Raw genomic sequence first — 67,931 nt, forward strand, 5'->3', positions numbered from 1 at the left:
TTTATGTATATTTTAGTGTTCTTTTAGGTTTTATACCTTTTATTACAGGGTTTATTTCAACAAATAAGTAAATCTTGTATTATTGATATACAGTATGCAGTTTGTACATTTAAGATATTTTAGTGAAATAAATGACTTAGTGAACTTGACAGATTGTATATTTATAGCCATTACAATGGTACAATAGTCAGACTTGTGTTAGTTGTATAAAGATGTGAACAATGATCGTGTGAATACAAACAAAGACAATTATACTGTATGAGTCTTACCTTTGATGATTTGTTCTTCCCCCTATTGCACACTATTCACACACGTCCATCCAGCTTATTTATATCCACGATGCACTGAAAACAGTTCTCTTGTATGGTCACAGGCAGCCTGAGAGGGGTGTGTGTGTGTGTGTGTGTGTGTGTGTGTGTGTGTGTGTGTGTGTGTGTGTGTGTGTGTGTGTGTGTGTGTGTGTGTGTGTGTGTGTGTGTGTGTGTGTGTGTGTGTGTGTGTGTGTGTGTGTGTGTGTGTGTGTGTGTGTGTGTGTGTGTGTGTGTGTGTGTGTGTGTGTGTGTGTGTGTGTGTGTGTGTGGCTGGCTTATGTCTGCATGGAGGAAAGCCTCACTCAACAAGTAGAGGCCTGCAAGTGCAAACGTGTGGCGATAGTGTTCTGAAAATATCTCATGCTTTATCAGTTGAAAAGAGTCCACAGCTGTATACCGTGCACTGTGAGACAAATACACTTTCTTTAAAATGAATAACTATGTAACGATCAGTGTTTCACATACCAACATTTTACTGGATACATTCTAGCATTGTATTGTTACAGTCGGATGATGACCAGTGGTTGGAAAAGTACTCAAATGTTTTACTTAAGTAAAAGTATCAATACTGCAATGCAGAAATGCTCTGTTACAAGTAAAAGTCCGGAATTAAAAAATCACTTGAGTAAAAGTGCAAAAGTATTGGTATCCAAATGTACTTAAAGTACCAGATGTAAAAGTACAAAAATGTTTGAAAATAGCAGATCTACAAGCAAGCTCCCAACGCGTTGCGATGCGTTGTGAGCTTGTAGATCGGCTATTTTCAAATAGCCTAGGTATAAAATAGGGCTAAAGTGGTTAATGTATGTTTTATAATGTAATAATGTATATCCGCAAAGTAAATAGTATAAAATAATTTTCAAATAATTGTAGTGGAGTAAAAGTACAATATTTACCTCTCAGATATAGTGGAGTAGAAGTAAAAGTATATAGACAATTGGAAATACTCCAGTAAAGTAAAAGTATCTCAAAAATGTACTTAAGTAGGCTACATCACTTGAGTAAATCTACTTAGTTACTTTACACCACTGATGATGATGACTCTATGAACTCTTTCCACCAAGTCCAGCCACAGTCAAACCCACAAAAAAGTCCTGAGCCATCAAACAGCGACCAATCAGGAAAAGAGGCGGGGCTCTGGTTTGCAGCCGGCGGTTGCTATGGTGAAACAGGTGGTTGCTATTTGCCGGGGAGTCGTCGCCTTTTGATGTGCCTGTGTGTCCTGGCAGATTGTAATTATGTTGTATATTCAATCATGACTCGAAGTTTCCTGACCGTTTCTAAACAAGTCCAGCGTTGCACCATGTTCTTCCATGTGACATATCAGCCCAACTTGTCACACAGTATAGTATAATCATTGTTATGTTCAGTACATGTTGGTTCAGTAATAACAGCTACTCAGTTACTCAGTTAAACCTGTGTGTGTGTGTGTGTGTGTGTGTGTGTGTGTGTGTGTGTGTGTGTGTGTGTGTGTGTGTGTGTGTGTGTGTGTGTGTGTGTGTGTGTGTGTGTGTGTGTGCGTGTGCGTGTGCGTGTGCGCGTGTGCGTGCGCGTGTGTGTTGGAGGAGAAGGTGCTTCCTGTACCCATAATCTTTCTCTGGTGTTAGTAATATGGCAGACTGAAGTGTATGACCAATGTTTACTGTGAATAAGGTCATGCGCATTTGTCGTTTATATTCCGTACACACACTCTGGACCTGTTTGGATTCAAGCACTGAGACACATGTTGTTTCCAGTGTGTGGAAGAAGCAACTGAAAAATATGTGTGTGTGTGTGTGTGTGTGTGTGTGTGTGTGTGTGTGTGTGTGTGTGTGTGTGTGTGTGTGTGTGTGTGTGTGTGTGTGTGTGTGGGGCTTATGTATGCATGGAGGAAAGCCTCACTCAACAAGTAGAGGCCTGCAAGCTGCAAACGTGTGGCGATAATGTGCTGAAAATATCTCATGGTTTATCAGTTGAAAAGAGTCCACAGCTGTATGCCGTGCACTGTGAGACAAATACACTTTCTTTAAAATGAATAACTATGTAACGATCAGTGTTTCACATACCAACATTTTACTGGATACATTCTAGCATTGTATTGTTACAGTCGGATGATGACCAGTGGTTGGAAAAGTACTCAAATGTTTTACTTAAGTAAAAGTATCAATACTGCAATGCAGAAATGCTCTGTTACAAGTAAAAGTCCGGAATTCAAAAATCACTTGAGTAAAAGTGCAAAAGTATTGGTATCCAAATGTACTTAAAGTACCAGATGTAAAAGTACAAAAATGTTTGAAAATAGCAGATCTACAAGCAAGCTCCCAACGCGTTGCGATGCGTTGTGAGCTTGTAGATCGGCTATTTTCAAATAGCCTAGGTATAAAATAGGGCTAAAGTGGTTAATGTATGTTTTATAATGTAATAATGTATATCCGCAAAGTAAATAGTATAAAATAATTTTCAAATAATTGTAGTGGAGTAAAAGTACAATATTTACCTCTCAGATATAGTGGAGTAGAAGTAAAAGTATATAGACAATTGGAAATACTCCAGTAAAGTAAAAGTATCTCAAAATTGTACTTAAGTAGGCCTACATTACTTGAGTAAATCTACTTAGTTACTTTACACCACTGATGATGACTCTATGAACTCTTTCCACCAAGTCCAGCCAGTCAAACAAACCCACAAAAAAGTCCTGAGCCATCAAACAGCGACCAATCAGGAAAAGAGGCGGGTGTGTGTATGTGTGTGTGTGTGTGTGTGTGTGTGTGTGTGTGTGTGTGTGTGTGTGAGAGAGTGTTAGCCTGGTTCCATACCATACCATAGACCCCGCCCCGCCCACTGTCTCTTGGTCTGGAGTTGCAAATGTGAACCTAAGACTTCTCCGGTACAAAATGCGTTTTCCAATGAGAGGCGGAGGTGGGCGTGGGGATCCCTTAGGATTGGTTTAGGGAATTTCTAATCCCCTCCCCCTTTTAAACCCCAACACTGGAGCTAATTTCAGACTGAAGCTCCACGCAGCTTGATAATCAGGCTATGTGAGTGTGTGTGTGTGTGTGTGTGTGTGTGTGTGTGTGTGTGTGTGTGTGTGTGTGTGTGTGTGTGTGTGTGTGTGTGCGTGTGCGTGTGCGTGTGCGCGTGCGCGTGTGTCTAGCCTAAAGGCTCCTAGAAACCCGTGCTTTACAGCAGATCAGACCATGTCTCAGAAATACCTTGTGACTAAGAACAATGTTTAGTACACAAGCCCACTTCAGACCCCCTCCTGGTCATACTACTCCTATACAAGTAATAATTGCTTGAAATACAAAGAAGAAAAGTACTGGAGTTCTTTTAAAACATTTCAAAGTAGGCCTATTCAAAATGACATACAAATTTCAAGGATTTAGTTTTTTTTAAAAACGTTTTTAAGAGCTATTTTGCAATGCGATGCGAGAGTGCGGTCTACAGCCAACACCAGCTCGTGACTCTTGAATTGCTGCCCTTCACTCCACACCCTCCTATCCAGTGGTGGAAAGTAACTAAGTACATGTACTCAAGTACTGTCCTTAAGTACAAGTTTGAGGTATTTGTACTTTACTTGAGTATTTCCAATTTCCAATACTTTTACTTCTACTCCACTACATCTCAGAGGCAAATATTGTACTTTTACTCCACTACAATTATTTGAAAACTTCAGTTACTAATTACTTGGCAGATATAAATTATTACATTATAAAACATACATTAAGCACTTTAGCACTATTTTATACCTAGGCTATTTGAGAATAGCCGATCTACAAGTTCACAACGCGTCGCATCGCGACGTGTTGTGAACTTGTAGATCTGCTATATTTTCAAACATTTCAGTACTTTTACTTTTGGTACTTTAAGTACATTTTGATACCAATACTTTTGTACTTTTGCTCAAGTACATTTTGAACACCAGACTTTTACTTGTAACAGAGTACTTTTATACATTGCAGTATTGATACTTTCACTTAAGTAAAACATTTGAGTACTTTTTCCACCACTGCGAGTCCTATCTAACGGCGCTGTTTTAAAGGTGCTTAGAGAAGCACTTGTTAGCAGCGGGATGTGGATTTTGGTGTGTAAACGTCTACCCAGCACAGCCTCTGTAAAGTATGTTCCCCACACATAGGCTACACATGATTCTGTGATAATGTTGAGACCATCTGCACGTAGAAAATGAGAACCCGCCAACCTTCACTTTCTGGAAGGCAAACAAAATACTAACCGGCTAAGGTAATTTCTAGGCTCTTAAAGGAGTAGTTCACCCAAAAGATCACTTATTTCCAATCAATTATACACATCCCATGAAGCATTGAATTAATGGTGTTTTTTTTTTTTTTTTTTTTGTCGCATTCCAATAATTTGTTCACCGGCAGTCTATCCGGTAGGAGACACAAAGAGTCTCCTTTGTGTCTCCTACCGGATACATGAGCATCTTTATTATTATTATCATCAAATTATTGGCTTAGGAATGCGACGAAAACAAAAAAAAATCTCCATGAATTCAATGCTTATGGGGTGTGTACTTGATGGGAAATAAGTATTTTTTTTGGGGGTGAACTACTTCTTTAACATTTTGCGCCTTTATAATAAAATACCCTTTTTTTAGTTGTGCAGTCTGCCTGTAGAGATGAAGTAGCCTGGTTCCAGACCAATCTGCCTTTGCAAAATTGCATGCACTTTAGCCCTCGGCAGATTAGGTCTGACCCCCCTCCATAGAGATTTCAATTCTCTCCCTCCGCAGTTGTGCGGAACCAACCAGGGCCCAGTATCCAAATGTGGGCGAGCTTATCACCTTATTTGGAGCAATGACGTACAAGGAAGCACTGCTCTGATTGGTTCGTTCAAGGAAGCACTGCTCTGATTGGTTTAGGTCTAACCAATAGAGTCCGTTTGGATCTTTTTGTAACCGCCCCTTGGAAGAAAATCTACCGTTGATAGGGACCAGACTAATATCCACGCAGTGTGTCGTGTGATATTGTCTGGCTTCGCTAGAGATGAAGCACAAACAAACCGACAGTGACAGTTAGCAGCCCTGTGACATGGACAGGAAATCTTACAACCTCCGCTGCTGGTGACAATTAAGCATAACGGAAGAGACATGATTGTATTATAAGAGACAGAAGAGACAGATGATGGCCTCCCTGCTGAGCTCTGGATAAAAAGCAAGAATTCTGTTAGACTGTAGTTTCATTACGACATCTATAAAGAGAGACTTCACATGGATAATTTGGAACTGAAAACATGCAAGGCGGCCCATTCTTCTCTGACATCATTGCTAAAAACAGGGACATGATGGCACCAACAGGTGTTTTGCCTGCGACTGTCCACCATAGACTGGCTAACAGACCCACCTGTGTCTGGTAGAGGCTGAGGCCTCCACCAGAGGTCAAGGGTCAAGAAAGAGAGGAACGTGTTTGAGGCAGTGAGAGAGTACAGTATATGGCAGATATAGAACTGGGTGAGAGAATACCAATCGCCCGAGTGTCATTATTCTTTCTTTATTTTTGAGCGGTGTAGCCGCTCCTATAAGTGGGTTTGGGACCGTCATGAAAAGACCATCGTGAAAATTTGTCTTTCGCTGTACTACTGTGATTGGCTGACTCTATTCACACCCTTTGCTCAGTACTGTGATTGGCTAGCGAGACGCATGATGACAATATTAATAACCTAACCTAACCTATAAAAACGCACTTCAAAAAAATGTCTTTTTTTTTAAAGTGAGCTTCCATCACTGTAATCTCTCAAGAACAGATTCCGACCTGCGGTGGAATCTGTCGGAGCGGTTCGTCATAACCAGTGCGCATTGGATACAAGTGGGCGTGCCTTCAGATCAGGAAGTGGGCCGCGCTTTACCCAATCAAATGTAGTGGGCGGGATTCACGTGTCCGTCCACCATGATCCACCCTCCCCCCCTCGAAACTAGCCGAAACTAATTTAACAATAGCGTCCTCGGAGCGGACAAAACCACGGAAAGATATTCACATTTTAAATTACTCTTTCATCATAGAAACAAGTGGGCTTATAACCAAAACCATCCATGTTCTCTGGGAGAAGTGGTGTTAGTGTTCCGTGTAGAAATATTGTTAGTGGGAATGAAAACATGGTCGCACCAACCGGAAGTGATGCGCTATAGGCAGACATGAAACCGGTGTTTCCCTGCGCTCTAGTCTAACATTATACTCCTGCCAGACTCCACAGAATATCAGAAAAGCAGAGGTCGCTGTTTTTCATTTTCTGTGGGGTCTGGCTACGCGAGACTACCATCACTGTGATGACCTTAAATATAACACCGCTCACTTCACACTGGGTGTGATTTTTATAATTATATATATATCCCTCCATTTTGGCGCCACCTCTAGATGGCGCTCTAGGCGGCCGCCTATTTCGCCTATATAGGAGGCGCCGGCCCTGCCATTGACTTCACAGCATCACGCACATAGCTTCAGCATCACACAGCTTCACAGCTTCACAGCATCACGCACACACACACACACACACACACACACACACACACACACACACACACACACACACACACACACACACACACACACACACACACACACACACACACACACACACACACACACACACACACACACAGCAGTGTGTGTGTGTGTGTGTGTGTGTGTGTGTGTGTGTGTGTGTGTGTGTGTGTGTGTGTGTGCGTGTGTGTATATGAACGGTGGTGAACGGTGTGTTGCATCTTGCACTCCCTGCAACATCTGACTTTTACTTACTTATGCCTATCGCTCCTTTTCATGGAGCATAGGCCGTTGACTACAGTCCGCCACAGAGTCCTCTATCCTGGGCCTTCTTTTCCAGCTCTTTCCATGTCAGTCCACACTGCTTGATGTCCGTCTCAAGGTCCCTGCGCCAGGTGTTCTTTGGCCTTCCCCTTGTGGTATGATGCATTCATCTGTGGGACTATTTGCCCTTGTTCAAGGAGAATTAAAGAGTCCAGGCATGAGGCCTTCTCCTCAGTTGATTGCGAACGCGGAAGGAGGCGCGGCGAAGTGGAGCATACTATGAAACTCTGCTCTCATTGTGTCTCTGTCTGTCTGTGTGCAGTATGTGTGCACTGCACTGCCTGTGTGCAACCAACAGAGTGGCGCCAGAGTGCAGTCAAAACACACACACACACACACACACACACACACACACACACACACACACACACACACACACACACACACACACACACACACACACACACACACACACACACACACACAGTCCGTAAATGCACAATATTTTCGAGCTGCGTTCGCGCGTCTTACTTGTTTTATTAAGGAGAGAAGAGAATTACTTACATGGTTACATAGGACAGGACATGGCAGCTTTCAGCAGGAAAGAGACAGAAGTGAACGAGGTGTATGTGTTCTGATCCAGATGCCTAACTGTGTGTGTGTCCTGTGTGTGTGTGTGTGTGTGTGTGTGTGTGTGTGTGTGTGTGTGTGGGCATGTATGGATGTACTTCAGTGTACACGTAGGTGTGTGTGTTACAAGTGCTGAGACTATGTGTGTAAATGTGTATGTGCTAAATTAAGTAGTTCGGTGTGTGTGTGTGTGTGTAAGTCCATTGTGTGAGTTGGTTAAAACAATATAGTGGTCAGCTAAGGTCAGATGTCCCCTGGATACTGGACATCTGGACCTCCTACAAGAATGGGCCCTTATCTCCTATGAAAGGGTTTAGGGTTTCTGTAACTAAGCAGGAATGTCTTACTAGGCCAACTAGTAACGGTGACCACAGTAATCAATGGACTATGTTTATTAGGCCTTCATTAATAATATGCATGGTTATATTGTATTGCGAATGCATCACAATGATGGGTACTGGTATATTAGTGTATAATGGTATATGATATTATGTATGGATGTGTTATGTGCTTGCACAGTTAAAACACCTCAGTTTAGCTCATATTATTATTGGGTCACTAATGGTTGTTTGTTCTTTCAGTGTCTACTCTGTATTGCTGCTGTGGTCTGTGGCTGTCACTCATCGGTGATTGAGCTGGCTGCTCCGCCCCTGTCCCAGCTGTCCTTCATGAGGAATTAGGGTCCAGGATATAAAAGGAGCTGTGGCCAGCTCTCATGATCTTCCCCCAGCACCCCAGCAGAGCACAACTGTTATTTTGTTCCCCTGATTTTGTATGTTCTTTCTTTCAGTTTCGATGGGCTGGCCGTGAGTATTGTTTGGTATGAGTTTTCGTTATTGATTAGTTTAGTTTGTTATTTTGTTTTGGTAGTTTACGGGAGTCTGGTGAGACGACGAGCACATAGTGTTTGGCTCACCAGACTCCCCACTTTTTGAGTTTGGCCAGCCCATCACTTTACTTTGTTAGGAATTTAGTTAGGTTTTGTTTCCAGTCATGAGGCTTATCCAACACTGTGTTTCTTGGTGCATGAATTACTTCACATTTGCTGTTGGTACAATAAACTTCCACCAAAGTGTGATAAAAACCTGACTGTTTCCTTGTATTATGTTGTGGTCCCTTGTGCAAACGAGCCAAGGTTAAAGGGGCCGTAACATAATTGGGGGCTCGTGCAAAATTTTGAATGTTAGTAGGGTAAAGTAGGGAGGTTATCTGAAGGTGTGGTTTTTTGTGTGGTGGAACCGTAAATTGAAGTGTCTAGGTCATTTTTTTTTCTGAGTTGAGGTTGTTGAGGTAATTTGGTAACCATGGACTTTAAAATTGAGGACTTTGTGAGTGAACCTAGCATGGAAGTGTTTAATCGGTGTACCAAAGCGCAGTTAGGAGTAATTGCCGATCATTATAAAATCACTGTTAACCTATTAGAGAAAAAACAAGTGCTCAAACAAAAGGTGTGGGTGGGGTTAAGTGATAAGGGGGTGCTCCCTGGTCCTACTCACAGTCCTGAATTTCCTAAACCTGTGGTTGAACAGCCTGGGGAGAATTTGGTTCGGTTGAAGGAAATAGAACTGGAAATGAAGCGCATTGAGTTGGAAGGGATAAAAGTGAGTGCGGCTGTTGAGAGAACCCGGATTGAGGAGGAGTGCAAGAAAGCCATCCGGTTGCGTGAGTTGGACCTCGGTCAGGCTCCTCCTCAATCTAGGTTTGATGTGGGCAGAAACATTCGCATGGTTCCACCGTTCTTTGAGAAAGATGTTGACAAATACTTTACAATGTTTGAACGGGTTGCAACATCGTTAAAATGGCCTAAAGATCAGTGGACAATACTATTGCAATGTGTGTTGGTTGGGAAAGCCCAGGAGGCATACTCATCACTATCACTAGAGGATAGTCTTAAGTATGACATCGTAAAAGAGGCTATTCTGCGCACATATGAATTAGTCCCTGAGGCTTACCGGCAAAAATTTAGAGGTTTTAGGAAGGATGATAACCAAACATATGTTGAGTTCGCTCGGGAAAAAGAGTCGCTGTTTGATCGCTGGTGTACATCAAAGGGTGTTAAGGATGTCACTCAGATGAGATCATTGATACTCATGGAGGAATTTAAGAACTGTCTTCCCGAGCGAATTACAACACATCTTAATGAGCAGAAGGTTTCTGACTTATCTAGTGCAGCTGTGCTGGTAGAGGAATATGTGCTCACTCATAGGGCTGTTGGGGAACAGCGGTACTCTGGTGGCAGACAGGGGGAACGCAGTTATACCAAAGAAAGTCTAAACCCTAAAGGTCCGGCCTCCAGGTTTTCTACCTCAATGCCAGTAGAAGAAGGCAGTATTCGACGGCATATTGATACTGTGCAACAGCAGAGTAAGGTTGAAACGGATAGGAGTGATAATGAGGGTCCTACCTGTTTCTACTGTAAAAAGAAGGGGCATATTGTGAAGACTTGCCCTTTAGTTAAGGAGAAGGAAGCGGCTAAAGCAGTAGTATTGTTGGGTAAGCAGCAAGTACCAGGAGCTTCTGGGTTGCTCGAAGAGGGTCATGGGGTGTTTGCTCCGTTTATTATGAAGGGGTTTGTATCTGTGGGGGATGGGCAGAAGATTCCCGTGAATATTTTAAGAGACACTGGTGCTAGCCAGTCTCTTATTCTAGAAAGTGTTTTACCGTTTTCAGAGAGGACGTGCACTGAGGTCAATGTACCACTACTAGGTATAGGGATGACACATTTTGGGGTACCTGTGCATAAGGTTCACTTGGAGTCCGAATTAGTTTCCGGCCAGGTGGAGATGGGCACACGCCCCGAGCTCCCAATACATGGAGTAGCAGTCATTTTAGGTAACGATATAGCTGGCGGAAGGTTGTTGGTGACTCCTGAGGTGGTACCAGTGCCTATGGCACAGCGAGCAAATGATGTTGGCACCACATTCCCAAGAGTTTTTGTCTCCTGTGCGATCACTCGTTCGCTAGCTAAGCTGGAAAGCCAATGTGATGAGATTGACCTGAGCGAGAGTTTTTTAGCAGAGTGGGATGAGGGGGGGACTAAGGGTGCTGTTGTGGGTGGGACCGACGTGGGCTCAGAGTCGCAGCAGGTGGATACCCCTTTTGAGACAGAGGTGTCCCTGTCCGTCGAGACAGGAGACGTGACCCTGTCCAAAGACAAGCTCATTGCAGAGCAGAGAAATGATATGGAGTTGACGGAGCTGGTTGAGCGTGCTGTCACTGAGGAGGAGGTGGATAACATGTCAAAGGGGTATTTTCTAACTGACAACCTGCTAATGCGAAAATGGTCTCCCCTGAAAGCATCCAGGCAGGATGACTGGAGTGTGGTGAGACAGATTGTGGTACCACGTCGGTACAGGCGGGAGATTTTGAATTTGGCTCATGACAACCCCCTCTCTGGTCATTTAGGGGTCAATAAAACATACGACCGTATATTACGGCACTTCTTTTGGCCAGGTTTAAAGAGGGATGTGAAGCAGCATTGCAAATGTTGTCACATATGTCAAGTAGTGGGGAAACCAAATCAAACAATTGCTCCGGCCCCTCTGTATCCAATCCCAGCAGTGGGGGAGCCATTTGAGCGGATTATAATTGACTGCGTGGGCCCACTTCCTAGGACAAAATCTGGAAACAAGTTCTTGTTAACAATAATGTGTGCTTCTACTCGGTTTCCTGAAGTGGTCCCACTGCGTAAAATTACAGCACCAGTAATCGTTAGCGCTCTCACTCGGTTCTTTTCGTTATTTGGTTTGCCAAAGGTAATTCAAACGGACCAGGGGTCCAACTTTATGTCACGTGTGTTCGCTCAGGTGGTAAAACAATTGGACATCAAGCATTGTCATTCGAGTGCCTATCATCCTGAAAGCCAATGTGCACTTGAGCGCTTTCACCAGACATTGAAAACCATGCTGCGATCTTATTGTCTGGAGTTTGAAAAGGAGTGGGATGATGGTGTTCATTTGATGATGTTTGCGGTTCGGGAAGTGGTGCAGGAATCATTGGGTTTTAGTCCAGCAGACTTAGTGTTTGCTCATACAGTGCGAGGGCCTCTGAAGCTGTTGAAAGAGAAGTGGCTACAGGAAGAAACTGAACAAAATCTTTTGGATTATGTTAGAAACTTTAGGTTTAGGTTGAGGCGGGCATGTGAGCTGGCAACGGTTAATCTCTCCGCCGCACAAAGCAAAATGAAAGGGTGGTTTGATGGGGATGCAAAGCATCGAGAATTCGCCCCAGGTGATAAAGTGTTGGTGTTATTGCCTATTCCTGGGTCGTGTTTGCAAGCTCGTTTCAGTGGGCCTTATTTGGTTGATAAGAAAATGGGGGAGAGAGATTACCTTATTGCCACGCCTGACCGAAAGCGCCGTAGGAGATTGTGCCATATTAATATGCTAAAACAATATTTTGAATCTGTTGATTCAGGTACAGAGGACTGTGGCAAGCTTCAGTCCCAGACGGTGTCTGGTGCTGAATCTTGCAAGTCTGTGATGTCCACTGTGGCTCTGCCTAGTGATGAAAATGAGGAGATGTGTTTGTCAGTGGCAATGACTCATGGTAAACTGTCAAATACTGAGGCACGGCAGTTGCTTGAGTCTCGATTGGCTCACCTGACTGAGTCTCAGTGCGGGGATGTGATTCAGTTAGTTGAGTCAAACGAGTCATTATTTGCTGATGTACCATCCCAAACCACTGTACTGAAACATGACATTGACGTGGGCAACAATCCATCTATTAAGCAACACCCTTATCGTGTTAACCCAGACAAGCGGCGTAGGTTGAAAACACAAGTAGAATACATGCTTCATCATGGCATTGCCGAACCTAGCTGTAGCTCATGGAGTTCTCCATGTATCCTTGTCGGCAAGGCCAATGGTGAGGATCGATTTTGTACAGATTTTCGGAAGGTAAATGGTGTAACAAAGCCAGACTGCTACCCCCTTCCACGGATGGAGGATTGCGTGGACAGGGTTGGTAGTGCCAAATTTGTTAGCAAGTTGGATCTTTTGAAAGGCTATTGGCAGGTTCCGCTTACTCAACGTGCAAAAGAGATCTCTGCCTTTGTTACACCTGATGACTTTCTGCAGTATAGAGTAATGGCCTTTGGCATGCGTAACGCGCCGGCAACGTTTCAGCGCTTGGTTAACGTCGTGTTGTCTGGGTTATCCTATTGTGAGGCGTACTTGGATGATCTGGTTGTGTGCTCCGATTCATGGGGGGAGCATATGGGCCATTTGAGGGAGGTTTTCAAACGCCTTGCAGGTGCTAAGTTAACTGTTAATCTTGGGAAATGTGAATTTGGGCAAGCAACTGTCACTTACCTGGGGAAAATTGTGGGTCGGGGTCAAGTGCGTACAATTCAGTCAAAGGTGGAGGCTATTGTAGCTTTTCCAGTTCCTACATCTCGGACTGAGCTTCGGCGTTATTTGGCGATGGTGGGGTACTACAGGGGGTTTTGTAAAAACTTTTCTGTGGTGGCTACACCTTTAACCGATTTATTGAGTCCTAAAGTGAATTTTGTGTGGTCTGGTGTGTGTCAGGCTGCTTTCGAGCGTACAAAAAGCATTTTGCTAAACGCTCCTGTACTCGTGGCACCCCGTTTTGATGGGCCATTTAAATTGGCAGTGGATGCAAGTGACACAGGGATGGGCGGGGTTCTGTTACAAGATGGACCTGATGGGATAGAACATCCTGTGTCATATTTCTCCAAAAAGTTTAATCGTCACCAAAAATGGTACTCAACCATTGAACAAGAGGCACTGGCCTTGTTAATGGCTCTGGACCATTTTGAGGTGTATGTCGGATCCTCTAATGTCCCGGTAATTGTTTATACGGATCACAATCCGTTGGTTTTTGTACATCGAATGCGAAACAAAAACAAGCGATTAATGAGTTGGAGTTTATTGCTACAAGCATATAATTTGGAAATTCGACATATTCGTGGCAAAGACAATGTTATGGCAGACGCATTGTCTCGTGTTTAGGTTTGTGTTGTTGAATGGTGGGTTTCTGGCACTAGTGTGCGGTGTTACCTGGGTCAGAGCCCACCATTCAATAACTTAGGGTGGGGGTGTTATGTGCTTGCACAGTTAAAACACCTCAGTTTAGCTCATATTATTATTGGGTCACTAATGGTTGTTTGTTCTTTCAGTGTCTACTCTGTATTGCTGCTGTGGTCTGTGGCTGTCACTCATCGGTGATTGAGCTGGCTGCTCCGCCCCTGTCCCAGCTGTCCTTCATGAGGAATTAGGGTCCAGGATATAAAAGGAGCTGTGGCCAGCTCTCATGATCTTCCCCCAGCACCCCAGCAGAGCACAACTGTTATTTTGTTCCCCTGATTTTGTATGTTCTTTCTTTCAGTTTCGATGGGCTGGCCGTGAGTATTGTTTGGTATGAGTTTTCGTTATTGATTAGTTTAGTTTGTTATTTTGTTTTGGTAGTTTACGGGAGTCTGGTGAGACGACGAGCACATAGTGTTTGGCTCACCAGACTCCCCACTTTTTGAGTTTGGCCAGCCCATCACTTTACTTTGTTAGGAATTTAGTTAGGTTTTGTTTCCAGTCATGAGGCTTATCCAACACTGTGTTTCTTGGTGCATGAATTACTTCACATTTGCTGTTGGTACAATAAACTTCCACCAAAGTGTGATTAAAAACCTGACTGTTTCCTTGTATTATGTTGTGGTCCCTTGTGCAAACGAGCCAAGGTTAAAGGGACCGTAACAGGATGCATGTATGTAAGTACAAAGACCATGTGCTGTTTTAGATCACTGTTAGTCATTGCCCATAGGAGCATCCAGTGTGTAGCATCCTGCGGGGGATGTGTGTCTCTAGATCTGTGCTTTGTGTGGTTCAAATCAGGCCATGTGAGTCCTCCTTATGTGTGTTCATCACAAGTATTTCTAGAACTATGCTATTTCAATATACCACACCCTCTTTCTTTTTCCTTGCGGGTTCCATCTAAGGGCTTGTCTCGTGATGCTGGTAATGGGCTTCCGGAGTGTGTGGCCAATCCATCCCCACCTTCTTCCATTCAATGTTGTTTTATGCTTCTGCTTTTCTTTTTTTCTTTATTGTTTATTGTTAAATTAGTTGAGACATTGAGACATCGACTTTTTTCTGTTCTGGCCCCACAGTGGTGGAATGAACTTCCCACTGAAGTCAGGACAGCAGAGTCACTGCCCATCTTTCGCCGCAGGCTGAAAACCCACCTCTTCAGGAAACACTACCCTTCCTCTTTGCCTGGCTTACTTGTTGTTAACTAGTTGTACGAACTCTTGTTTTATGGTTGTACTGTTTTATTGGATCTTGTTTAGTCTATACACTTTTTGTATTAGCTTGTGCTCATTTGATTTTGCTATTTTGTCTCATCTGTTTAAGAAAGTAAGTAGCTGATATATAGCACTTTTACCTTAGTGCTAGGTATACTCTTGGTTGCTTGTTTTTGCAGGAAATGCACTTAAGACTTTTGGTGATTAGTAGTTTTGTTCCCTACCTATGTTGAATGCACTTATTGTAAGTCGCTTTGGATAAAAGCGTCTGCTAAATGACTGTAATGTAATGTAATGTAATTGTAATGATTGGGGGATGGAGATTATATGACCGCTTTATGTCCCTCCCCTCATACTAGGAAGGGCAGTGGGAGGCGATTAATGAAGGGAGCAGGAGACATGTTTAGTCCAGGCGTTTCGGGCCATATTTTGATGGAATCGTGCACTTTACGATACAAGCATGAAATTTGGCACACAGTTAGAGCATGCCATAAGGATCATTTTTGGCTATAGGGCCATCGCAGATTTGTCCTGTGGTAACCATGGCAGCCATTTTCCAAAATGGTCTCCATCTGCTGTTATTTTACCAATAACTCAGGTGCTAGACCACCTAGGATCTTGATTCTGGTGACTAATCCTACATTTTCAAGTATGAGGAATACAGTGGAACTATTTAGAATTGTCTTGTGGTAACCATGGCAGCCATCTTTCAAAATGGCCACCACCTGCTGTCATTTTACCAATGACTCAGGTGCTAGACCACCTAGGATCTTCATTCTGGTGACTAATCCTACATTTTCAAGGATGAGGAAAACAGTGGTACTATTCACAACATGCTAGTAACTACCTAACTAACTACAGTACATGAGGAGGCTGATACTCGTGTCATATTACACCTAGAAGATGCTGTGAAGAAAGGGTATAGCAAGGTGACAATACGCACAGTAGACACGGATGTGCTGGTCCTGGCAGTAACGTCAGCCCAACGCCTCCACTTGACTGAGCTGTGGGTTGCTTGTGGAACTGGGAAAAGTTTCCGCAACTTAGCAGCTCATGAGATGGCAAGGGCATTAGGCCCAGATCGATGCTTAGCCTTACCCATGTTCCATGCCTTTACTGGATGTGACACAGTGTCATCTTTTGGAGGCAGAGGCAAGAAGACGGCATGGGAGACCTGGAAAACCTATGGTGACGTCACACGTGCCTTCAGTTCCTTAGCTGCCATCCCAGACAAAATAGATGACTGGATGGAGCCTCTGGAGCGTTTTGTGGTATTGCTCTATGACCGCACTAGCGGCCAGGCATCAGTGAACGGGCACGGAAGCAGCTATTCACCCAGAAGGGCAGAACAATTGATGGACTCCCCCCAACACGAGCTGCACTGATTCAACATACAAAGAGGGCAGCCTACCAAGCTGGCCACTGTTGGGGACAGGCGATGGTTGCAGCCCCTGAACTCCCATCCCCAGGTGAATGGGGGTGGAAGAGGAAGGATACAGGTGAATACAAATAATTGAATCCACTTCTTTACACTTGTAAACCTGTGATCTGACAATAAAGCTGATTCTAATTTTGACAGGAGGATGGGAAGTGCACTGGACCACACAGAAGCGAGCCTGGCCTTTCGGGAACTCCTCCGCTGTGGTTGCAAAAAGGGATGCAGTGGACAATGCAGATGTGTTAAGGCAGCACTTCAGTGTACTGCCCTTTGCTACTGTGGTGGACTGTGCAACTAACATTGTGTAGATTATCTGGCTTTATTGAATAGACCCCTTAACAGACGACGTCACACTGATAAGAACCAGTCTGCGCGGAACCAGTATCCGCACAATGAAACCCATTCTATCAGGTCTCGCTAGGACGCGCCTCACTAGCCAACACACAAGAGGGGGTTGGGGTGTGCTGAAATCAGCGCACCCCAAAACAACAGGTTGAGAATTGATTGCGTGAAACAATCACCTGTGCGTCCAGTCTCAATGTTGGTAAACAAATAATTGGTCTATATGCCATTAGGCTATGACTCATGAGTACTCTGCCTTTGTTGTGTCTTATAGTCCATTGAAAATAATTATACAATACTACTACTAATAAAAGAAACAGTGAAGTACTGCATTCTTGACTCTCACGTGTCAGTTTGAAAACATCTACTGTACTACATCATTACATATTTTGATGGGTTTATTATTATTTAATTAACTGAATGCCAGATATATGTAGTTAGGTAGTAGAATGTTGTAAATAGTACCGCTGTATTCCTCATCCTTGAAAATGTAGGATTAGTCACCAGAATCAAGATCCTAGGTGGCCTAGCACCTGAGTTATTGGTAAAATAACAGCAGATGGAGGCCATTTTGGAAAATGGCTGCCATGGTTACCACAGGACAAATCTGCGATGGCCCTATAGCCAAAAATGTTCCTTATGGCATGCTCAAACTGTGTGCCAAATTTCATGCTTGTATCGTAAAGTGCACGATTCTGGCCCGAAACGCCTGGGCTAGTTGGAGCATAGAGAGAGATACAGGCGAGGCAGGAAAGCCTCACTCAAGTACAGGCCTGCAAGTGCAAACATGTGGCAATAATGTTATTTTCCGACTGACAGAAGTTGGTTAATGGGTTCCTCTGGAAGAAGGAGAATGAAGGTATACATGTTGCCAGCTCAGGGACGGCGCCTATGACGATAATTACGGGGCCAGGCTTCCAGCATGGACCCGTATTGTTATTCGCATTATTATGGGGCCAGGCTTCCAGCATGGACCCATATTGTTATTGGCATTATTCCGTTTCTTCTTCTTCCGCCGTTTTTGCCAGTTCTGGCTGAACCGTGCAGTCGCTTTTTATGAAACTCGGCCATATGATAGATGGTCATGAAAAACGATCAAAAAATAAATCTCACAATCTTTCGTCAAAAGGTGGCGCTATAGCACTCAGTTGAAAATGACAACTTTGAACAGGTACAACTCATGCCCTGTTTCACCTACAGCCATGAAACGGCACACATGCGTCTCCTCATGCTGAACAACTTTCACACTCTGACTTTTGACCTCTGACCTTTAGATCTCCCACCATTTTGAATTATATGAAAAACAGTTAAAACCTATCTCCTCCTGGGATTTTTGAGTAATCTGCACGAAACTTTTTACACATGAACTTTGGACCTATACCAAAAAACGTTTGCAAAATATCTTCCATAAGTGAAAAAATGAAGCTTTAATGAGCCAATGAATATTGCAGTTTTATGACAATTATTCATCTGCCCCTAACACATACATGCAGACTTACCATTCTTTGAAACTTTGCAGAAATGTAAAGGGCCATTCCAAATATCACTGAAACCAATCTTACTCCAATTGGTCAAACGGGGGCGCTATAGCAATTTTTTGAAAATTGAAACTTTAAACAGGCAAAAGTCATGCCTCGTTTGGCCGACAGCCATTAGACCTGCTTACACATGTGCCTTGACTAATGAGGAACACATCTATCACGTTGACCAGTAAGCACCGCCCTTAGATTGTCCGCAATCTTGAGCAGTTTGAAAAACACTTAAACCCAGGATTTTTCAGCTATTTGCGTGAAACTGTATGATCAGTGTGATCTCTTTTTTCAGAGGTTTGTCTGTTGGTCCAATAGCGTCCCGCTTAAGTGTATGTCTCACAACCTCAAGGTCACAGGTTCAAGCCTCACTTGGTGCAGACTTCATCTAAGTTGCATTTCACACAACATGACTATCAATGAATACATTTGCAATTGTTAAAGATAACATGAAATACTTAATTGAATGTTTTTTACATACTTCATTGTGAAAATAGCTGATCTACAATCTCACAACTTTTCAGATAGCAATGAGAGTATGTTTTTTCAATGTATAACATACTTCATTGTGAAAATAGCTGATGTACAATCTGACAACTTTTAATGGTTTGTGAGCTTGTAGATCGGCTACTTTCACTAGTTTTGCTTCTGAGGAGATGTACAATTTCTTCATTGGTAAATGGTTTGTGAACGAGTGATCTTTGTGTTAGTGAAACAGGGGCTTGGGTCATGACAGAAGGCAAGAGTTTGTGATCCTCAACAGACAATATCAGCCTGGACAAAGCTATAGCACTATAGGTAGTGTTGCAGCTACCTAAGAATGCCTCACGATCGCAAGGTTGCCGGTTCAAGCCTCACTTGATGCAGACTCATTTAAGTTGAATTGCAAAAAACATGACTCAATCTATTCCGTTTCCATGGCTCTCTCTCTCTCTTCAATCTATTCCGTTTCTATCTTCAATCTATTCCGTTTCCATGTCTCTCTGTCTCTTCAATCTATTCCGTTTCTATCTTAAATCTATTCCGTTTCCATGTCTCTCTCTCTGTCTCTTCAATCTATTCCGTCTCTCTCTCTCTCTCTCTCTCTCTCTCTCTCTCTCTCTCTCTCTCTCTCTCTCTCTCTCTCTCTCTCTCTCTCTCTCTCTCTCTCTCTCTCTCTCTCTCTCTCTCTCTCTCTCTCTCTCTCTCTCTCTTTCTCTGAGGGTCGGCCATAGCTGAGTGGTTAGTGAGCCCGCCTAGGGAGCCAGAGGCTCTGGTTGACCCAGGTACGATTCCAGGCCAGGTCAGCAAATGTGTCGATGAAATGAAATTTGTCCCTGAGCAAGACTCTTAACCCCTGATTGCTCACAGGCCCTCATTGGAAACAAGACCGCAAGGACTTTCATGAACTGACCTGTTAAAGGAATTATCATTTCTCTTTCTCTCTCCTGGCCCCATATTATCGCTGCTTGCAGCTATATTTCCATTTCTTCTTCTTCTTCTTCTGCCGTTTTTGCCAGTTCTGGCTGAACCGTGCATACGCTTTTTATGAAACTCGGCCATATGATAGATGGTCATGAAAAACGATCAAAAAATAAATCTCACAATCTTTCGTCAAAAGGTGGCGCTATAGCACTCAGTTGAAAATGCCAACTTTGAACAGGTACAACTCATGCCCTGTTTTACCTACAGCCATAAAACTTCAATACACACATGCGTCTCCTCATGATGAACAACTTTCACACTCTGACTTTTGACCTCTGACCCTTAGATCTCCCACCATTTCGAATTATATGAAAAACAGTTAAAACCTATCTCCTCCTGGGATTTTTGAGTAATCTGCACGAAACTTTTTACACATGAACTTTGGACCTATACCAAAAAACGTTTGCAAAATATCTTCCATAAGTGAAAAAATGAAGCTTTAATGAGCCAATGAATATTGCAGTTTTATGACAATTATTCATCTGCCCCTGACACATACATGCAGACTTACCATTCTTTGAAACTTTGCAGAAATGTAAAGGGCCATTCCAAATATCACTGAAACCAATCTTACTCCAATTGGTCAAACGGGGGCGCTATAGCAATTTTTTGAAAATTGAAACTTTAAACAGGCAAAAGTCATGCCTCGTTTGGCCGACAGCCATTAGACCTGCTTACACATGTGCCTTGACTAATGAGGAACACATCTATCACGTTAACCAGTAAGCACCGCCCTTATATTGTCCGCAATCTTGAGCAGTTTGAAAAACACTTAAACCCAGGATTTTTCAGCTATTTGCGTGAAACTGTATCATCTGTGTGATCTCCTTTCACAGGTTCTTGTCTGTTGGTGGCTTCTCGCTTAAATGTGTGCCCCACAACCTGAAGGTCACCAGTTCAAGCCTCACTTGGTGCAGACTTCATCTAAGTTGCATTTCACACAACATGACTATCAATGAATACATCTGCAATTGTTAAAGATAACATGAAATACTTAATTGAGTGTTTTTTACATACTTCATTGTGAAAATAGCTGATCTACAATCTCACAACTTTTCAGATAGCAATGAGAGTATGTTTTTTCAATGTATAACATACTTCATTGTGAAAATAGCCGATGTACAATCTGACAACTTTTAATGGTTTGTGAGCTTGTAGATCGGCTACTTTCACTAGTTTTGCTTCTGAGGAGATGTACAATTTCTTAATTGGTAAATGGTTTGTGAACGAGTGATCTTAGTGTTAGTGAAACAGGGGCTTGGGTCATGACAGAAGGCAAGAGTTTGTGATCCTCAACAGACAATATCAGCCTGGACAAAGCTATAGCACTATAGGTAGTGTTGCAGCTACCTAAGAGTGCCTCACGACCACAAGGTTGCTGGTTCAAGCCTCACTTGATGCACACTCATTTAAGTTGAATTGCAAAAAACATGACTCAATCTATTCCGTTTCCATGTCTTTCTCTTCAATCTATTCCGTTTCCATGTCTTTCTCTTCAATCTATTCCGTTTCCTTGTCTCTCTCTCTGTCTCTTCGATCTATTCCGTTTCTATCTTCAATCTATTCCGTTTCTATCTTCAATCTATTCCGTTTCTATCTTCAATCTATTCCGTTTCTCTCTCTCTCTCTCTCTCTCTCTCTCTCTCTCTCTCTCTCTCTCTCTCTCTCTCTCTCTCTCTCTCTCTCTCTCTCTCTCTCTCTCTCTCTCTCTCTCTCTCTCTCTCTCTCTCTCTCTCTCTCTCTCTGAGGGTCGGCCATAGCTGAGTGGTTAGTGAGCCCGCCTAGGGAGCCAGAGGCTCTGGTTGCCTCATGTACGATTCCAGGCGAGGTCAGCAAATGCGTCGATGACATGAAATTTGTCCCTGAGCAAGACTCTTAACCCCTAATTGCTCACAGGCCCTCATTGGAAACAAGACCGCAAGGACTTTCATGAACTGACCTGTTAAAGGAATTATCATTTCTCTTTCTCTCTCCTGGCCCCGTATTATCGCTGCTTGCAGCTATATTCACCTTTGTGATTGTCATATGTCAAGGAGGAAAACAGTAGCCTGGTTCCAGCCGAATCTGCCATTGCAAAAAAAATAAAAAGATCGCCCTCGGCACGCAGTGTGAAATTGTGTGGCCACGCAAGGCTAGGAAAACAGAAGTTGGTTAAATGACGAGATTCAGTAGGAGAGTACATAGCAGGCGTATCCTGTGCTTTGGTCTGGTGAAAGCAGATTACCACACACACACACACAGGCACAGGCCCTCACATAGATTTATTAGGGTGTGGGTGGCGAGACGCTGCTGCAATACACACACAGGCACACGCACATGCACACACATGTGTGAGGCAGGAATGCTGTGAAAGCACTGGGACATTACAAGATCAGAGGAGGGGTCAAGAAAGAGGATTTTTTTTTTTTTACGCCTTTATTTAGAGAAGGATAGGGAAGGTAGGCTGACAGGAAATGGGGGGAGAGATGGGGGGGGGGATGACACGCAGCAAAAGGTTGCCGAGATAGGGAGTCGAACCCGCGACACTCTGTCAGGCTGGCTTTGCAGCCTATAGGGTGCCTGGACCGTCACGCTACGGCCCAGGCCAAGAAAGAGGATCTTGACTTTAATCAGTGGCAGATCTAATGCTGGCAGTGGTGGAAACAGTGCTACGAGCTTGTAGATCTGCTATTTTTGTAAAATCGTAAATATTTGTGTAAATCTTTGAATATATATATTTTTTTTAAAGCGTTAGGATTTAGAAAATATGGCTAATAAGTAAAATATGCCTTAATTTAACCGGGTTCAAATCCGGGGTAGAAGAGGAAAGTTACATAGTGCAGCTTTAAGTTATTGAATCATACTTTTTTCCCCCCTTCAGATGTTTCCAGTCCAGAAATGACAGTTGACAGAAATGAAGAGGGTTGTGCATTTAGTGTTAGGTATGAAACTATCATAACAACAGCTGCTTATCAGTCTGCAGGTGTGGTGAGGACAGCATAGGAGGAGGACAGGATGTGGCCAAGATATTTATATTATCTCTCTCTCTCTATATATATATATATATATATATATATATATATATATACACAGTATATATATATATATACAGATATGGATCTTTCAACCTCGCAAAGACCATAGCTTCTCTGCAACCACCATTGGGAAATGGTGGTTCTCATGGATGTGCTCACAAGCGCATTGTGAGCTTGTAGATCTGCTATTTTCAATAGATTTTTTACACATTTGAAAACTTGTGAAATGGGACCTTCAGCGGAACAACTACTTTATACTTTCGGTACTTTAAGTATGAATGAATGAATGAATGAATGAATGAATGGTTTATTTAGGTCATTTTTTCACAACAAATCAAAACAATTGTGTGGACTTTACAAAAAGAAAAAAAAAACACAAATGTACACGTTCAGAGTCAGCTCACACTCAAACTCCAAAATCAATGCATCAAAATCCAAAATCAAGTACATTTTGATACCAACACTTTTGTACTTTTACTCAAGTACATTTTTAATTCCGGAAGTTTTACTTGTAACAGAGTATATTTCTGCATTGCAGTACTGATCCTATAACAACCCCAGGACCGTGACTCTGCATCTTCAGACCAGATGGTTTCAGACAGTAAGTGGATGATGGACAGTGTTTTAGCCCCATGTCCTTCCTGCCCTGTGAACAATCACAATCTATTTGTCATGTTTTAGCCTCCTGCACGACAAAAACACTGACAACCTGGCTGTCCTGTCCTGTGTTGGAATGGAAATATAATAAGGCAAATGTTCTATTAATTATGTATTAGTCAGTGGTGGGAAAAGTACTCAAATGTTTTACTTTAGTACATATCTATAATCTAGGCAGGCAATCTGTAGGAAGATGCCAGACACCTGGCATACCACATGGTGAGCCACAAGTGATCTTTGTACATGCAGTGTTCCATTAGTATGAATACATTGATTATGTTTATTTGTAGAAGTTATCTCTCTGAAGCTTATTTGCCTTGCAGCAGTTATTGGATGCTTTGCCTTTAATCTGATGTATGTTTGATAATATCTTGGTTTGGAAAATAAGTGAACGTTCATGTGAAATTCTGCTTGTGAAGCCATGGACCACCTAGGAACCACCTAGGAACCATTCACTTTTCCCCGTATGCATTTTTTCTTTATCTTTATCTGTTCATTATTTCTGCTAAAATGTGTGAGGAATTTTATTTTTTATTTGTAATACAATACTGTACATAACAATAAAAATCATGAATCTTGGATCCCGTTTGTGTCTTCTCTTCCAAGTTCATTATATTTAGTCTATGATAGATGAGTGTTTGTATTGTGACAGAACAATCTTCACTTTAATACTGCGATCCATTGCTGTACTTTATTTATTTTCTTGTTGATTCATATACACAGCATTATTCCATTATTCAGGTGGGGAAAAAAAAGGTTTGTAACGCCCTCTAGTGGTAAATGTAACGGAAAGACACCCTAGCTGTTATGGCAAACCTTTGAATAATGTAGGCTCTCTCTCAAATGACAGGACATTTCATTTATTAAGGCTAACTAACTGCTAAATAATGTTTCACTGCAAAATCCCCAGAATCCACAAAGTCATTCAATTTACTTTGTTATTCTATAATTTAACCACTTTCACTCTGGCGACATGCCCCTATTTGGGGTTTTGATTGAACAGGGGTCTTCAACGTTTTCAGGCCAAGGACCCCCTAGCTGAGAGAGAGATGAAGCAGGGACCCCCTTCTCTATATTGTATAAAATGGTGTTTCAGATTACACTTTTTTGTTTACTTGGTCTGCTCTTTTTTCCCTCTACACCTATACCTCTTTGCCAAAAAATAGCCGATCTACAAGCTCTCAACGCCTCACAGCGCGAGGCGTTGTGAGCTTGTAGATCTGCTATTTTTTGGCTAAAGTTCTCCTCAGAAAAGGGATGCTAGGGTTCAAGTGGTTAAGGTAAAAAAAAAAATCCTATCACACAAAGATTTGGCGGACCCTAACTCTGAGGACCCCCTAGGGGGTCCCAGACCCCCCTGTTGAAGACCCCTGTTCTAGACACTATACACTAAGACATAATAGGCATACAATACATGCAATACTTACATGTTTGATTGATTGATTGAATACTTTATTTAGAAGTTTGCAGGAAAAAAAGCACACGAAAGTACAGTTTAAATACAAGGTCAACTAAATACGTTTATATATATATATATATATATACACACACACATATATATATATATATATATATATATATATATATATATATATATATATATATATATATATATATATATATATATATATATATATATATATATATAAAAAAACAAGTATTTGTGTGATTTATTTATTCATTTTAATGTGTAATTTGTTGGGGGCATATAGAGTCATAATAATATATCTAGAGGGCGGACGGCCCCGCCTCCACCAATGTATTTCAGTGAAAGTTGCTCACGAGCGTGAAGCACCCAGGAAGTAGCTCCAATGGAGCCAATGGAGCATGCGCACTAGTGTTTCAGACGGTAGAAGCACGCGCAGTATCGTTTTTAAACGCTTACAATCCTACAATCCCAGAGTTGACCACCAGGCGACTGCAGCTTCACTGTTTTACCCTATAGTTGGTTGGTTGGGAGGTTGGGAGGGAGGGAGGGGGGGTAGGCAACCGGAAGCGGAAGTTAGCTGGTCTCGCGCTGCGCAGCGCAGACGCAGATTGATTGTTATGAGGAAGAAGCTAGCAGTGTTTGGTTAGCCTCCTCCTTAGCTGTTAGCCTGTTAGCCTCTACTGTCCTGTCCTCCTGTTTACTGGAATGATGGAGATATAAAGGTAAATATGTTCTATTAAATATGTGTTCATAGTAGTTTACTCTCATTGGGCTGTATTATTATTATTAAGGCTCATAATGCTATAGTAGTGGTGATGCTAGCAGAAGCATTCATCCATTACATCCACTACAGTCTAAAGGGCCTGAAGAGAACTAACACTAAAAGAATCATTTAGAACGCACTTAGAACTCATTGTTAACATCATGGTTCCTTCACTGTGTTTCTATACCACTGGTTCTCAAACTTCTTCATGTCCAGGACCCCCAAATTGACACTTTTTTTAGCCCGCGGACCCCCATTTGAAAAGATATGCCTCAGGGACCCCCATAAGAGACGATTTTTTTTATGGCTCTAGCAGTGATTCTCTCAACCATTTTAATGTCATGTCAAGGACCCCCAAAGTGACACCTATTGGCCCCACGGACCCCCATCTGAAAATATATGCCAAGGACCCCCATAAGAGAAGATTCTATAGCAGTGATTCTCAACCATTAATTAATTTCAAGGACCCCCAGTTTGACATGCATTAGGGCCTACAGACCCCCATTTAATGGCATTTCTATCTCTGGGACCCCCATTTATATTGTAAAATCAATGTTAATTTAACTCTGAGAGTACAAATGGAGTTACAGACCCATAAGGGTCCATTTGGTTCCTATCTATCATTTAGCTGGGGACCCCCTGGAACTCCCTCAGGGACCACTGGTGGAGAACCACTGGTTCACAGGTTAGCACGTGGTTCTCAAAGTGGGGTCAGGGGACCCCCAGGGGTCCGTGAGTGGGTTCCAGGGGTACCCAGATAAATGTTGAATAGTCAGTAACCAAATGGACCAGTATGTTGCTGGTTCCATTTGTACACTCTCAGAGTTATGGTGGTCCATGGTCTAATGCAGGGGTTCCCAAAGTGGGGTCCGGGGACCCCCAGGGCCCTACGAACATCAGCTGTTTTCCAAAAATCTTGACATTCTTTGAAAATGTTTGAATATTTTTTACATTTTTAACACCACATATGGAACTCTTTTCAGATGGGGGTCCGCGACCAAATCCGCATTAATTTAGGGGTACTTGACCTGAAAAAGTTTAAGAACCACTATTTTAAACATGCTGTGGTGATGCTATAGTAGACCATCTATCTGGTCTCTGGCAGTGGTGGAAAAAAGTACTCCCAATGTTTTACTTAAGTAAAAGTATCAGTACTGGAATGTAGAAACACTCATGTTAAGTAAAAGTCCGGAATTCAAAGTTGAATTGAGTAAAAGTACAAAAGTATTGGCTTCAAAATGCACTTAAAAGTACCAAAAGTAGAAAGTTGTGCAGAATGTCCCAAGTTTCTAATGTATAAAATGTATACAAATATTTTGAAAATAGCAGATCTACAAGCTCACAATGTAAATCTTTTCAAATCATTGTAGTGGAGTAAACAAAACAAAAAAAAGTACAATATTTGCCTATGAGATGTAGTGGACTAGAAGTGAAACATTAGAAAATGTAAAATACTCCAGTCAAGTAAAAAAAATCTTAAGTACTTAAGTACAGTACTGTCTGGGGAGTGTATACATGTAACCAAATGGACCATTATGCTTACATTTGTATACCCTTTAAGTTACAAATGGATACAGATCAAAATGTCACAGAGTTTAACAACACACATGAATAGGTTGACACGGTTTTTAACTTTGACATTTATTTTATTTTTTGCGGTCTGTGAAGGTTGGCGACAATTGGTGGGCAACTAAATATTGCTCTTCAGTGCATGGACGCAAAGCCGATGCGCAGGTAGGTGGAAAAATGCACAGCACCATCTTTACAACCCACTGAGACAATTCTTAAAAATGTTTTCTAAATCCTAACAGTTTTTTGAAAAAAATCTAAAAAAATAAGTTTTCAAGATTTTTCAAAAATAGCAGATCTACAAGCTCATAGCACGGCACTCGGTGCCGTGCGCTATGAGCTTGTAGATCTGCTATTTTTGAATAGCCAAATAAATCTAAAGTGACACAGATGCGTTCCAGGTTTTAATGTGTTAAGTAAAAGGGATACACTTGTGGAATGCCCTAACTCAGTGGGTTTCAACCTTTTTCGTGCCAGGGACCCCTAAATTGATATACATTTGGCCGCAGACCCCCATCTGAAAATGTTTTGTGGCAGGGACCCCCAGAAGCAATTTGAGTAAAAAATGTACAAAGTTAAAAAATATAAAAACATATATATATAGTGTGCCGCACTATGAGCTTGTAGATCTGCTATTTATTTTTATTTCTGAATAGCCAAAGCTAAGTGGTTAAAATGATTGTGACGCTATGTTAACTAATTTCGCTGGGGCTGGAACGATTAAGAAGGCATTGTGTCAATGATGACAAATCCTCTCTGCCATTCAGACTGGTTTGTCAAGAGTTGTGACTTCTTCCACAAGCCGCAGATTGCTGGAATGGCGTTTACAAGATCATGCCTTTCTGAAAGCTATTTAACCTGAATAGAGACACAGAGTACTTTCCCCTCCTACTGTCTCCTGTAGGTGCCCAGGGCAGCATCAAAGGGAAATGTAGTTGATTGAATAAATGGTGTTAATCTGTGTCATTTTAGAGTTCTTTTCTTTTTTTTATAAAAAAAAAACTGTTCCGTACTTTGTCATACGGCGGTGTTGTTAGCTTGTAGATCATCTATTTTTGAACATTTTTGCATACCCATGGATTAAAGTTGCCAATCGCCACAACTGTTTTCAGTCATTTTTATAAGATTGAAGAGTATTAGAACTAGCAATATAATACATGTTCTATTGCTTACATTCATGTGAGTGTGCAATTTCCTCTACTGGTTGGCTATATGTAGAACAGGAAGAGCAAAAGTTTAGAATGATAATACCTAAACATAATTCGACATTGTGCTATTTGGTAATCACAGATTGGGACGGCCTAACACAAAGTTTCAGTTGTGACATTTGTTTTTTCTTTTGCATGCCCATGTTTGTTAATCTAGAGCAGAGGTCTTCAAGAGGGGGTCGGGACCCCTAGGGGGTCCTCAGAGTTACTACAGGGGGTCCGCCAAATCTTTGTGTGATTTTTACATTAACCACTTCAACCAAGCATCCCTATTCTGAGGAGAACTTTAGCCAAAAATAGCAGATCTACAAGCACACAACGCCTCGTGCTGCGAGGCGTTGTGCGCTTGTAGATCTGCTATTTTCGGCAAAGTGGTTTGATGTAGGGGGGGGGGGAAGAGCAGACTAAGTACAGAGTGAAAGGTCAGGTTTACTAAGTATTGTTTAAGTGCATGGTTAAATGTCTGGAAATACACATTAACGTGAATCCAACATGATAGTGCTGTGAAACAAGTCTATGAAGTTGCCTATGAAATCTATGAAAAAATACATATTTTATACAATATATAATGGGGGGTCCCTGCTTTATCTTGCTCTCAGCCAAGGGGTCCTTGGCCTGAAAACGTTGAAGACCCCTGATCAAGAGAGAAATGCTATTATTGATTTATTGTTTTGGATACGTTATCTTTGTGTTGTGCACTGCCAATCTGCAAGATCACAACGTGTCACTCACAATGCAACACCTTGGGGCGGCTTGTAGATTAAAAAAAATGTGACAAAAGAAGTATCGTCACAATATCGATATACAGGCTTTTGGTCAGAAGTATCCTGATATTTAACACATTGGGTGCCTGATTTTTTTAATAACAACATACCGTGGGTGCCAGCATTCTCCCCATTGACTGCGCTTAACGATAACATTTCACTTGCAAGTTACAACGGGGAGGGATCGCACATCGCGCATGACCGGTTTTCCCCACCGGAAACAGATTCGGAGATACAGACGTTTTAAAGAAGGACATAGACAGGACGCGGATGGGGAGCCATGTTTTTTTTTCGGTGATCCATCTGGCCCTCCTTTCTCAGGATCACAATGGGTACTCTCAGAGCTGCTCTAGCCCCTCCCGTGTGGGAAAAAAAAAGAAAACACAAAAAACGTACCATTACGGTTTTGGCACTCCGCATCACTCTTTGCTCCTTTTGCAAAACCGTATATATACGGTTTTGGCACCCAATGTGTTAATTTTGTCTGATCGCCCAGGCCCCACTTATAGAATATTCTCAACTAACGATTCAATGACACACACACATTCATCCATTCATTCATTCATTCATTCAGGGCCACCAGCGCACGCCAAGACGCCACCGGAATGGACATCACCAGCCGCTGTACCCTGGGGGACCCCAACAAGCTCCCCGAGGGGGTCCCGCAGCCCGCACGCATGCCCTACGTCTCCGACAAGCACCCGCGGCAGACCCTGGAGGTCATCAACCTGCTGAGGAAGCACCGCGAGCTCTGTGACGTGGTGCTGGTGGTGGGCTCCAAGAAGATCTACGCCCACCGCGTCATCCTGTCCGCCTGCAGCCCCTACTTCAGGTTAGACCCGGGGGAGGGTCTTCAAACAGGGGGGTCCGTCGGGACCCCTAGGGGGTCCTCAGAGTTGCTGCCAAGTCCTTGTGTGATTTGTTTTTACATTAAACACCTCAACCCTAGAATTGGGTGCTGAATAGAGTCAGCCAATAGAGTCGGCCAATCACAGTACAGCTAGGGGTGTACTAATGTAGAGGGGTGTGCTATTATGAGCCAATCACAGTACAGCGAAGGGTGTACTAATGAGGTGTCCCCAACCCCACTTATAGGAGCGGCTACAACGCCCAAAAAAAAACATTAGTTAACACGACACTGATGAAATCTATGAAAAGGTTTAATCTGCTTGTAGATCTGCTATTTTCAGAGCGCAACAACCGAGCACAACCAAACATAAAATGACTTGTCTTTTAGTTCTACTGGATCTCTTCTCCACTAGATCCCTCACTAACATTTTAGTCTAGTTTTTATTTGTTGACAAAATGGTCAATGTATTTAGTTTTAGTCATTCTAGCAAATTTTTATTTAGTTTTCGTCAGTGGTAAAAGGTAGCCGACGAACATTTTTCGCCATAGTAGGAATAGGGACGCTAGAGTTCAGGTGGTTTAAATGAAATTGTGTTTATTTGACTTTCCTTGCCGTGTCATTCTCAGGGCGATGTTTACGGGAGAGCTGGCAGAGAGCAGGCAGACCGAGGTCGTTATCCGAGACATCGACGAGAGAGCCATGGAGCTGCTCATCGACTTTGCCTACACGTCACAGGTAATTGCGTGGTTCTTTGTGCTGCTAATTGTGTTTTTTTGGACAGGATAACACCTGCAGCTGCCTTTCTGTTTTCATCAGCAAGGGTGAAAACAATATGATGATGATGATTAAGATCTCTGTAATTTATGGCAAAGAAGGATGATCTAGTCGTGATTTTGAACTCTCACAATATTCTTTTATAGTAATATGTTTGTAATATTGCCTTTTCCAACATATGCGATGACTTTTGACTTATGGTTGCTTATAAGCAGTGTTGATTTTGACAGCAAATTCCATTTAGTTTTAGTCATATATATATATATAGTGAAGTCATATATATATATATAAATATCATGAGATTATAGTCGACTGAATCTACAGTTGATTTAGTCGACTAAAATGTATTTTTGGCGGTGCCTTGATGGTTTCGTAATGGCAGATTGGTTGCATGCTGAAAATAGCAGATCTACACGCTCACAGCGGCCGCGCTGTGACGCGTTGAGCTTGTAGATCAGCTATTTTCAGCATGCAACCAAACATAAAACGACTTGTCTTTTAGTTCTACTGAATCTCTTCTCCACTAGATCCCTCGCTAACATTTTAGTCTAGTTTTTATTTGTTGACAAAATTGTCTATATATTTAGTCTTAGTTTTAGTCATCATAGCTTAGTTTTTATTTAGTATTTAGTCAGTGAAAAAAAGGTAATCGACCAACCAAGTCTAATTGAGTGAAAACACTCATACTTCTGTTCTGTGTGTATTACTCTGCCCTGATGTGGGTCAGGGATTCATAGTAATGATTCATTCATAGTAACGCCCTCCTCCCTGTGGTGTCACTAGGTCACGGTGGAGGAGGGAAACGTGCAGACGCTGCTCCCCGCCGCCTGTCTCCTCCAGCTGGCTGAGATCCAGGAGGCCTGCTGCGAGTTCCTCAAGAGACAGCTGGACCCCTCCAACTGTCTGGGCATCAGGGCCTTCGCTGACACGCACTCCTGCCGCGAGCTGCTCCGAATCGCCGACAAGTTCACCCAGCACAACTTCCAGGAGGTAGGCGGAGGACACGGTGGTCCGGGACCCCCTAGGGGGTCCTCAGAGTTACTACAGGGGGTCCGCCAAATCTTTGTGTGATTTTTACATTAACCACTTCAACCAAGCATCCCTTTCTGAGGAGAACTTTAGCCGAAAATAGCAGATCTACAAGCGCACAACGCCTCGCGCTGCGAGGCGTTGTGCGCTTGTAGATCTGCTATTTTCGGCAAAGTGGTTTGGTGTAGGGGGAAAAAAGAGCAGACTAAGTACAGAGAGTGAAAGGTCAGGTTTACTAAGTATTGTTTAAGTGCCCGGTTAAATGTCTGGAAATACACATTAACATGAATCCAACATGATAGTGCTGTGAAACAAGTCTATGAAGCTGCCTATGAAATCTAAGAAAAAAAAAAAAATCTATACAATATATAATGTGGGTCCCCGCTTTATCTCGCTCTCAGCCAAGGGGTCCTTGGCCTGAAAACATTGAAGACCCCCTGGTGTAAAGTAACTAAGTAACATGGACTCAAGTGCTGTACTTACTGTACTTAGTATGCATGCTGGTCATTCATGGGTACCGCAGCTCAAAACGGCCTGGGGCCACTAACACGAACGAGCGAAAACGGTTTTCGACCAATGGGCTCGACTCACGAGCTTGCGTGCGGGGCTGCGCACCTCGGTGACGCAAAACGCGCCACCGAGGTGACGCAAAACGTGTGGCAGAAGCCCCAAATAATAGGCCTCGCCCGTCACATTTCCCAACCCAGAAGAAGGGGTGATTTCGGCCCATGCGCTGGGTGAGCAACTCAATGCAAGTGGATGGGAGGCGATATCCGGTGCCCTCTCTTATTATCTTTAACTCTATGGTGCACTCCCTCCCTCACACTCCTTCCCACCATCAATTAAAGCAGCTCCTTTGTTATGACCACGTCACTGTTCCTTTTGCAAACACTTTGAAATGAGGTGTGTGTGTGTGTGATTACTGCACGTGTTTCAGTTTTAGTCACTGTACTCTTTCCATTTCTCTTCACTCGTAGCATTTACTCGTGTTTGTTTCGAGGGAGGAGTTTCTTTCAGCATTCCTGCAGGTCATTAGTTTACTATGTGTTTTGTGTGTCAGACAACATGGGCCTCACTGTCAAAGCCACACAGACGTGTGTCAGACAGACATGCATGTGACGCATGTGAACATGACAAAGCAGAAACTCCAGTCCAGCAGCAAGCAGCTTTGTCTCAGAGCATTCAACCACCATTTCTGACCTCTGGTTGCTATCACTTTCTTCCGTGTGTGGCATAGGGATGCAAATGATCGATTCATTCGGTAACCTTATCGATCTATTAATTGATAAGCAGCGTTTTTTAGGACAGAAGAAAATTCATGTCCGAAACGTTTCACTCTCGTCATGTGGTACGGGGTGTGGACTCACCCTCTGTCTTCGCCATATACCCCCAGGTATGTGGCGGTGGGTGTGAAACCTCCGCCCGTCTTCGCCATGTACCCCCAGGCAGTGGTGTAAAGTAACTAAGTTCATTTTATTTTTCATTTTTTTCTTTTGTACTTTCACTCAAGTCAATTTTGATTACCAGGCTTTTACTTGTAACAGAGTACTTCTACATTACAACTATCAACTGGGGGTATATAGTGATTAAGCCAGAGGTTCACCATGTTACTGACAGCGTGAGATAGACGGGAGTGGAAGATTATTGACTTACTGTCTGGCAGACAAAGGCTTGTATATAAAGTGCTTAGCAGTAAGACAGACAGGGACACATTGTTGTCTCATCAGGGTGGCGGTCAAACCCAGCCAGTCGGCCTCACTGGCTGGCTGAGTGATATTTACAAAATGGATGTATGAAAATGGACTCACGGATGGACTTAACAACTGACACTTGACTGTCTCACTCTCTGGCAGCCAGCCAGACAGACAGACAGACAGACAGACAGATTAGTTCAGTGGTTAGGGAACTGTTGGAGTCTCGAACTTTTTAGCTTGAGACTCAAACTTTCTTTTCTCCCCGGGACCCAAACTAGTGAAAATAGCAGATCTACAAGCTTGTAGATCGGCTATTTTCAGTACTTTTGTAAAAGTTTTTTATTTATTTTTGGTTCACGAAATTAGAATTTTTGGGGGATTTTTGGGGAAATGTTTTGAAAATGATAATGGATTAAAAACTAAAGGTAGGAAACGGGGGGGGGGGGGAAGGCATATATCCGCAAATGGGTCCCAACCCAGTGTTTGGGAAACACTGAATAGCCAAAGTGTAAAAAAATAGCTCGCCAAAAATAGCAGATCTACAAGCTCACAACGTGTTGCAACGCAACACGTTGTGAGCTTGTAGATCTGCTATTTTTGGAAGTTGTATTGAATTTGCAATTTCACGATAACTTAAAATCTCTCCGATACCATTATTGATTAGTGTTTTTTTTATCACGACTAACGATTATCGTCCTGTCTAGCTGACCGACTTGACTGGCGGGTTTGTGTGTTTGGCTCGTCTCCTAGGTGATGGAGAGCGAGGAGTTCATGTTGCTGCCGGCCAATCAGCTGATAGACATCATCTCCAGTGACGAGCTGAACGTGCGCAGTGAGGAGCAGGTGTTCAACGCCGTGATGGCCTGGGTCAAATACAGCATCCAGGAACGCAGGCCTCAACTGCCACAGGTCAGTCAAATAATAATACACCACATGCTGTGTGCACTACTACCAACACCTCTATTATTAACCATACTAGTCCATACCCGTGTGGGGGGATATGCGCACATGATCTGGCAACCCGGGAGGCGGTTCGTCCCATAGCTTGCGGGGCTCATCCCACAGCTGGGCAGCAGCCGTAACCATGGCGACATTCTTTTACACAAAAACACTAATAGAGCACCAAAGTCTCATGTCACTGCCACTAGAGGGCGCTGTTTCATGTGTTCGTGGCTTTATTTTTTGTGTTGAAATCCCCATTTGGGAATCTTAGATCACGTCATATCAGAACTGTGTTCCAAACATAAACACACCACCCTGGTGTAGATCTGCGATTTGTGATTTATTTATGACAAAGACGACCCTTTAAAGTGTCGCAGTATGAAACACGGGACGGATGCAGAAAAAAGAGATGATATAATAAAAATAGGGTAGTAACGTGTTTGGAATAAGATACTACAAACCAGCAGAAGATTTTAAGTCCTTGTTTGGCCCTCTGCACTTGGACCGCCTGGAATTTGCATGTTTAACTAGAAAATGTGCTCCTCGGAGCACAGGTCTCCGCCAGTACTGTTCCTGATTAATCCTGTCTTAAGTGTTACTTGATTAATCCTGTCTTAAGTGTTACTCCGCCATTTCTCAGCCATTTCGTGATTACTCCTATCTTACCTCACTTTGAAAGAGGCTAAGACTCTTTCAAAGTGACACATCTATTTATAGGCCGCTATACGTCATGCGTCTCACTAGCCAATCAGAGCACACTCTTTCAACGTATTGTCACGTGTCACGTGAGGCTTGACCAATGTTAGCTTGGCCGAGGGGGGGGGGGACGGAAAGTGAAAACATAGTCTCCTGGCGGAGACGATGAGATATTAACAGGTATAAATGTATATACGTTTATGAATGTAATATGTGGCCAAAACAGAGACACCAGGTTGAAAAGGGTTAACAAGGCTGTACACAGCTTCCAGGGTTTCCCACCATATCCTCTAAGGGGAGATAAGTGAGCTAGCTGCAGGTCTGTTGAACTAGCCTGATTAAATGCCAAGGTGCTGAGGGGCATAAAGCACACACAGTGTTGGTTTACCCTCTGGCCTCACACATGAATTACCACACTTCATTTGGGGCACTTAACATGATCACATTAAACACAAGGTGCACAATATTGTGCTTAAGTGGCTGAAAACCATCATTTAAAAAAAAAAATATTCTCCCTGATAAGGTACTGGTGGAAATGTTTCATGGGTAATCTTACCTGACAAGTGTATTTATTTTTAAGTTGTAATATTAAATTAACTCTTTAACTGCCAGAGTAATAGGGTAATAGTGTGACGCTACTGCCAACGAAAACGAGCGATTGTGCTGTGCCTTTGAAAAATCATGGAACATTATCCGTGATCCCCGTCCTCACGGAGATCGCCTCATTACACGGTCTGATAATAAACAAAAAAAAACTCCAATTCTTTGCCTTTGCAGTCATGTAAAAAAAAGATATATATATATTTTAAAAAATATTTTTGTTAACACTGTCGTGACTGGTCGAATTCCCTTCTGGTCTGAAGAGCAGAGGGCATCTTCTTGTTCTCACCTTTTGCGGGGCTGAATTCTGAACTCTGTGCGTTCTAAGATTGTGGAAGAGATAGTCTGACTAACCCTGAGAGTGACAGATCATATTTCGTCTGTCGGGTGGAAAACTCATATGTCCAAAACTGTTACTTTTCAGGATTCAAAAATGGTAAAAGTAGCAGATCTACAAGCTCAAAACGCATCGCTTCTCGCAGCGTTTCGACCTTGTAGATCTGCTGCTTTTGATGCTTTTGTGTGACACTGTAATGTGATCAAGTAGGGCGTTAATTTACGAGAAAACACACAGTTAACCCGTTCAATCCGGGAACACATCTGTGTCATTTTAGATTTCTTTTGCTATTCAAAAATAGCAGATCTGGGGCGTCCGCTGGCCTAGCGGTCCAGGCGCATACCACATATGCTGGTAATCCAGCTTGACAGCGTGTCGCGGGTTCGACTCCCGGTCCCGACGACCTCTGGTGTGTCTCCCCCCCATCTCTCTCCCATTTCCTGTCAGCCTACTATCCTATCAATAAAGGCAGAAAAAGACCCAAAAATATCTTTAAAAGCAGATCTACGAACTCATAGCGCAGCTTGTAGATCTGCTATTTCTTTATAGCCAAAGTGTAAAACAATGATAACAGCTCAAATCTTAAAATGAAACCGATGCGTTCCCCGTCTTAATGGATTAAAACAGGGGTCTTCAACGTTTTCAGGCCAAGGACCCCCTTAGCTGAGAGAGATGAAGCAGGGACCCCCTCTATATTGTATAAAATTGAGTTTCAGACTCAACTTTTTTTGTTTACTTGGTCTGCTCTGTTTTCCCCTCTAGACCTATAGCCTCTTTACCAAAAATAGCAGATCTACAAGCTCACAACGCCTCGCAGCGCGAGGCGTTGTGAGCTTGTAGATCTGCTATTTTTGGCTGAAGTTCTCCTCAGAAAAGGGATGCTAGGGTTCAAGTGGTTAATGTAAAATAAAAAATCCTATCACACAAAGATTTGGCGGACCCCCTGTAGTAACTCTGAGGACCCCCTAGGGGTCCCGGAACCCCCGTTGGAAGACCCCTGGATTAAAATATCACAGCAACGATATGTACTGTGTGTTGACGACCAGTGTAGCCTCATAGTGACGGGTCATGTGTGGTTCTCTGTGTGACTTGCAGGTGTTACAGCATGTCCGCCTGCCTCTGCTCAGCCCCAAGTTCTTGGTGGGCACCGTGGGCTCAGATCCTCTCATTAAAAGTGACGAAGAATGCAGGTGAGTTCAATAAGTGTGTGTGTGTGTGTGTGTGTGTGTGTTATACTTGTTACAGTGGGGCTGACATTTTGAGAGCTTAAAGCCTCACTATGTAATTTTCTTTTAATGAATGAAAATAATTTAGTCCAATCTGTATGGTAGAGTATGTTAGCCCATTCAATCCGGGAACAGTTCTGTGACATTTTAGATTTAAGCTATAACCATTATTTTATACTTTGGCTATTCAAAAATAGCAGATCTACAAGCTCATAGTGTGGCACCGAGCTTGTAGATCTGCTATTTCTTGAATAATCTTTAACATTTGTGCAAATGTTTGAATACGTATATTTTTGGGGGAAAAAAACATGTTTAACTCAAATACGGGTCTGGGGGTCCCTCCCTGGGACAAAATATTTTTAGATGGGAGTCTGTGGCCAAATACATATCATTTTGGGGGTCCCTGACATGAAAAGGTTTGAGAACCACTGATAAAGCAACATAAGTTTAAAAAAAAAACTGTTTGTGTGTGTGTGTGTAACTGTGTGTATTGTCTTTAGAGACCTGGTCGATGAAGCAAAGAACTACCTGCTGTTGCCCCAGGAGAGGCCCCTGATGCAGGGCCCCAGGACTCGGCCCCGGAAGCCCATTCGCTGTGGAGAGGTTCTTTTTGCAGGTCGGTATCTCCAGGACTTTTAGATTGGCAACAGCCATCAAACCCAACACAGCCAAGGTTCGGCTGTGACCAGGGAGTTGGTCTGTGCTGGTGGCCACTTTGGGCAGTGGTAGCTAGCCATTATTCAGCTTGTCCTTACTGTTCTCTACATACACTGACTTTAGCTGTCAAAAAGCCCCAACAGGCTGGCAAGATGATGAACCTAATCCAGCACTAGTTATGTAATATTTTGTTTTGACAGCACGTTTTGATTTAGTCATCTGAAATGTTTTAGTTTTTGTCTAGTTTTAGTCGACTAAATATCATAAGATTATAGTCGACTAAATCTACAGTTGATTTAGTCGACAAAAATGTATTGTGGCGGTGCCTTGATGGCGTCGTAATGGCTGATTTTACACTTGGTTGCGCACTAAAAATAGCCGATCTACAAGCTCACAACGCGTCGCAGTGTGACGCGTTGTGAGCTTGTAGATCTGCTATTTTCAGAGTGCTACACCCAAGCACAACCAAACATAAAATGACTTGTCTTTTAGTTCTACTGGATCTCTTCTCCATTAGTCCCTCAATAACATTTTAGTCTAGTTTTTTTTTGTTGACAAAATATATATCAATATATTTAGTCTTAGTTTTAGTCATCATAGCTTCGTTTTTATTTAGTTTCAGAGTCAGTGAAAAAAGGTAGTCGACCAACGTTTTTCGTCATAGTTTTAGCCGACGTAATCAACACTGCACTGCTCCCTCTCCTGGTAGTCGGTGGCTGGTGCAGCGGCGACGCCATCTCGAGCGTTGAGCGATACGACCCGCAGACCAACGAGTGGCGCATGGTGGCGTCCATGAGCAAGCGGCGCTGTGGCGTGGGCGTCAGCGTTCTGGACGACCTCCTCTATGCCGTGGGAGGTCACGATGGCTCCTCCTACCTCAACTCTGTGGAAAGGTCTGGAATCGGTTCACTCTCGTATACTTCCTTTCAGTCTGCCCTTGTCCTTCTTTACCTCCTCTCTCTCTCTCTCTCTCTCTCTTCCTTCCCCTCCTGTCTGTAATTGTATTGGTCACACAGCAGATCAACAGTGCAAATCAGAGTTCTCATGTGTTGTGGAATTTCTGTAATGTCATGGAATTTGTAAGTCTTTTTTTGCTGAATGTTCAGTTAAGACATGGCCTCAATATGTGGTTATATAGTATATGCAGATGGCAAAGAACCAATACCCCATCCACACATTTGGGGTGAAATCGTCACATCCGCCAAACAGATATTTTTTAATAACAACTTACCGTGGGTGCCAGCATTCTCCCCATTGACTGCGCTTTGCTGTTTAAAGCTCTAGACTCCACGACGAGCAAATCCACGTAAAAAAAAACATCCATTCATGTAACGCGATGACCCTGGCTACATCCTGGAACGATAACATTTCACTCGCAAGTTACAACGGGGGCCAGGGGGGATCGCGCATGACTGGTTTTCCCCACCGGAAACAGATTCGGAGATACAGACGTTTTAAAGAAGCAAATAGACAGGAAGCGGATGGGAAGCCATGTTTTTTTTCCCGGTGATCCATCTGGCCTATCCTTCTCAGGATCACAATGGGTACTCCCAGAGCTGCTCTAGCCCCTCCCGTATGAAAAAAAACAAAAAGACCCCATGTGTTAAGTGGCATTACTCTGGCAGGTAATGTGTTAAAGGCACAACCGTTATTTCTTACTATTATGGTTTCCCATTGACTCTATATATTCTTATCTGCTCTCCTTGCTCTCTGCCGCCATCTGCTCTGCCAGCAACACTTGTTCACATTTTAAACTGTTGTTCTGGTCTGTGTTCCGTCTCAGATACGACCCCAAGACCAACCAGTGGAGCAGCGATGTGGCCCCTACCAGCACCTGTCGCACCAGTGTGGGCGTGGCCGTCCTGGGGGGCTATCTGTATGCTGTGGGGGGCCAGGACGGTGTCTCCTGTCTCAATATTGTGGAAAGGTGACTATAGCAGCACTCAGGCTGGGGTGTGGTTACAGTATTTACATACGTGCCTGTCTCAGGGGAGGGGAAGGGGGGGGGGGCTACCTGAACATTATTACTATTTTATTAGATCACTGTAGTTATTAGCAGTGGTGGAAAAATATACGGTACGATAATACTTTATTGTCGGTTCACACTGAAATTTGTCTTGCGACCCAGCAGCCATGTATGCAACAGTAAACAGTACACACATGTGACATGACACAAGAAAACAAAACAAAATACATACATAAAGACATAACAAGACAAGAGCAATGTCCACCTCTCAGCCTACCCCTGGCCTATAACTCCTGATTAAGCCTCAATGTCGTCTGATGGACAAAGGACCTCTTCAGTTTGACCTTATTGTAATGTAGGAACACTATATCTCCTTCCTGAAGGCAGCAACCTATATATATATTCTCCATACAAAGCATGGCTAGTGTTTGAAGTGATATTCTTGCCAACCTTATCATACTGTCATTATACGTAGATGTATAGAGCCTCTGAAGTGGTTGTCCGACAATCTTTGAACAAATGTTCAGTTGCTGCAGCAGTTGTGACTTTAAGGCTACAGACAGACACATGGATTAAAGTTCTCAGTCGCCAAGACTGATTTCAGTAATTTGGATTCCATAGAAGCCAGCATGTTTTCTATGGAAGCATGTTGCGCAGCGAAAATAGCCGATCTACAAGCTCTCAATGCGTCTGCGACGCATTGAGAGCTTGTAGAAAGGCTATTTTCGGTTAGAGCATTTGAAGTGGTCAAACTAGCAATATGTTCAGAAGTATCTTCCATAATATCTTAATTGTCTCGGATATTTCATATAAAAGCAAAGGTTAAAGCCTGAATCTGTGATTTCTTCACATGGTTGGCAGTATGTAGAACAGCAGGAACAATAATACTAAAGCATCCTAATTGTACATAATGTATTCATTGTTTAGGAATAGGCGCTAGTGTGTGTGGGGGATCCTTTAACACATCGCGTGCCAGTCGCGTAGATCTACGCCAAACGATTTAAAGCCGCAGTGTGCCAGTCGCGTAGATCTACGCGACTCGCATTTCCCATGTTAAATCGAAAAAGTGCACATTCCGGAATTTTTTCCGACCCATTTCCGGTTCAGGGGCCGACCGGAAACGGAATAAAACTGGTTCCGGTTTTTTCGCTCGCATCCGTTTCCTGTCTGGGCGTCAGCTTAGAATCGATTTATCTCCCTTCTGGTTTTCCTCACCGCATCGTCCTGTCTAACGTTCTCGCCTGTAACTTCAAAATGGCGGCACGGATCGACTCGCAGTTTTCGGATCCCGTGTTTGTGTCGAACCAAATGAACGCGGATTTTAAACGGATTTAGCGGGGGCTATGACGACATGAAAAAAACAAAAAAACAACAAAAAGAGCTTGGCACTGGTAGGTACATTATGAGATTAACCTCTGGCGTTCAATGTGTTAACACGGTTTCACAAATCGCACATTAGGACATTTAAACTAGCTTTAATCCATGCAGACATCCATACCAGGTGGTACTACAGTACTGAAGAACACCCATAATAACAGAAGTGAAAAACAAAAGAAGGATCCGTCTACTAGCACCAAAAGATCTCAGACGGCGAAGGAAATAGACTCTTTGCTTTGTCTTCTTACCCACTGATTCAATCTGGTCTTTCCATGACAGAAGGTGGTCAATTACTATTCTAAACTTACTTGAGAAAAAGTACAAAAGTATTGGTATCAAAATGTACTTAAAGTACCAAAAGTAGAACGTACTCATTATGCAGAATGTCCCATTTCACACGTTTTCAAATGTATAAAATGTATATATAGCTTGTGAGCAAAATCTACATAGGGCTGAATTTATTTAGCATTAATAAAGTAGTGGATGTTGAAAATGGTCTTGTGTTTATTTAGTGGTACACTCACGTCGTGTGTGTGTGTGTGTGTGTGTGTGTGTGTGTGTGTGTGTGTGTGTGTGTGTGTGTGTGTGTGTGTGTGTGTGTGTGTGTGTGTGTGTGTGTGTGTGTGTGTGTGTGTGTGTGTGTGTGTGTGTGTGTGTGTGTGTGCGTGCTCGCTCCAGGTACGACCCCAAGGAGAACAAGTGGACTCGAGTGGCCTCGATGAGCACCAGGAGACTGGGGGTCGCGGTGGCTGTCCTGGGGGGCTTCCTCTACGCCGTGGGGGGATCAGATGGGACGTCACCGCTAAACACAGGTAAGCCACTTATTGGAACAGGCGGGTTTTGGGTTGCGCATCTGATGGGGTGTACAGTAGCCTGGTTCCCGGGCCTTTACTCATCTGCTATAGTGGTGGGAAAAAAAGTTCATTTCAGTGAACGAACGATTTCGTTCACGTTCGCGGCAATGATTCGTTCAAATGATTCGTTCTCGTTCAGTAGCGCTAGTTTCTAGTGTTCAAAATGTACTTGAGTAAAAGTACAAAAGTATTGGCATCAACATATACTTAAAGCACCAAAAGTAAAAGTACTAACATATTTGAAAATAGCCGATCTACAAGCTCAATGCGTCACAATGCGACGCGTTGTGAGCTTGTAGATCGGCTATTTTATAGCCTATGTATGAAATAGGGCTAAAGTGGTTAATGTGTGTTTTATAATGTGTGTAAAACACCATCGCCGGAGTGGGTTTTTTTTTACGTCGCGCATGAACGTAACAGTTTCAGAAAGTAAGCTCGTTCACATTCACGGCAAATGAACTAGTTCTTTTGAACGAATCGATCGTGAACGACACATCACTACATCTGCTAAGAGAAAAGCCTGGTCACGACCTCATGCAGAGAGTGTCTATAGGGGGCACAGGTGACACACTGTGGTACCGCAGTGGTTCTCAAACTTTTTTTTGGCTCAGGTCACCCCTGTAAATAACTTTATCATCCACGGCGCCCCTGAATGACATTGTTAATGTCTAGAACCTTGTGTCATATTACGCTACGTAAATATGTGAAACTTTCCCTCTAAGATCCAGGACGTCATGAGGACAACTTGAGAGAATATCCGTTTCCATTAGGACGGAACGTTTTTACTTGGCGTTTAACCACTTGAACCCCAGCATCCCTATTCCGGGGGGGGGGGACGTTCGCCAAAAATTGCCGATCTACAAGCTCACAACGCGTCACAACGTGAGCTTGTATATCTGCTATTTTTGGCGAAGAGACTTGGTGTACTGTACAATGGAGAAAAAAAGCACCAAGAACAGTGCAACTCACGTCCGTTTTCCTAAGTCTAGACGGTCTAAGTGGTTAAACTGAAGTGATAAATTCCAAATATTATCAAAGTATTCTTCGGCACCCCTGGACTTGTGTCACGGCACCCACTTTGAGAAACCCTGGCTTACACACTGTATCCCCTGTAGGCATGCGGTTTGAACTCATCTTTCTTCTCTCTCTGTCTCTCTGTCTCTCTCTCTCTGTCTCTCTCTCTCTCTCTCTCTCTCTGTCTGTCTGTCTGTGTGTGTGCCAGTGGAACGCTACAACCCTCAAGAGAACCGCTGGCACACGGTGTCCCCCATGGGCACCCGGAGGAAGCACCTGGGCTGTGCCGTCTACCAGGACATGATCTACTCTGTGGGGGGCCGGGACGACACCACGGAGCTGAGCAGCGCAGAGAGATACAACCCCAGGACCAACCAGTGGTCGCCCGTAGTGGCCATGACCTCCAGACGGAGTGGGGTGAGTATTGCCGTTGTGTGTGTGTGTGTGTGTGTGTGTGTGTGTGTGCGTGTGTTTCTTAGGAGCAGACAGGAAGAAAAGAGGGTTTGGTCTTTCATAGGCGGCACAGCCGTCCACTAGGCATTAACAATTTATCGTAAATCGATTCAAACTGGTGACAATTTAAATCGATGTAATAAAAGATTTATCGCCACGCAAAAAATCGCCCAAAAAAAGAAGAACATACAGGATCTTTGTAAGAGAATTGATTAAAAATAGTTTTCTGTTATTTGCTACTGTATTGAAAAGAGGATAAGAGAAAACAGTATTTTATAAAAAAAGAAGAAAATACTGGATTTGTGTACGAGAAATAATAGAGATTTCGGTCATTTTGAAAAATCGTATCAGGAACCTTCAGATCAAATCTTAAACACAGATTTGTTGGTGAAAGAAGCCCAATGTGCAGGGGTGCACATAACTGGTGCGCAGGTGCGCATGCGCACCCAAAATAAAAAATGCGCGACACATCAGACGACGCGAGGCGCTTTTGCGTACCAACAGCTGGGACAGGAATTTCCAAGCTTTTATTTTTTAGCAAAAATAAAAAATAAAAGCCTGGAGATCGAGGCTAGGAATTTACTTCCTGAAACCACACTCACACAGTCACGCTAAAGCATGCGTCGGCCCCATGTACAGCCATTAGGCGGAGGTGGAAAGGACTCATGCTGCACGTGATTGTATGAGTGTCTCGCATTGCCTCGCATTGCCTCGCTGCGTGCACGCAGCCAGCAGCGGCTGTTAGAGGCACTCGTCACCGATGATGAACACACCGTGATGGTGCAAAATATGCTGTGAACGTCCCAATCTGGCGGATAAAAGCAGCGCAGCACAGGACACCAACCTTGGGGGCTTCACCAAACGGTGTGTGAGAAAAAAAAAACGTCAAAAATCGGTAGAGCAGAGCGTCTTTTTTTTTTCTCGCGCAGCAGCCCCCCCCCCCCCCCTGTTGACAAAACTGTCCGGTGGGCACCGTGCTGCCCCCCCCCCCCCCCCCCCGGTTGACAAAACGGGACGGGACCATTCATTTGTTGCGCACCAAGTCACATCTCCAGGTGCTCTTCTGAGTACTAGACCTAAAAAGTTATGTGCACCCCTGCAAATGTGCTGTGTGTGTGTGTGTGTGTGTGTGTGTGTGTGGTCGTTCTGTCCAGGTGGGTCTAGCCGTAGTGAACGGTCAGCTGATGGCCGTGGGAGGCTTCGACGGGACCACGTATCTCAAAACCATAGAAGTATACGACCCCGACGCCAACACATGGAGGTATGTATGGAATTGTACTTAGTTATTTTACACCACTGTTTTTTTGGTGTGTGTGTACACGTTACTGCTCGTCCCGTCTAGTTGAACAATTGTGCATTAAGTACAAAAAAAAGTTTAAATTATGAAGTTGTCAAACATTCACATTTCTTCACTGTGTCTCTGTGTCTTTTTCCTGCAGGCTTTACGGAGGAATGAACTACCGCCGTCTGGGAGGAGGGGTGGGCGTCATTAAAATGACTCACTGTGAATCCCACATATGGTGACCCCTCCCTCCCTCCCTCCCCTCCACACACCCCCCCCCCCCCCCCCCTCTCTCTACACTAGAATGGATGCCTCCACTCATTCACCCCCCGTGCCTCCAACAGACACACATTTTGTCATATTATCATGAAAGCGTTGAGGGGAGATGAGGGGAAAGGGAGATGTGTGGAAAGATGGAACGAAGGAGAGACTTGTATTGACTGTTGACATCTCACCCCCCCGCCCCCCCGCCCTCTCCCAGCCATGAACTTTGACCAGCAAATAAGAACCCATGTCGTCTCCAGTGACAAGGCCACCGTTTGGCTTTATTTATGACACGTACTAACACTAAGGATGCTATCCTCTTTGAGCGTCATCGTGGCCCCCACCCCTCCCCAAGCACACACAATTTAAGGAGAATTCCGGACTAGCCTTTTTTCATACCTTTATCTGATGTTATTATATCCGAGAACGAGTGGTAGAACATTTTCATAACTCCATCCATCCCGAGTCCCACCGCAGCTAAAAAACGTGAAAGATGGTTCTTGCGCTAAATCGCTCAATGTTCTACTGCAGTGGTTTTCAACCTTTTTTCATGCCAAGGACCCCTAAATTGATATACATTTGGCCGTGGACCCCCCATCTGAAAATGTTTTGTGCCAGGGACCCCCAGAAGCAAAGATTTGAATAAAAAATGCGCTTTAAAAAATCTATTGTACTCAAAGATTTGACACATTTTCAAGATTTTTGAATAGCCAAAGCTAAGTGGTTAAAATGATTGTGACGCTATGTTAACTCATTTTGCTGGGGGACCCCCTAGTAACCACCCAAGGACCACTGGTGGTCCCCGGACCACTTGTTGAGAACCACTGTTCTACTGTATCTCTCGTTCTAGGATATAATTACATTGGCTAAAGGTAAGAAAAAACGCTATAGAGCCGGAATTCTCCTTTTTAACGCGTCGCGCATCGGCCTCAAATGAACCTGAACAGTGAAATGGAGCAAAACGTGTGGAGATTCAACGGTATTTGTACAAACACTACAAAGGCTGACCTATCGGAACACGTTCACACACCAGTTTGAATCGGTGATGAGGCCTTCTTCTAAAAAATGCTGGGAATGACGCCGACTCCATGAGCCTTCTTCAAAGTTCCGTCTCATCGTTGGGGGGGCCGAGTGCTGCGTCTTCATCATCGGTGGTCATTGGTTCTCCCTGTGCCGCATTAAGTTCTGTAGCGTGAGTAGTACTGTGCTGTACTCTACTCTGACCACCAGGGGGAGAGAGAGAGAGAGAGAGAGAAGGAACCACTCTGACCAACCCCAGTCCCACTAGGAGGAGGATGAGGATGAGGAGGAAGTGAAAATCTTTGGCAACACTTCCTTCCCCCCCCTGTTAGAAAGATGAAAGACTCCGCTGCTGCACTTTAAAAGGATGGTTCACCCAAAACCTGACTTATTTTCTATCAATTACACACACAATACGAAGCCTTGAATTCATGGAGAGTTTTCAAAAATCTTTTTCAAAAATAGTACTGTTTAGTACAGGGAGTTACTACAGGGGGTCCGCCAAATCTTTGTGTGATATGATTTTTTTTTTTTACCTTAACCACCCAGAAAGATCCCATCGGGAGTGTACTGTCGCGTTCGCCCTTTGATTTTGAAAGCTGAGGAACCACTGGTGGAGGACCTTATACATGGGGAAAAATGGGCTGCTCTTCACATATGGCGTAACTGGTAGGGTGGTTAGGTACCCTATATAGCATCCCTTTTCTGAGGAGAACTTTAGCCAAAAAATAGCAGATCTACAAGCTCACAACGTTGTGAGCTTGTAGATCGGCTATTTTTTGGCAAAGAGGCTATAGGTGTAGTAGAGGGTTTTTAGTTTTTGTCTTTTTCCTAAGCCGATAATTTGATGATCGGCGGAAAGATGCTAATGTCTCCGGTAGGAGACTTAAAGTTGACACTTTGTGTCTCCTACCGGAATTCAATGAATTCAAGTCTCCAAGGGGTGTGTAATAGATAGAAAAACAAGTTTTTTTGGGGGGTGAAATATCCCTTTAAGCCTGAGTTATACTTTCATGCACGGGGAATAGACAGATCTACACGTGTAGATCTGCTGTTCTCGGTTTAAGGGGGTCTGGTGTCTTCAACCGATAACGTTGAGGTTACAATTCAATTTGACTTCAAAGTGAAGTTAATACATTGAAATGAATTAAGGCATGGCAACAAATATGGGTTCTAAAATGCAGGAATGGCCACTGGTAGGGGCTGAAGATGGGAAAAACAAGGCCTTTATAAAGAAACGTGAGACATTTTGAAAGGCGCGTCACTGATAAGAACGAGGCCCCGGTTAAGGAGGATGATGACAAAATAATATTTTTTATCAGCAGACATTTTGGTGAGCTGAGCCTGAACTAACATCGCTTTTTTCTTACGCTTATCTGCTTTGACATGCCTGTTGGTTCTCCTGATAGATTTCTATTGTATAGAAGAAAAAAATCGTCTTTAATTCTTTGTCGAAAAAGTGAATTCAATCAATTTTTGCCATAACTGCCACGTGTTACTAGCTGCTCTGCACCGGGTCTGACTGCCTTGACCAGACGTTGTCTGTCCACCCCAGGAGACATGGCTCTTCTTGTCACACAACAAGACAAAGACATTGTGGCGCTTCCAACTACAGATTACAACAAATGCATGTTTTGCCCACTTAGGTTTGACCCATTTAAGACCGGGAACGCATCTCTGTCATTTTAGATGTTAACCACTTGAACTTTTTATTCCTCTTTGACCTTGTGAGGGAGACGGGACACAATACAAACGCTACACCTGCTCTGAAGGGCATAGGACGGTGGTTCTCAAACTTTCATTTCAAGGACCCCCAAATTGACACTTATTAGCCCACGGACCCCCATTTCAAAAGATATGCCAGGGACCCCCATAAGAGAAGTTTTTTTACGGCTCTAGCAGTGATTCTCAACCATTTTAATTTAGAGGACCCCCAGTTTGACATGCATTAGGCTACGGACCCCCATTTAATGTCATGTATGTCTCTGGGACCCAAATTCATATTGTAAAATCAATGTTAATTTAACTCTGAGAGTGTACAAATGGAACCAAATGGACCCGTTAGGGTCCATTTGGTTCCATTTGTACACTCAGAGTTACAGACCCATAAGAGTCCATTTGGTGCCTAATCTATCATTTAGCTGGGGACCCCCTGGAACTCCCTCAAGGACCCCTGGGGGTCCCCGGACCCCACTTTGAGAACCATGGGCATAGGACACAGCGCACGTTGTCGGCGCGCAGTGGTACCGCTACAGACAGAGGCATTGACACACACAGAGACAGCCACAGAAAACAAATATGACTGCTGACAATGATGATTTTCCAGACTGATTCTGAAACACATTCAACTCGGTTATTCATTTTTAAACATATTTCTATTGTACTTGTAACAAACAAAATATAGTATAGTATTCTGCGGATGTGAAGACGTGCACTCAGGCTCTTATGAAAAAAATCAGCACAGCGTTTCTCAACATATTTAAGGCAAATTGAACAGAATTGACTGAACATTTGTAAAATCTAAAGGACACATCACGCAACAGTGTCAAGGTTTTATACCAGGGCCGTGCTATGAGCTTGTATATCTGCTATTTTTGAACATTTGTGAGTGACTCAAATCTTTGCTTCTGGGTGATTCTACAAATTCTTTTAAATCCTAACGGTTTAAAAAAAAAAAACGTATGTTGCAATAATGAGTGGTTCTCAAACTGTTTAATGTCAAGGGCCCCCAAAATGATATGTATTTGGCTGCGGACCCCCATCTCAAAATGACTTGTTCCAGGGACCCCCCCCCCCCCCCCCCAGAAGCAAAGATTTGAGTACAAATTTTGCACACATTTTCACGATTTTTCCAAAAATAGCAGATATACAAGCTCATAGCGCGGCACTCGGTGCTGCGCTATGAGCTTGTATATCTGCTATTTTTTGAATAGCCTAAAGTATAAAATAACGGGTTCAAGTGGTTACACACAGATGCGTTCCCGGTCTTAATGGGTTGAAGAAGAACGGACGAGATTGTTAAATTCTCACAGCGGGTTCTCTTGTGGATGCGGTCCTCCCCCGACCTTCTGCTGATAAACTAAAGATCAGTGACGGTTTCTGCTGTACTTAGGGGAATGTTTGGGGTTTTTTGTGTTCGTTTTTACAGCTCCCATAACTACCTATTCCATAGCATTTAGCCGCACACACACGCGAAGAAGCTGCCGAGTGAGTTTGAGTGAGTACTTGGTTTGGATGTAATGAGTAAGACAAAAAGATATCCATGCAGTGAAAGTACTGAAAAAAACAGTTTGTATTCTTGTCCAGCATTTGGAAGAGGAACCTTTTTTTTTTTGTCTGGGATACCACAGTTAAGCCGTGGGTTATCACATTGTAGGAAATGTACCCATTTCTTTGACTATTCAAAAATAGTAGATATAACAAGCTCATATATATATATAAAGTACTAAACCAGGGGTCTTCAACGTTTTCAGGCCAAGGAAGGACCCCCTAGCTGAGAGAGAGATGAAACAGGGACCCCCTCTATATTGTATAAAATTGTGTTTCCCATTAATCCTTTTTTGTTTACTTGGTCTGCTCTTTTTTTCCCTCTACACCTAAAGTCTGCGATTTTCTTTTTTTATCGTGATGAGGTGTGCAAATCTTTGAAAATATATATATATTTTTAAGCAAACATTTGTAAACATTTGAAACATTTCAAGGACCCCCAGTTTGACATGCATTATAGGCTACAGACCCCCATTTAATGGCATTTCTATCACTTGGACCGCAATTTATATTGTAAAATCTACGTCAATTTAACTCTGAGAGTGTGCAAATGGAACCAAATGGACCCTAACGGGTCCATTTGGTTCCATTTGCACACACTCAGAGTTACAGACCCATAAGGGTCCATTTGGTGCCTAATCTATCATTTAGCTGGGGACCCCCTGGAACTCCCTCAAGGACCCCTGGGGGTCCCCAGACCCCACTTTGAGAACCAATGACCTAGAGTCTATCTGTGCACGTCCCTGGTCCTTGGCCTGAAAACGTTGAAGACCCCTGGTTTAGTACTTTCACGTGCAGTGAGAGTACCGAACAGTTTGTATTCTTTGTTCAGCATGTGGAAGGGGAACCATGTTTTGTCCGGGATCCTAAACAGTTCAGCCGTGTTGTTATTATCACATCATAGGAAATGACCTTCCACTTCTATAATTTATTCTGTGTTAAGAACAAATGTATTGTTTTTTACCAGTAAGTTTATGTAAGAACACTACGACCAGGTCAGTGGGTTATGCTTTATTTTAACCACCTGGTATTTGCCAGCATGTCACACAAGGGATATTGATCGTAATAATACTCAGTGGTAATGGGTAGGGGTTTATTTTTTACTGATTCTTCGTAAACAATCTTAAAGGACAACTTTGTTTTTTTTACAACCAAGATTTATGTTTTAGATTGTAATTAAAGTAAATAAAAGATGAGTGTTCAAATGTTTTAATTTACTGCTTTCTATAGTTTTAGCAATTTTCGCGATCTTTTTTACAGTGGGCGGGGGCATTCTGTCCAGTGGCTAAATGTCTTTTTTTTTTACACAATAACCCAGCGTTTTCTTTATTATTATGTACAGTAGCTCTTCTAGCCCCCAATAACTCACATCTGGCCATCAAAGCCCATGGGACCTTTTTTAGTGTGTAAAAAAGGCATATTTAGTCACCGGACAGAATGCCCCCGCCCACTGTGAAAAATATCGCGAAAATTGCTAAAACTATAGAAAACAGTAAATGAAAAAAAAAGGACACTCATCTTTTATTTACTGTAATTACAAGCTAAAATATAAACCTTGGTTGTAAAAACAAAAACAAAGTTGTCCTTTAATTAAGGGGGGGGGGTCAACTTGCAGGATTGCCCAGTTTGATCGACAGAGGGCACAGAAAGAGTTTTTGTTGACTTGTATATTAGTTATTTTTTGGGCGTCATGACGCATGCATAACGGTTATTTTCAAAGACGATTTGATGCAAATTCTTAATAATATTTGGAATGATGCTGAATAAGAACCTTGGCTCTTGGGAATGCCGTGATAGCATGAATATATGATAAAACGTCTCTGTCGGGATGGAAGCCTCCGTATGTCCACAACGCAGCAGATCGACAAGCTCAAAACACGTTGCTTCGTGCCGTTGTTTCGAGCTTGTAGATCTGCTTTTGTGAGATGCTGTAGTGTTGTGTAGGGCGTCATTTTAGATTTATTTTGGCTATTCAAAAATAGCAGATCTACAAGCTCATAGCGCGGCACCGAGTGCCGCGCTATGAGCTTGTAGATCTGCTATTTTTGAAAAATCGTGAAACTTTGTGCAAATCTTTGACTATATATTATTTTAAAGCGAACATGTGTAAAAATATTTTGTTCCAGGGACCCCCCCCAGGAAGCAAAGATTTGAGTTACAAATGTTCGCTTTAAAAAAATATATATATTCAAAGATTTGCACACATTTTCGCGTTTATTATTTTTCTTTCAAAAAAGCAGATCTACAAGCTCATAGTGCGACACTCGGATTGAATGGGTTAATACATAGAGAGGTTTCCTGTCCCGACAGCAACGATAACCTGCTTCTTTAAAAAAAACAACTCCCTTTTAGAACATGTTGCCGTCTCTCACTGCCAACACAGCACAGAGAGGAGAGGAGCGCCACTCAATCTAACGTTCAGTAAAGCTGTCACATTCTGGTCAAAGACAGCTCAGTCACCATGTGTTGAATAATGTATAGTTTGTTGAATTTACATGTGACCTGTTATCAAAATGTAAAGTAAATAAAACGCCATGAAGGCAGAATGTTTTAATTTACCGTTCCAAATGTGTTTTACTTTTATATGCTGAGGCAGTGGTTTTCAACCCTTTTCGTGTCAAGGACCCCCAAATTGACACACTTTAGCCCAGGGACCCCCATTTGAAAAGATATGCCACGGACTCGACCATTTTAATTTCTTAGGGGTCCCAATCTAACGCTGTAGTATCATCATCAGTGTTCATTTAACTCTGAGTGTACAAATGGAACGGTCCATTTGGTTCCATTTGTACACTCTCAGAGTTACAGACACACAAGGGTCAATTTGGTTCCTAACTATTCATTTGTCTGGGAACCCCCTCAAGGACCACTGGTGGTCCCCGGACCACACGTTGAGAACCACTGTGCTAAGGCATTTCCACTAAACCACAAAATGATGTATTAGATTATCTCTACACCCCCCCCAACCTGTTAGCTAACTCACTTGTCTTTAACCTTTAATATTACAGGTTCTGCTAGTGTCCTAGATAATGGGAATAACATGGATTAAGACTGGAATGATGCATTGTTGTGATCAGGTTGTGTTGTGTGGGCAGGAATTTCAGGGAGGCCACGAAGGCCATGGCCGTGGTTGCCCCTCAGTTTGGCCTTGTGCCCCTCAAAAAAAATGTCATGCCCTCCGGCCACAGCGGCCTCAATGCCCCAGCTGACTGACTGTACCACTTTGTCCTCTGTCTCTTTCTTGTCAATATGTAGACACCAGTGTCTCTTGTCAATATGTAGACACCAGTGTCTCTTTCTTGTCAATATGTAGACACCAGTGTCTCTTGTCAATATGTAGACACCAGTGTCTCTTTCTTGTCAATACGTAGACACCAGTGTCTCTTTCTTGTCAATACGTAGACACCAGTGTCTCTTTCTTGTCAATACGTAGACACCAGTGTCTCTTTCTTGTCAATATGTTGACACCAGTGTCTCTTTCTTGTCAATATGTAGACACCAGTGTCTCTTTCTTGTCATGTAAACAAATATCTGTTGCAAAGAGCCGATCTACTATGCTAGCTCACAATGCAAAACGCTGTGAGCTTGTAGATCTGACAGAATGTATGCCCCAGAATAGGACGTTAAAGTGGTTCATTTGAAAGATTAGATTCGTGTTTATCCTACTGAAAAAGAGCTCAGAAGACATGAGCATGAAAGGGAAAAGGGAAGCTTGACAGATTGTGTTTATTCTTGGCATATTGTAGCGGCTACGCCAACCACTGATCCACAACACCGGAGCATGTTTTTTTTCCCCTTCCTCAGAGGTATTGTAAACGGTACAGTTCACCCATTGTGTCATCATTTGTCTTAATTTTGAAGGTCTATGAATTATATGGAGACCATATATATATAGTATATAAAGGCCAGTCCACACGCACAATGCAACTACTTGCAACCATTATCCATAATGGAAGTTGCATGTAGTTGCATTGGTGTGGACCGGCCTTTGGTGTGGACTGTTTTGTTGCGACTAGCTCAGGGCTCACCAATATGTCCGTACACAGACAAATGTGTCCCTGTGGCAAAGACTTGTATAATGTTCTCATTTTGATCATAAGACCCAATTACTGAATTCATGACTCAAGTCTCCAGGTTCTCTTCAGAATATGTATATGGCGCGTATTTACTACGACTCTATGGCATATTAGGAGTCCAACTACGGTAGTACTAGTGGTTCTCAAATGTTTGATTTGCAAGGACCCCCTTAACTCTGAGAGTGTACAAACGGAGTTACACACCTGTTATGGTCAATCAGGGCTAGATGAATATGTGTTTCTGGTAATCCCCCTTCTTGGCATATTTCACCCATTGTGTCATCATGCAGGAAAACAACCCAATCTAATAGAAATGCACATCTTGTTCGGTTCATTTAGACCCGAGGCCGATTCTACAAATGTCTTCTAAATCCTAACAGTACTATATGTCCCAGAATTATATGTATTTGGCCGCCGACCCCCATCTGAAAATATTTGGTGCCAGGGACCCCCAGCAGCAAAGATTTGAGTTTAAAAATATACTGTATATATATATTCAAAGATTTGCACACATTTGTACGATTTTTCAAAAGTAGCAGATATACAAGCATTGCTATTTTGGAATAGCCAAAGTATAAATATAATGATTTTTTACCTAAAATCTATAATGACACAGGGTTAAATGAGTGAACTTTATTGGATTATACCCCACCCACGGTGAAGCAAAAAATGGGGGAAAATATCATTGTGACCATAATTGTGATAAGATTTGCTGGAGGCACTTTTAAGTCTTTTCTTCTCAGATGGGCATCTTTAGTACAGCCATCTCTGTCAGCAGGGTCAGGGTGGTGATCATGTACTTCTTGTTGACGATCTGTCAATAGAAAGACAGACAGGAACACATGGATTAAAACTAAACGAAATCTCACGACTGAAACATGTTGTTAGGCCAAGTCCCCTAATCTGAGATTTATGTTTCATAAACAAGCAAAATATGTAAATTAATGATGTTTTGGTAGCCATACATTACAGCCAGCCAAGTTGAAGAAATTGCAGATTGAGGCTCTTGCTTTTATGAAATATCCCGAGATACTTTTTCGAAGGTTTTCTGGAAGACTGGACATGTATTCTATCGCTAGTTTGACCACTTCAAATACTTAAAATAACCAATAATAGAGCACTGAAGTCCTGACGTCACTCGTTCATCCACTGGTTCGTAAAGTAATCTCTCTATGGAGAATAACATTGGGTCATCTTAGAATCGTCTCATATAAGAATTGTGGTCCAATTTGGCGGCAGTAACATTATCGTTTTCTCACCGTCAGTTGATGCTTTATATCCATAAGAGTCAAACCGCCGGGGTCACTTGTTTATTTTTGGAACACAGTTCTTATTTGATGCGATATTAAACATGTCTATGGGGATTCAGAACGGGGGTGGAAAACCGCGAACCAGGTAGGATGTGTAAATTACGTCAGACTTCGGTGCTCTATAGGCTATCTATAAGCACACAATGTGTCGCAGACGCGTTGTGAGCTTGTTGATAGTCTAAAACTGCTCATCAATACAATAGAGATCAGTCAGACATCATGGGTCCTGTCACTTCCTGTGCGTTCGTGCTCAAAACTCCATCATCATCATTACCTTCACTCTGCCGCCGCATTTGGCCGACCCCAGCGCGGTGGACACCTGGCTCAGCTTCCCCGCCGTCAGGTGGACCCGGAAGTGTCTGTAGAAGTGTCCCTCCAGACCCTTAAAAAACCTCTTCACCTCCTTGATGTCAATAGCCTCCTCCTCCTCCACAGCCCCTCCTCCTCTGTTCTCCTTCCCCTCCTCCTCCTCCTCCTGCTGTCGATGCGTCTCTCTGGCGCTCCTCCACAGCTCCCAGACGTCCTGGGACTTGAACGCGTAGGCCACGCTGAGCGGCGGGGCGACGGGGAGAACGTACGAGAGCTCCAGCTGCTGGATGTCGGCCTCGGGGTGGCATTCGGTCCACAGGGCGGCCAGCCACTGCAGCACGGTGGGGTTGAGCTCCAGGCGGCCGAAGCAGCAGTCGAAGGTCCTCTGGAACCAGGTCTTGACCAATGAGGTGAGGCCCTCGGCGCCGGCGCTGCAGAAGAGCGGCAGGCTGACGAAGTCCTCGGGGAGGGAGCGGAGGAAGTCGGCGTCGCCGTTGACGCACGTCAGCCAGCCGCTCCACGCCACCTTGTGCGACTCGTCCTGGCGGGCGAACGCCGGTTTGGAATGGATCTGTGTGAGCGGGTGGTGGAGAGGAAGAGGAAGAGAGTGAGGAGAAGAAACAGCTAAGAGGCTTCTCGCGTGAATATCATCAGATTACCAGAAGATCAGAGCTTTTTCTGCATCATCTGATATACTAGGAGGCATCTGTAATGAGACTGAAATTGCTCTCATGGTGTGGTGTGCTGCTTCCTGCAAGCGATCAACACAGCAGACCAGTAGAACTATCTGCCATCCCACCTGTCTGGAATCACCAAATTCATTTCCCCTGTAACTCCATGACTATGTGCTCTATTAGTATGGCCATATGTAGTACGGGTAGTATTCTGCTACCAGGCGTTTTAACATGCAAGGCTTCAATGTCTGAGTGGCCTGTTTTTTTGCTGTTCCGAGTCAGACTTTATAAAGCCACTCTGATTCCAATCTGGATAGGCCAATAATCTCAAAAGTGTTTCTTTCTCGCTGTGTTTTTTTTTTGTTGGTATATGTTCATTCAACCCTGTCTGTTTTTTGTTGTCATGACTTATAAAAAAGGAAAAAAGAATCACAGTGATATGTTAACAATGATATTTAACCCTCGTTTCTCTGTACTACTCATGTATTGTGTCCACTGTCCGGGTCTCTGAGACTAAAGAAACATTCATCATGGGGGGGTAAGGGTTGTACCTTTATGAAGACGGTCTCTGAGACTAAAGAAACGTTCATCATGGGGGGGGTTGTACCTGTATGAAGACGGTCTCTGAGGCTAAAGAAACATTCATCATGGGGGGGTTGTACCTGTATGAAGACGGTCTCTGAGGCTAAAGAAACATTCATCATGGGGGGGTTGTACCTGTATGAAGACGGTCTCTGCATCGTCGGGGGTCTCTGCCATCCCCGCGATCACAGAGAAGCTGACCTTGAAGCCGGCGTCCAGCCCCACCTCCTCCTCCATGACGCCTTGCTGCTTCTCGGCGATGATGAACGCCGACAGCATCCTGGAGTAGCTCTTCAGCTGGGCGTGTCTGAACTTGTAGAGGGGCGTGACGTACGATAGTTGCCACTCCCTCTTCACCAGGAGGGCCAGCTGCTCTGCGTCCACCTTCTCCTGTAAAAACACAAATCAAATCAAATGTATTTATATATATATATAGCAATTTAAAAACAACTCACATTGCATTACAAGTTCACTGCTTTAAGACCTGGAACGCATCTGTGTCACTTAAGATTTGTTTGGCTATTCAAAAATAGCAGATCTACAAGCTCATAGCGCAGCACCGAGTGCCGTGCTATGAGCTTGTAGATCTGCTATTTTTTTTAAATCTTGGAATTTCTTTTTTTAGATTTTTCCAAAAAAGGATTTAGATTTTTTTCAAGAATGGCCTCAGGTCTTAATGGGTTAACTGATTCACTAACATAGGACAACTTTGACAACTTTTTTCCAAAGGCCCAGATTGCCAAGGACGACTTTGGACTTTTAAAAAAGTGCACAGAACCGCACAGAACCCGGATCTTTGGATCACGGAGATAACGTGATCCAAAGATTTACTGCCCCATTCACTTCCTGGTTAAAGTATTTGGAAAATCGCCTGTATCTCAGCTCCTGTGTTTTACTATGTATCTTCGATCGATTGACGATTATTTGTCTAAAAATAGCAGATCTACAAGCTCATAGCGCGGCACTCGGTGCCGCGCTATGAGCTTGTATATCTGCTATTTTTGAGTAGCCCAAATAAATCTAAAAATTACACAGATGCGTTCCCGGATTTAAAAGACGACTCCACGGAGCGGACAGACCTAACTAACAGCGAAGGGAATGCTGTTCCAAATGCTGTTTTTTGTTTTTTTACTCGTTTCACTCACAGTGATGTCATGATGTGGCGTGGGAGCTCTCCTGCTGGTCGTCAGCCTCCTTGAAGCCCCTCCTCCGGTGGCAAAGTACGACGTCCCGTTGACGCTCCGACCGTAGGACTGGCGGTAGCTCTTACTCCCTCGGTCAGATCTGCGCAGCGTCGTCGTCGACCCGCTGATGACGATTCATGTTGAATAGAGTTTGAGACAAAGGATTAGGCGGTGAATGATGCTCTAGCACTGGATGTTTAAAGCATTGGTTCTCAAAGTGGGGTCCGGGGACCCCCAGGGGTCCTTGAGGGAGTTCCAGGGGGTCCCCAGCTAAATGATAGATTAAGGCACCAAATGGACCCTTATGGGTCTGTAACTCTGAGAGTGTACACATGGAACCAAATGGAACCATTAACGGGTCCATTTGGTTCCATTTGTACACTCTCAGAGTTACATTAGCATTGATTTTACAATATAAATTGCGGTCCAAGTGATAGAAATGCCATTAAATGGGGGTCCGTAGCCCTAATGCATGTCAAACTGGGGGTCCTTGAAATTAAAATGGTTGAGAATCACTGCTATAGAGCCATAAAAAATCTTCTCTTATGGGGGTCCCTGGCATATCTTTTGAAATGGGGGTCCGCGGGCTAATAAGTGTCAATTTGGGGGTCCTTGACATGAAAAAGTTTGAGAACCACTGGTTTAAAGTACTGTCGGCTATTTTCAAATAGCCAGTGTGTGTGTTTAAAGTGCTCATGTGGCTGCCTAGTAAGTCGCTTCTTTTGGGCTTGTTTTCATAGACCTGGTTGCTTATTTCTCTTGCAAAATCTGGCAACAGTGGAGATGACTCCTATGCCGTCCTGTGTGGGTGAGACCTATGGGCAGTGGTGAAAAAAGTACTCAAATGTTTTACTTAAGTAAAAGTATCAATACTGCAATGGTAGAAGTACTCTGTTACAAGTAAAAGTACGGAATTCAAAATTCACTCGAGTAAAAGTACAAAAGTATTGGTATCAACATGTACTTAAAAGTATCAAAAATAAAAGTACTAAAATATTTGAAAATAGCAGATCTACAAGCTCACAACGCGCTGTGAGCTTGTAGATCTGCTATTTTCAAATAGCCTATGTATAAAATAGGGCTAAAGTGGTTAATGTGTGTTTTATAATGTAATATAAATAATTGCAGTGGAGTAAAAGCACAATATTTGCCTCTGAGATGTAGTGGAGTAAAATTAAAAGTATAGATAATTGCAAATACTCCAGTAAAGTAAAAGTACCTAAAAATTGTACTTAATTACAGTACTTGAGTAAATGTACTTAGTAACTTTACACCAGGTATGGGGGCACACAGGTGTGATTAATTACCCCGCACTATGTCATGTGCTCCTTAAAGATAGTAGATCCTGTGAGGCCCATGGAATAGTGGAGATATTTTACTAAACACACGTTTTCTGACACAACTTTCAATTCATTATTGGGTGAGTTAGTGCAATACACAGCACCACAACTTATAATAGACGAATACATTAAATGTTTGTAATATCACAGGCAGCCATTCTAGGGCTAAGTTATAGACTTCATCAAGACTATCATAGATGCATTTGATCGATTGTGACGTTTGCATATCTATGATTGTCTTGGTCTTTACCCCACAATTGTCACCTTAAAGGTCGTATTTCTCCAAACATGTACAAATGCAAAATATTAAGGTGCTTTACCCGCTTGTCCCAAATGTTAACTAGGTGTCCGGAGTATTTGTGTAATATATTAGTCCATATTATTCAATGAAGAAGTGTTTTAATCCCGTCTGTGGCCGAACGCCAGTCGTTTACTTCCTGTTTACATTGAGTGTAATTCCGGCTTTCACCGGATGCGCCCCGTCACTACCACCTATTGGGAACTTCCGACAGAATCGGCCACAGACGGCATTAAAACACTTCTTTATTGAAAGATATGGATTATTACATTAAACTACTACCCCGTAGAGACAGTTAACATTTGGTGCGTGGGGGTAAGCACCTTTATTTTCAATTTGTACATGTTTGGAGCATCTGAGGGGCATAGTGCAGAAAGTCCCTGTGTTCATGGGGGGTGAACCCTACAACTCTACTAGATTGAAAAACGTCAGAATCATAAATACGTCTACGAGAGTTGTATTCTACAGCTAGTGTGAACGGCTCTTTATGCATCGTAAAATAAACGTTGTTGATGATGTCTTTATTAACCACTTTCAGAGAGAACACTCACCGTTATAGATAAATAACACCGTTACTTGTGTTGTGTCGACATTTACTTAACGTCCACACAGTGTTTAATAACGACAGGTTCAGATGAATGTATTTATGTCATATTATTTACCTCGCCCGTGTCTCCATGTCCGCTGTGTTGATGAGCTATAATGATGTTGTTGTTAGGCAGAATAATAATAATAATAATACTGTTGTTAGGCAGAATAGCCACAGATGTTAGCATGTAGCATCAGGAGCTACCACAACAACAACAACACATTCAAATGTAGCCGGAAACACCGCGCTTTCCCATAATGCCCTGCGGGACAGGGTTGCCAGATCTGCTTATTATTATAATGTCCCCGCAATATTTTATTTGAAAATAGCCGATCTACAAGCTCACATTCGCGACGCGTTGTGAGCTTGTAGATCTGCTATTTTCCAAATAGTTGATGTATATGTTAAAGAAGTGCTCATGTGGACCATAGTTGCTTCTTTTGGGCTGGTTTTCCTAGACCTGGTTGCTTGTTTCTCTCTCAGAATCTGGCAGCACTGCTTTCGTCACCCAGCAACTACATGACAACGTCACCTAAAAGCATACCGTGTGAATGTGACGTTGGTGCCCTCCTGTGGCTGCGTTCATACATCACACCTCCTACATCACCTCTCCTCTCCTCGCTAGCTTGTAGATCGGCTATTTTCACTACTTCTTAAACATTAATATATATATATATATATATATATATATATATATATATATATATATATATATATATATATATATATATATATATATATATATATATGGACATTATTTTATTACATTTTATTCATGAAATACTTAATGTGTTGGAATGCATTCCATTTTTAATTATTATTATTATTTATTTATTTTTAGCTTTTTATATCTTTTGAAATATTTCGAAAAACTGCTCTCAGCAAGAAATGCCCAAACAAGGGCCTCTGTGGTGGTGTGAGACAGTGGTTCTCAACCCCAGGGGGGTCCCCACATGATTCTGGGGGGGTCCCCAGATGACAGTGAAGTGACATTTTATGGACTTTTAAGACCTTTTTAATACCTAAAAATTTTCAAAAAATAATTAAAGAAAAGAAAAAGACCATTACTGCATCAAAAGTAATCAACAAACTATACTATAAAACATTGGACAAATTGTCACATAATATAAGAAAGAGGCAACTATTGTGAAAATAGCAGATCTACAAGCTCACAACGCCTCGCAGCGTGAGGCGTTGTGAGCTTGTAGATCAGCTATTTTGCTATGCTATTTTCAAAGGATTTTTATACATTTTTTTTATTTGAAAACTTGTGAAATGGGACATTCTGCTTAATAAGTAGGCTACTTTTACTTGTGGTACTTCAAGTATATTATGATGCTGATGCTTTTGTACTTTTACTCAAGTACATTTTTAATACTTCTACTTGTAACTGAGTATATCTACATTGCAGTATTGATACTTTAAAACATTTAAAGAAATGTAGTACTTTTCCCACCACTGAGCATACTGAATGTGACGTTGGTGCCCTCTAGTGGCTGCGTTCATACATCACCTCTCCAGCTCCAATGAGAGGGGCGCTTTGTACAGATAAAATACAATACAAACATATTGTAAAATACTGGTTCTATAGTATAAAGCAGTTGTTCTCAAACTTTTTCATGTCAAGGACCCCCAAAATGTATATGTATTTGGCCGCGGACCCCCATTTCAAATATTTTGTTCCAGGGACCCCCAGAAGCAAAGATTTGAGCAACAAATGTTCGCTTAAAAATATACATATATTCAAAGATTTGCACACATTTTCACGATTTTTCAAAAATAGCAGATCTACAAGCTCATAGCGCGGCTCGGTGCGCTATGATCTGCTATTTTTGAATAGCCACAATATAAAAGGTCATAATTATTGTGATGCTATATTAACACATTTTGCTGGGTAACCCCTGGAACCCCCTCAAGTACCCCTGGGGGTCCCCGGATCCTACTTTGAGAATCAATGGTATAAAGATATATAGCGTTGCTCTCATATTAGTTCATTTTTTTCAGGTCATGATAACTGTGAAAACAAATAGAGAGATGAATAGAATAGAGAGAAGCTATTATGGCATGTCAGTACTCAGGCTTGCAATGACATATTCAGGCTGTTTATATCTGAAATGATTTTATTTGATTATAATTCCTTTTTTTTTATTATGAATTACATATATATTAAAACAAACTGAATATGACCATTTCAGAATAAAAACAAAACACAAACTATTTGGTATGAGAGTGTAGAAAAAGCAGGCAGATTATTCTGTCTATTATCATAGACAGTTTCACTGAGACATTAGTCCAGTGGTTCCCAAAAAACTTTTTTTTGCTCAAGACCCCAAAAGAGAAATAAGATGTTTGCCCAGGACCCAAACTAGTGAACATAGCAGATCTACAAGATCACAATGCATCGCTTTGCGCCGCGTTGTGAGCTTGTAGATCTGCTATTTTCACTACTTCTTTTTATTTTATTTTTGCATGTACTTATATATTATTTACAGATTTATTTAATTTATGAAATACTTTTGAAATATGTTGGAATTCATTTAATTGATGGAAAGTTGTGAATATTATTATTATTATTTTTTTTAATCTTTTGAAATAACATTTGTTTTTTTAATGGAAGACAATAAAAAGGGGATATTTACGAGTCGCGACCCATTAAGATTAGTCCGCGACCCAAACATGCGTCCCGACCCACTGTCTGGGAAACAGTGCTCTATAGTCTAGGGTTTAGCATCAGAAGACATGGTGTACCATGGCATAATTCCTAACCAGTCTTCTGTCATCAGTGATTCTGCAGACGTCACTGAAACTCACCTGAGCGTGTCATCAGGTGAGGTGTTTAGCGCCTCCCAGAAAAAAACTGCTCTCAGCAGGAAATGCCCAAACAAGGCATTTCCTTTTTACAGCCCCCCTTTAAACCCGTTTCTGGGGGTGTGAGAGGTGGACCATAATGCACTGCTTGATTCAAAGTGCTCGGGCAGTGATGGATGAACTACCCGTCATCAGTACAGTGGATGAGAATGGCAGTATGCCAGGCACTGGCCCTGATGTGGCTCCAATTATGTGCGTGCTTGTGTGCATCTCTCTCTCTCTGTGTGCGTGTGTGTGTGCGTGTGTGTGCGTGCACGTGCGTGCGCGCGCATTCGGCATCAGTTTCCGATGTACAGACTGTTAAGCCATTGTTTCTCAAAGTGGGGTCCGGGGACCCCTAGGGGTACTTGAGGGGGTTCCAGGGGGTCCCCAGCTAAATGATGGACAGGAACCAAATGGACCCTTATGGTTCTGTAACTCTGAGAGTGTACAAATGGAACCAAATGGACCCGTTAGGGTCCATTTTGTTCCATTTGTACACTCTCAGAGTTAAATTAACATTGATTTTACAATATGAATTGGGGTCCCAGAGGTATAAATGCCATTAAATGGGGGTCCGTAGCCTAATGCATGTTAAACTGGGGGTCCTTGAAATTAAAATGGTTGAGAATCACTGCTAGAGAGCCATAAAAACCTTCTCTTATTGGGGTCCCTGGCTTATCTTTTCAAATGGGGGTCCGTGGGGTAATAAGCGTCTATTTGGGGGTCCTTGACATGAAAAAGTTTGAGAACCTCTGTGTTAAGCGAAAGCATTTGAAAACTGTGTGAGCCAACACAGCCTTAGAATGCCCTTGAGCAAGGCATTGCTCAAAAAGAGCTCAGCAAACACACTACGCTGGACGAGTAAAAGTATAAGTGAGTAATGAGTATATACACCAGAGGGCAAAGCAGAGCTGCATATATCCTCATTGTTTTCTCTCCAATTTCACATTCGAACCATGAAATCAACTGTAATAAAAAATGAGTCCTTCAAGGACTGATGGCCCTGCTAATAAGCTAACTTGCAGACCCGGGCTGCTAGACCGCTCAAAACTGTTTTTTATTCACATTTTCAACGGAGCCTCAGCCTGCCTGCTAATGTGTGACTAACCAACTCTGACCAAAATCGGTGCGTTATCCCCCATTCAGCTTATTAGCAGAGAGCGTTCAAGCCACGCAGAGCTCATTTGACAGTCTGAATTATTTATTCATAGAAGATGAAGTTAATCAGGTAAACTTCCATCAATTGTACTATGACAGTGCTACAGTATACTTCCTACACACACACACACACACACACACACACACACACACACACACACACACACACACACACACACACACACACACACACACACACACACACACACACACACACACACACACACACACACACACACACACACACACACACACACACACACATAGTGTGAAAACAAGTTGTGCATTAGACGTCCCTTCCTCCCTCGTTTCATGCCTTCTCCATTTTCCTTTTTCTTTTTTATTTCTCTCTTTTATTTAGAGTAGCCAATATTATTTGTTTTACCCGTTTTACTCCCCAATTTAGTCGTTATGCCAATGGATTCTTCCACACGCACATTTGTGTGTTGTCAGTGCTGTTGTATACTATACCAGGGGTCTTCAACGTTTTCAGGCCAAGGACCCCTTGGCTGAGAGCAAGATAAAGCAGGGACCCCCCATTATATATTGTATAAAATATGTATTTTTCCATAGATTTCATCGGCAACTTCATAGACTTGTTTCACAGCACTATCATGTTGGATTCATGTTAATGTGTATTTCCAGACATGTAACCATGCTCTAAAAACATTACTTAGTAAACCACAACAGCAAATCAAACCACAATCGCAGCGCGAGGCGTTGTGAGCTTGTAGATCTGCTATTTTTGGCTAAAGTTCTCCTCGGAATAGGGATGCTTGGTTGAAGTGGTTAATGTGAAAATCATACAAAGATTTGGCGGACCCCCTGTAGTAACTCTGAGGACCCCCTAGGGGTCCCGGACCCCCTGTTGAAGACCTCTGTACTATGCTGACTCACCTGCCAGTATAGGGAGCCCCCACCAGTGCCATACAGTATATATCCAAGTTTCTTGGTTTCTTTCTTTTCATCATCGAGAGTGACAGCCCACTTACATTCAGTTCTATTGCAGAATAGTTTACTCATAATGCGTCGCATTGTGAGCTTGTAGATCTGCTATTTTCAAAAGATTTGTATACATTTGAAACCTTGAAATGGGACATTCTGCATAATGAGTACTTTTACGTTTCGTACTTTTAAGAACATTTTGATGCCAATATATATACTTTTACTCAAGTCTATTTAGAATTCTGGACGTTTACCTGTAACAGAGTATTTCTACATTGCTTCAACATTTGAGTTATTTTTTTCCACCACTGATGCCAGATGATTACCAGCCACGAGGCCTGTCGCTGTGCGTCTCCATAGCTACTGGGAAGAAAGAGGGTGCTTGTGGGATACAGGAGAGCGATACTAGTACTGATGCAATATTAGTTTTTATTAAGGTTTTGAGGCCATCAGGCTCAAAGCCTTTCTTGGGATACTACGCTTTCACTATTATTATTCTTCCGCTGTATTTGCCAGTTCTGGCCTAACCGCGTGGTCACTTTTTATGAAATTCGGCAATATGGTAGAGGGCTATGCCAAACGGCGAAGACCCGAAACTCACAACCATTGGCCAAAGGGTGGCGCTGTAGCACTCAATTGAACATGCCGACTTTGAACAGGTACAGCTCATGCCCTGTTTGACCTACAGCCATGAAACTTTGATACACACATGCGTCTCCTCATGCCTAACAACTTTCACTGTTTGACTTTTGACCTCTGACCTTTAGATCTCCCACCATTTCGAATTCTATGAAAAGCAGTAAAAAGCAGTAAAAATCAAACTCCTCCTGGGATTTTTGAGCAATCTGTACGAAACTGTCTACACATGAACTTTGGACCAATGCCGACAGAACTAAGCAAGCGGATTTTCCATAAGTGAAAACGTTAAGCTTTTATAAGCCAATGAAAATTGCAAGTTTTATGACAATTATTCATCGGCCCCTAACACATACATGCAGACTCACATTTGTTTGACACTTTGCAATATTGTAGAGGGTCATTCCAAGTATCACTGAAACCAATCTTATTCCAATTGGTCAAAGGGGGGCGCTATAGCAATTTTTTTTAAATGCAAACTTTAAACAGGCAAAAGTCATGCCTCGTTTGGCCGACAGCCGTTAAACCTGCTTACACATGTGCCTTGACTCATGAGGAACACATGTATCACTTTGACCAGTAAGCTCTGCCCTTAGATTGTCTGCAATTTTGAGCAGTTTGAAAAACATTTAAATCCAGGATTTCTGAGCAATTTGCGTGAAACTGTGTCAAATACATGTTTGAGGCCCTTTTTCACAGGTTCAGGTGTGTTGGTTCAATAGCTTGATCGCTTAATCATCTGCCTTGAAACCATAGGGTAGCCGGTTCGAATCCCACCTCAGGTAGACTTCATTATAATTGCATTGCACACAACATGACTATATCAATGAATACATGTGCAATTGTTAAAGATGACGAGAAATGCATACTTGAAAGTAGTTATTTTCAATGTATGACGTACTTCATTCGCGCTTTTGTTTTGTTGGATTCTCCCTTTTCACTGTCTAAGGCTGTGTATTGGATAGCTCCACCAGTAGAGTGTGAGTCTCATGTGCCGAAGGTCCCTGGTTCAAATCCCACTTACATTTAAATTGCATTGTACAAAACATGACCCTGTTAATTCAGACATGTGCAATGTTTAGACAATAACACGAAATGCTTTTGAGAGTAGTTGTTTTTTATGTATGACATACTTTCTTGTGAAAATAGCCGATCTACAATCTCACACCTTTTTAGATAGCAACGCGTTGTGAGCTTGTAGATCGACTATTTTCCACTAGTTTCCATTCCGAAATATATTGAGCAGTTTGAAAAACATTTAAACCAAGGATTTCTGAGCAATTTGCGTGAAAGTGTGTCATGTGTGTGAACTCCCTTTTCACTAGTACAGGTCTGTTGGCCCAATGGCTTAATCATCTGCCTTGATACCGCAGAGTCGCCGGTTCAAATCCCACGTCATGCAGACTTCAACTCAATTGCATTGCACACAATATGATTGTATCAATGAATAAACATGCAATTGATAAATGAAATGCTTATTGAGAGTAGTTATTTTCAATGTATGACGTACTTCATTCCCTGTTTTGTTGGATTCTCCTTTTTCACTGACTAAGGCTGTGCATTGAATAGCTTGATCAATACACTGTTAGTCTCATGTGCCAGAGGTCCATGGTTCAAACCCCACTCGTCACAGTTTACATTTAAATTGCATTGTACAAAACATGACCCTGTTAATTCAGACATGTGCAATTTTTAAACAATAACATGAAATGCTTTTGAGAGTAGTTGTTTTTTATGTATGACATACTTTCTTGTGAAAATAGCTGATCTACAATCTCACACCGGAAGAACCTATAGGACGGAAAAACCTATAGATATCAACAGACACCATCAGGGAGGCCATATCTTTAGCTCAATAAGAAGAGAGGCAGCCTGTGAATCCATAGGTCGCTGGTTCGATCCCTGTCCCCAACAATGCGTTGAGGTGATCATCATTTGGAATTCCCCCTATTCCCATGGATTGGATCCACCCCTCTCACCTGCTCTCACTCATCACCAATCACACCTGCCACATGCACAGTACAATTTTTAGGTACTTTTACTTTACTACTCTACTCTACTACAATTACAGCAGGTGACAGCTTTAGTTACTTGTTACTTTGCAGATGTAATTATTAATACAACACCTACAGTAACCACATACAGCCGATCTACAATGTGACGCGTTATGAGCTTGTATGTATATAATAAGCAACCCATGCTGTATGATAACTTACCACATATGAAATCCAATTCTGTCTATCCAATGGCTCAGTCTGTACTGTGGCCATAGCTGAGTGGTTAGTGAGCCCACCTAGGGAGCCAGAGGCCCTGGTTGCCCCAGGTACGATTCCAGGCCAGGCCAGCAAATGTGTTGATGAGATGAAATTTGTCCCTGAGCAAGACTCTTAACCCCTAATTGCTCACAGGCCCTCATTGGAAACAAGACCGCAAGGACTTTCATGAACGGACCTGGAATTATCCTTAACACTGTCTACCCACAAGTCTATAGGTCCCTGGTTCAAACCCCAATTTAACCGGTCCAAATATAATTTACTGAACAAAAATCATGACTTTGTT

At 42.7% G+C, this 67,931-nt stretch overlaps 3 protein-coding genes across 9 annotated transcripts in view; 1 reads left to right on the plus strand and 2 right to left on the minus strand.

Moving 5' to 3' along the window:
• LOC311046360 (NXPE family member 3-like) overlaps positions 1-1,342 on the minus strand; it is a 9,516-nt gene extending 8,174 nt beyond the window's left edge. For 2 of the 4 annotated variants that reach the window (XM_084058617.1, XM_084058613.1), the window contains exon 1: positions 270-449. The gene's annotated coding sequence lies outside the window, so the exon portion shown is untranslated. Of the gene's footprint in view, positions 1-269; positions 450-1,207 lie in introns of those variants that run through there. The other 2 variants (XM_084058614.1, XM_084058615.1) reach the window with 2 other exon arrangements.
• Positions 1,343-25,434: 24,092 nt separating this feature from the next.
• klhl20 (kelch-like family member 20) lies at positions 25,435-48,393 on the plus strand. 4 transcript variants are annotated; one of them, XM_084057969.1, is made up of 14 exons: positions 25,435-25,537; positions 27,247-27,312; positions 29,694-29,951; positions 30,596-30,704; positions 31,527-31,733; positions 34,217-34,375; positions 37,137-37,231; positions 37,768-37,883; positions 38,634-38,817; positions 39,708-39,851; positions 41,946-42,079; positions 43,344-43,552; positions 44,743-44,849; positions 45,028-48,393. In XM_084057969.1, exons 2-14 carry the CDS (start codon positions 27,290-27,292, stop codon positions 45,110-45,112), a joined length of 1,830 nt encoding a protein of 609 aa, XP_083914095.1. In that variant the 5' UTR covers positions 25,435-25,537; positions 27,247-27,289; the 3' UTR covers positions 45,113-48,393. The 4 variants fall into 4 exon arrangements, with proteins under 4 accessions (XP_083914095.1, XP_083914097.1, XP_083914096.1 ...); XM_084057970.1 differs by having other exon boundaries at positions 25,501-25,533; positions 27,244-27,312; XM_084057971.1 differs by lacking the exon at positions 27,247-27,312 and having other exon boundaries at positions 25,437-25,537.
• A 5,750-nt stretch (positions 48,394-54,143) lies between these two features.
• Positions 54,144-59,997, minus strand: cenpl (centromere protein L). Its single transcript, XM_084057911.1, has 5 exons — positions 59,857-59,997; positions 57,518-57,680; positions 56,508-56,762; positions 55,082-55,687; positions 54,144-54,311 (listed from the first exon to the last, which is right to left on the minus strand). The coding sequence occupies exons 1-5, from the start codon at positions 59,871-59,873 to the stop codon at positions 54,237-54,239; spliced, it is 1,116 nt and encodes a 371-aa protein (XP_083914037.1). The 5' UTR covers positions 59,874-59,997; the 3' UTR covers positions 54,144-54,236.
• Between the last annotated feature and the right edge of the window lie 7,934 nt (positions 59,998-67,931).

This window comes from Gymnoscopelus microlampas (genome assembly GCF_963454915.1).
Source record: "Gymnoscopelus microlampas genome assembly, chromosome: 5".
In the NCBI taxonomy this organism is placed as follows: Eukaryota; Metazoa; Chordata; class Actinopteri; order Myctophiformes; family Myctophidae; genus Gymnoscopelus; species Gymnoscopelus microlampas.

What these genes read in the sequence shown, in the direction of transcription:
- klhl20 (XM_084057969.1), top strand. Translation starts at nt 27,290, where the DNA reads ATGGACGCAAAGCCGATGCGCAG. An exon ending in TGTCTCAATATTGTGGAAAG is followed by an intron (nt 39,852 to 41,945) that starts GTGACTATAGCA and finishes TGCTCGCTCCAG; the next exon opens with GTACGACCCCAAGGAGAACA. An exon ending in GACGTCACCGCTAAACACAG is followed by an intron (nt 42,080 to 43,343) that starts GTAAGCCACTTA and finishes TGTGTGTGCCAG; the next exon opens with TGGAACGCTACAACCCTCAA.
- cenpl (XM_084057911.1), bottom strand. An exon ending in CAGAGACCGTCTTCATACAG is followed by an intron (nt 55,688 to 56,507) that starts GTACAACCCCCC and finishes CCGCTCACACAG; the next exon opens with ATCCATTCCAAACCGGCGTT. An exon ending in AATGCGGCGGCAGAGTGAAG is followed by an intron (nt 54,312 to 55,081) that starts GTAATGATGATG and finishes TTCTATTGACAG; the next exon opens with ATCGTCAACAAGAAGTACAT.